General features: G+C 29.3%; 1 protein-coding gene across 1 annotated transcript; it reads left to right on the forward strand.

Moving 5' to 3' along the window:
- Positions 1 to 25,692: 25,692 nt before the first annotated feature.
- Positions 25,693 to 36,339, forward strand: LOC107453402 (zinc finger homeobox protein 4-like). Its single transcript, XM_071179459.1, has one exon. It carries the CDS (start codon positions 27,169 to 27,171, stop codon positions 28,057 to 28,059), a length of 891 nt encoding a protein of 296 aa, XP_071035560.1. The 5' UTR covers positions 25,693 to 27,168; the 3' UTR covers positions 28,060 to 36,339.
- Positions 36,340 to 72,089: the final 35,750 nt, after the last annotated feature.

The following is a 72,089-nucleotide window of genomic DNA, read 5'->3' on the forward strand; positions in this document are numbered from 1 at the left end:
AAGGGGAAGAAAAAAAAACTATTTGACGCCTTCCGCAAGTTGATTTAACAATTCAAGCCTAATCGATATTCGATTTCATTCCTAGAAAAAAAAAGTAACACAAAATGGCGTAAAAAAGAAATATAAAAGGTAAATATATATATATATCTACATGGCATAATTTCTTCCCTTATAAAAACGTCAGCGTTGTAAAGAGAGAAAAATAAAATAAAAGAGAACGAATAATAAATAATAAGGGGGGCCGTATAAGGGAAAAGTAGGAAAAGAATGAAATTTTCCCCTTTTGCATCATCACAAAGGGAAAATGTCTTAAACCATGAAAGAAAATGGAAAACTGTTAAGGCAATGATCAAAGCACCGTTGCCAGCAACCTGAAGGCAAAAAGAGTTTGAGGTGAGGGGTAGGAGTGGGCAAGCAGGCAAAAAAAAAAAAGTTCGGATGTGTGGGGAAGCATCACTAGATTTGCATATTTAATGAGAGCTTCGAAGGCTTTTTTTCTTCGAAGAAAAGAACGAAAGAAAAAGATAGGGAAATAAAGGAAAGAGAACGTGATGAAAAATTTAATCATGGCAGCTAATTGGTAGATGGAAACAGTGTTCAAGTATGGTCAAGGGGTCGCGAACTTATTGAATCGTTTGCTCCGGAATATTGGTTGAAGGAAGAGAAGGGATTATCTTTGGTTTGTTTTTGATTCCATATTACTTGTAGTTTGTGAAGATTAAAATAAATGATTAATTCGAAAAGAACATTGCATTTTTGCGACTATAACAAAAAATTTATGTAAGCTCCAAAAGAAAAAGAATCCATGTAAAGATTCAAATAAGTATTTCCTGAAGTGCGTAAAATTTTAATCTTAGTTTGCAAGTATATTAAAATAATGCATGTAAGTTAAAAGCCACTTAAATTTATTTCTTAATTAAAAATTAAATTCAGTCATGTCTTTTGTTAGAAATTTATTTTATTTCAAATCTAGTTTGTCTTTACATTATGAGTATATGTTCTGTAGCGTAATTATTAAGTCTAACCTAAGTTTTCTTTTAACCTAATTTTTTTCAAACAGTTATTTGATTTAAAATGTATGAACATAAGTAAAAATATTAATAATTAACTTAATTAGGAAAATTTTATGTTTAATTTATTAATAGAAAAAAATTATAAACCAATATAGAGTTTTTTTTTTTTTTCAAATTATATAAAGGAGGAAAGAACATCGATAGCTAAAGATTAAAAAAAGAAATTCGCAACAAAATGTTCAAAATAACAATCAGTGAGAGTAAGAGAAACCCTGCATGAAAAATACATAATCTGTCTTCCCTTTATAACATAATGGAAGCTTCCATGCAGGCAATTTAGTCTAAGCAATCGCTTATTGGCACCAGAACTGAATTGTTCCATGCTACCCCCAATTCCCTGCCAGACTCCTCTGTAAATATGCGATGAGGCTGATCGCACTGCTAATCCATTCTTCTACCACCCCCACGGGCTTGAGGGATGGCTAGATCTTGGGGGTAGAGATTCAATACCACTAATTAGTGCTCCCAATCCCGTTGAATAGAAGAACGTCGTCAACATCTGCTGCCAGCACCCCGCAAAAAAAATACATCATATTTTTGAATGAATTGTCAAACTAGATCAGTCACATATAACGTGATATGCGAGAATATTGTTTGAAAACGATAACTGTCGAGTAAAATATTTCACAGAAAATATTAGGTTAGATGGAATTTATAATTTTGTGCATTTTTGTTTGTGTGTTTGTTTCACATAGTAACTAGTAAATCAGTATAAACAACTAAATTAAATGTCGCTAACACCAATTTTTAATCAGTTTTGTATTAGTTATCAGTTTTGTAAGTTCGATTTTAACCATTTCTTGGTGCAACTTCAAACGTAGCAGTGATATGAAAAAGTAATATGATTAAATGTAAGTGTAACTGAAAACAATAGAACGATAGGAAAATTTAATTTAATCATTTGCAAGTGCAAGTTATAGCAAAGTATTGATAAATAAATATAATAGCATACATTTTTAAGTGCTGAATATGTAAATTTATTTTAGAGATATGCATATCTTATTCTATGCAAAAAAAATTTGCCTTTGCGTGTTTTTGTTACTGTTTGCTGGGAGAAAAATTCCATCGTTTTTCATTTCAATTAAAACTTTTTGTGGTAAAAAGATACGTTATTACAACAGGTCTTTGAAATGAAGAAAGGAAAAGAATAATATAGAACAGACTTAAAATAAATGAAAATAACATATAATAAAGTTGAGAAAAATTAATCTATAATTTTGTCATTTAATTTGATTATTAATAAGATAATAAGTATACATTAAGATATAAAGTGTAACTCACAGAAATCTGTTATTTAAATAAAAACAATTATAATTAAAATATCCTAGTAGTAGAAAATAAACAAAGTTAACAAAACAGTACACGTTTGAGATGTTTACAATAGAAAACACATTTTTGGTCCACGACGTGTATCAAAAAAAAAAAATAATTCCAAAGGAGGTTTCGTGAAACCGGTTAGAATCAGAGGGTGGCCCAAGATGCATCACCTGGTGCAAAACTCAAGAGTAAGTGAGCTTGATGGTGACGCATTGCACGTGTCACCAACAAGACACCCCAAATGCATCAACTCTAGTTAGGGGAATTTTCTCAGCTCGTTCGTTTGTTCTTGACGCTAGACAGAAAGACAGACTGCCAGGTCCTTGTCTGTCCTTGCTTTCGGGACTCAGCATTAATTCATTTGATGCTTTTTTTTAGTTTAAGGCTTGTCCAAAAAAGTTCATGGCTGTAAATCTGCTGTAAATTCCGTTTTCATTTTAGAAGTGATATCGTTCTCGTTTGCTGTCGGATTAGGTATAATCTGATAAGGAGTGCAGAGTTATATTTTTAAGTTCCGCTTCCCCTTTGACTTCGGAGAAGCGAATGTAGGAGAATTATAATTAGTGTTATTTTTATACAATATTTGCCGTCCATTTTAAATAAAGCGTATTTTTTTTTTTTTTTTTTTTTTTTTTTTTTTTTTTTTTTTTTTTTTTNTTTTTTTTTTTTTTTTTTTACTTGTTTATTTTTTGAAGCTGACAAGAGGTGATTGGATTTTGCTTAGGTTGTGACTGGCATTAGTAAGCAAATAATTACTTTTAAACATAGTATCATAATATTATTATTCAATTACTACTCTTTTTTTTAATTTCTGTTATTATGTATAAGATTCAACCAAGATGTACAACAAATGTTTACCAAACTATCAAATTAGCTTCTTGGGATTATTCTGATAATGATAATGCTATTTTTGAAGGAAATATTTGTTTTTTAAACAATATAAATAGTAGAAATTTAGTAAACGATAAATTAATTCTTAAATTAAAGTAAGAGAGGGAAGTTAGCGAAATCATTATTTATTTATTTATTTATTTTTTAGTAATTTTTTTTTATTATTTAGTAATTTATTTTACTTATTTATTTATTTTTCTATTTAGAATGCAATTTTAATGGAGAGTCTAGTTAATAAAAATATTTTTCTTCTTTAATAAAGGTTTCGAAAACTTTTTGTAAATGCAGTTTAGGTTCAAACAACTTTACTAGTACACTTAAGTATTAGACACTACTGGTGTGAAATATGAACATTTGCATAAAACAACTTACAGATAAACATTATTATAGTAAAGAATATTTGAAATTAAAGGGAATAATGTTTGATAATTCAGTTTTGTTTTTTAAAAAAAATTAATGCAAACCCGTGAAATTGTTTTTTATTTATTAACACTAAATCTTGCTTTTGAAAAATGAACAAGATATCGCAATACTTTTGCATATAATAATGAGTTTGAATAATGAGTCCTTAATTTTATTTCTAAAATAATAATATTATTAATAACACAAAATAAGTGCAAAACTATACTCTTAGCAAAAGCAAAGCCTATAGATTGGACTTTCCTTTTATTTTACGAGAAGAAACGGATCAAATTTTGCTCTTGAATATTAAAATGATGAATGATGATGATGAATATTTTCTCATGACAGTGATAATTAATTATATAGACAATTAAAATGCATATTTTTTTCTGGAGTTGGTTATTCTCATAGGTATGCATCGGAATTAACAACATTTTGCTTCTAGTAAGCAGAGGGGAGGGAGGAAACGTAATAATACTGGGATGCTAGGGAAGTAATCTCTGAATACATCAACAGTAGGAAGAAGTAGGGATGTTCTAGAAAGCGAAGAAAAAAAGTGCTCTTGCACTTCTTCTTTCCTACTATGAAAGTAATGCAAACGATTCTCTAGCAATCAATAACCATCCAGCACAATCAAGCGTGGACAATGGCCGCAGAGAATCCATTTTTTTTATTATTCTTTTTTCCATCCTCATCTTCATCCCCCGCATCCTGGAATGGATGCTCCCAGATCTCATCTCTCTGGAATATATATCCTCCCCTTCACAATCGCCTCGGACTAATTATGGACTATGTGGATAACAAACGCCATCAGCCACGTTGCTTTTCTTCCACCATCCTCACCACCCCCGCATTACCCTCGCCTCTGTGTCCTCTTCCCTTTCCCCTCCCCTCAGGATGTCAGGTGTCCTTGATAGCTGGTCACGTGACTTATTTTTTCCACCCCCTATTTTCTGATTAACCTGCCCTCCGCTCCTCTTCCTCTGTTACTACTTCTCCGGAGAAGCGTCCGCTACCATGGCAACTACTCACCCATCCACGTGGGAATCGCGGCGATTGTTTTGGCGTTTTCCTTAAGTTTGGCTTCAACGCGTTTCTGTTGTTTGGCGAATCTCGACGTAAAAAAGAAGAAAATGAAAAAAGAAAAAAAAAAAAAAAAAAGGCTGCTCTGCAAAAAAAAAAAAAAAAAAGGAGAGGAAAACTAGTCAAATGAATTTGAGAAAAAAATAATTCCATAAATTTGGAAAAATCTTAATAAAATTTTATCAATATTTTTATGCATAGGTAGGCTGTAATTGAAAAATAAATATATTAGATTTCAGCTATTGAAAAAGAAAGCGAGAACAGCAAGTTAACAACAAAGTAATTTTCAATCGTTATCAAGTGAAATTGTTCATTAAAATGTATAAGTGTCAGGTTTGATTTTTAGTTTTTTTTTCTCCCTTTCCTTTGTTAAAAGAATTTTATTTTGTTTCATCGTTAAATATTTATAACGGTGAACAGGCACTTCGTAAAACTCAAACGACTTACTTTTAAAGTTCTAAGGGGCCATTATCCTTTTTCCTTTCATTTTCCATTCATTTTATTTATGCAAATAACAGTAACTATTGAAAAGAGTAACGCAAATGTATAGCCTTATTAGTTGAAAATAATGTAAACCAAAAAATCTAAACTTTACCGATGTTTGTTAAGAGAAAAAATATTTATTGATCACATCATAGAGCACACTTAATAATTTCAGACTTATAACAATGATTACTTAATAACAATAAATAATATTTTCATAAATATTCTTCAATAATATTTTTCTTAAGATTATTAAGTTATAATAGTTAATTTTTTTCATTGAAGGGAGATATTTCTGGAAATTCTTAACTTACTCAAAAAGAAATTTTTTCAAAGTATTACAGAATTATTATGTCTGAAAATCTGTTTTATTGCTGTTTTCTTTGAAAATTTCTTTCAATCTTTTATTAATATGTATTTCAAGAAAGTAATAAACCATTCAGTGAAAAAATTCAACCGAAAGATTGATGTTTTCATGATTTCGGCGTCCGATTTTCATTCCAGAAAATGATGGCAGAAAATTTCTTTTCTCCTTTAAACTACCATCCACCTTGAGAAAACAATTGTTTTTAGAAAACTACTATTTTTTTTGTATTTGTGTAATAATTAAAGAAAAAAAAAATCTGATAGCAAATCCCTTTTTGTAAGAATTTTTTTTCTCTAAATATTTCTATTTAATCTTTCTTTTTATTTATAATTAACTATTGCCTGGTAACATCATGATTAAAGCACTGGAATGTCATTGTGAAGAGCTAGGGCTCAATCCATAGTGCCTTCAGAGCCCACTCACCTTTAGATCTATGGGTACCAGCTTGCCTGGGAAATAAAAGCAGCCGGTGCGCAATGATTACCACATTGTCATCATCATACAGTTCGTCACAAAATTGTAGAGCCTTAACCTTCAAGACCTTATTAGCCCACCACAATTGGCTTTTACGAAAATCCTGTACTTTTTCAAATAAATTTTAATTTTATTGGCTAAAATTAATATCAATAATATCAATATTAATAATATATCAATAATATCATAATATATTATATTAATATCAATAATATCAATATTAATAATATATCAATAATATCAAAATATATTATATTAATATCAATAATATCAATATTAATAATCTTTATTTTGAAATTTTAAAGAAAGTTTTAGATAAAGGATAAAGATTTTTATTTTTGATATACAGTAATTATGGAATTTATTATGAGCTATGACTATGCAACTAAACTATAATGTTAATTTAATTCAAAACAAATCTAACGGAGTTGATAGGCTTAGGCACTTTTCACAAATTTTGACTAGTAATTTCTCAATTCCTTTTTAAAAGAGACGTTCCGAAAGATGACTACGTTAGATTGGTAACCCATGCGCAGCTAATTCGAGATTTATTTTTTTTTATCTATGCTAGACCTAATTTCTTTCTTCTGCCCCACCCCCCCTTACACCGTCCATATAAGGATGGAATAAAAATAAAGGGAGAAAAAAATCGCTGCTCCTAACGTTAAAAACGGTAAACACTACGATGGGTCCGATTTTTTCCCCCTTCTCTTCTTTTTTTTTGCACTCTTTTTTTTTTCCTATTTTTTTAATGTTTCTTTTCCCTATTTTTTTAATGCTTTTTATAATGGCGCCGAACCCTGGTTGTGATGTTTATAGTTCTACGGAGAAAATGAGTTTTCTCAAAAGCATCAAAGTGCTTCATTAAACCTAGGAAAGTGCATACTAGAAGAAAAAAAAAGTAGGATGAAAAAATAAAGAAGAAAAAGAAAGAAAATTATTAAATACGCGAATCAATCGTTTCATCCCTTCGCCGTTTTTCTTGTTTTTGCTTTTAAAGAAGAAAGGTTGTCGAAAAAACATTAAAAGGCGAAGAAATGCTGAAAAATATGAGGCAACCAGAGATATTTGAGGGTTGTATGTTAACACAAGGGGGATATTTCCGCGTTTCAACACAGGAGAGGATATAAAATAGAAATGAAGGAGTACGGTTTTAAAAATAAAAAGACGGGAAGTCCTTTTCTTCGTTTTTACGGATGATGTTCGAAATGTTTTATTAAAACATTGATGTTTCGTGGAGTAAAAGTTTGAAAATTAATTAAGGGTTTTAAAGTCTTTAAAATCAATATTTTTCATTATTTATGTGTGTATTTGATAAGTGCATTCGTGACTTTGCGCAAACATAGTTTGTTTTGTTTGGTACGAATTATTATTTTTTGTTGTTTAAACTGTATTTCTTGTTGTTTTTTTGTTGTTTAAACTCTATTTTTTGTTTTTGTTTTTGTAGTTAAATATTTTTGCCAAATATTTTTATTTATTTAACTTTTGAAAGATATTTTAAATTTTTTTTTCGAATTTCATCCCGCTGCTTTTTATTCTTTTTCTTGATAGTTATGTATTTTTAAACTTCACAAAATAGTTGTTTAATAGTTTCGTTGGTTTATATTTTTATGAGTTTTTACCTTTGACTAAAACTCCCAAATAGCTTGATTTAAAATTCACAAAATAACCAACTTCTTTCGTTTCTTTCAATTTCAGGAAATATTCTTCACTTTCTTTTCTTCTTTTTTTTTTAAGAATGGAGTTTATTATGTTCTGTAAGTTTATTTAGTATTCTTTTACTCTCGGGCAATTTTTTAAAATTCGTATTAATTTTTTTATTAATTTATATTAATTTGTAATATTTTGTAATAATTAAGATTCGTAATATTTTTTTATTAATTTGTTTAGTTAAAATTTTGTTCACGTTTTATTTAGTGTTTTTTACAATATTTATTTTTATGCTTTTATCTGATTGAGTGAGCTTCGCTCGCTTTGCATCATAAAAAAAAAAANAAAAAAAAAAAAAAAAAAAAAAAAAAAAAAAAAAAAAAAAAAAAAAAAATTATAATATTTAAATATATTTGTTTATGACTTTCACATGCCTTCTTTTTGTACTATTTTATCACTTGATTATTAATTTTCGTTTGATATTTCAAATGCAAAATGATTTCGATATACAAAAGCAGTTTAATTTAAAATCAGAATAGACAATTTAAATAAACTAAAAAAAGAAAAAGAAAAACACATTCTTTTATAACAGACAATTCAGTTATAAATATCGAACAGAAAGCTCTATCGTTATTATCTAGTAAAAATTATTGCTAATACTTTTGAGTACTCCTTGAAAACTGTAAAATATGAATTGTAAACTAAACATAAATTTAAATTGTGTGCTCTGATTTAAAATTTAATTGTTTTTCAATTTGAGTTGTCTATAGGAATTATTTAGCATTTGCATTTGAATTGTCAAAAATTATAAATAGATAAATTAAGAATGAGTACTTTTAATAATCAAGCCAGCTTATAAAAAAATAAAATTAGAGGTTAGAGTTTCAATTATTTTAAGCTAATTCATAATTAAAATTAATATGTATTTATTTTGCACAATCCCAAAGAAAATAAATTCGGTCCAGCGTTTCTTTTCCCTTCCAATCAATCAAGATCTTAGCTTAGTGTACGACATGAGTGTCCAACTTTTGGATAGATGTAACAAGGGGTCTTCAACACATATTGTCCAAAATTTTTCCTAAGCATGCTGGATCTCTTGCACAAAAATGAATAATAATAATAACAAAAAAAAAAAAAATTGGTGACAGTAGACGTAGTCCCTTGGTGCACCACGGTACCAGGAGATGGGTAGGCTTGCTTCTTTAACAAGAAAGGTTCCGTCCATCGAGTTTCTTTGTTTATTTTTTTCGTTAGTCATGTTGATTGATGACTAATTTTTTTTTCTTCTGATGTTATTTTTCGACCTCTCCCCGATGCTTGGATTTTGGCTGTATCATTTATAATGAGACGAATTCGGACAGCCTGGTGTCATTCGAATGAATTGTGGTAATAGAACGCAAACAAGCAGAACAGCCATTTTGAATAGGAGGGGATTAATTCGTGAAGCCATGAAAACATTCGAGATTCTGTTTGACAAATATTTCTTTTTTCCTTTCGCGTTGCGTTCCAATAACTAGTTTAGAGGAATTTTGTTGTACGTTACTAAGAATAAATGCATCAATTTTAAAGTTGTTCGCTCTTAAAATATTATTCTTATTATAAATACAACTATTGGATGTTACGAACATTATTGTACGAACGCTTTGAGTTTAAAAACACATTACATCAAAATGCATTTATTGCAAAAGTCATAAATTAACTTTATAAATGAAAGTCGCTGTTAAATTTTTAAGCAACAATTCTTCTACTTCTTTTATATAGCTTTTTATATAATTTTTTGTGCAAAATTTTAAAAATATTTCCATTTTATTTTATTTATTTGGGTTTATTTTATGCAATTTGTAGTTGTCTTGAACTTTAATCGAAATTTTTTTGTGTTGTTTCGGAATCTTTCATTTTATTATGACCTAATAATCAATCTTAATCTTATTATTTTCTTATTTTTAATCTTACTCTTAAAAGCAATGAAATATTGTTGTTTTTTTTGCTTTTATTATTCTTATTTAAATGTGACAAAAATACAAGTAAAATTATATTCTGCTTTACAGTGATTGTTTTTAGCATTTTCTCGATTTGAAAAAAAAATATTATTTATATTTTTTATGCTTTTACTCCATCAAATAACCAGAAATTTAAAAAAATAAAAAAATGAATTCCATTATTTAACCCTGACAGATAAATTATTAGAAATAATATTAAATTCAGAAAAATTCATCTGACATCATTAATTTTACAAACCAACGAATTCTTTTAAATCAAAAACAAATTATTTCTAAATGAATTTTTAATAAACCTTTATTCTCAATTTTATAAATATGTGGAAATAAAGTCATCTGGTTATGAAATTATTAAATATGATTGACTTTAAAAAACACCGACATTCTAATGAAACGTGATTCTTTTACTTTTAAAAAAGTAAATTAGAAGAATAGATGAGATTTACGAATAAATTTTTGAATATATCTCATTTCCAGTTTCACCGTTTTTACCTTGACGGTTATGATTATATATTCAATTTCGGAAGCAAATTATAATATCCGGTATTAAAGAAGACGGCTCCGTTTTCATATTAGTTTCACTACTGAATTATTTATGCGTAACGTATATCTGCAAAAGATAATTACGATTTTAGAAGTTTGTTCTCTTGTCTTCGTTTTTCCGAAGTCGAACAAAACGTTGGGGCAAATTAAAGAACAAATTTTCTCTTTTTCCCCAACTAATCAGGAATTTTCTGTAGCAGCCTTACATAAGAAATACACTTCCCCCCTTTCCCCTTTGATAGCCAGAATAGAAAGTGAAATTATTTGCATACGAACGAAGATTCTATCGATTTTTTGAAACCTTTTTTTTTTCTTCTGGTATTTGTTACTTTCTGTGTCGCGTTCATTTCTTTTTGTCTTTCTTCTTCTTCTCATTCTGGGTAATTTCCCAGATGCTTGGAACACCTGACACATCACGAGTGGAACTTTCCTAGAGATAATTAAAATATGTGCGAAAAAAAAAGGCAGACGATGTCAATTTCCCTTTTATCCGTAGAAGAAAATTGTTGTTGCCAGTTATTCCTAAAGAAACTTATAGTGAAAACAATTTAGTTCTTTCATCACATTATTCTATGTTTATTTAAAAGATAATCAAAACTCGATTTAAACAAAATTGTAATAATTATTTAACTTTTAAAGTATTCCAACAATAAAATACTTTGAAATTCTGTGAAAATTAAATATATCTTTCTGGAGATAATTAAAATATGTGCAAACAAAAAGGCAGACGATGTCAATTTCGCTTTTAACCTTAGAAGAAAATTATTGTTGTCAGTAATTTCTAAAGAAACTTTATGGTAAAAATAATTGAGTTCTTCCATTACATTATTCTATGCTTATTTAAAAGGTAATCAAAAGTACTCAAAATTCATTTTAAATAAAATTTTAATAATTATTTTATTCTAAAAGTATAGCAACAATAAAATACTTTCACATTCTGGAAAAAAACATGAAGGTTTAAATTAGTTTTGCATAGGAGCTACTTTTTTGTTCATTAAATCCAGATATCATTATAAATAGCTTGAAATTTGAAATCCTTTAAAGCTAGCATGAACTTTATCTTTCAGTACATTTAAAATTGAATTCATATGTGACTTGTGCAATTATTTTGAAATATAATCTAAGATTCTTTCTTTACAATGAAACATGGATTTCGGAAAATTTCATAAAGAAATTACAATGAGAACAAAGAATTAACGTGAATATACATACATTATATTAGATTAGTTAATTCTTTACGGCAATAATTTTGTTTTATTATTATCTGATTTAATAGGATAAAGAAATTATTGATACTATTATTAGTGATTTCTTTATCATATTTTTAGATGTAATGTAGCGCAAAGAAATATTGAGAAAGAAATTTATAAATCGCTTAAAAACCCATTATTCTAATTAAATAATTCAGATGGAAAACTGATTCGTGATAAATAATAATCTCTCTAAATTTTCATGGAAAACTAATTGTTAGTCAACAGGTTATAAAAGACTGTCACATACATTTAAGTATAAACAAATATTCTAAAAAAAATCAAAAAATGTAACTCAATGTTATTTAAATGTTCAAATTGTGAAAATGAAGCATTCAATGCGCAACTTAACCAAATCATCCTGAATGACTTAATATATTATTCATTTCTTAAAAATATTCTTTTCGAATGATGGCAGAAAATCATTTCAAATTTGTATCCAATTCCCAATTTCAATTGAAATTGAATTCATATGTGATTTGCGCAATTTTTATTTTGAAATATCATCTGAGATTCTTTCTTTACAATGAAACATGGATTCTGGAAAATTTCATTAAGAAATTACAATGAGGAAAAAGAGTTAACGTGAATATATATATTTGGTATTCAAGGAGAAAAAAAATGTTGGAAAATGGATTTTACATGGATGAAAAATTTACTTCAGATGAAAGTGCTTCCTATTTTTTTCATTATTCTTTATTCGACAAATTCCTTTTTTCGAGCAAAGGCGAAAGAGAGAAATAATTTACATGCATGAACTAAGGCAAATAAAACTCTTATTTTTAGAGCTAAATCATTCTTAACTTAGTCTCGTCTTTATCAGTAATACATTTGTTATTCCCACGATGCTAAGTTCTAAACTTCGGGATTCTTTCCAAATTATCATTCTATAATTTCAGACGTTAAACATTTCTTTAAAAAAATTTACCTGTGTATCGGTAAAAAGTAAAATGTATCTTTCCTAAAAATAATTAAATTAGAAAACAGAAATCACTTACTTTAATACAATTTTCACTTACTTTAATACAATAGAATAATGTTTATTTATAACAATAAATAAAATATAATACAGTGTAATAAATACAATATAATAAATGATGTTTATTTATACAGATGCATGAAAAGGTAAACTAAGGTAAACTAAAAAGAAAGTAAAGTTGAAATATTACATCTAATAACAAAATATTTAAAATAATTAAAAGAAAATAAGAATATATGTAATTTGGTTACTTATTTTATATATGACAAAAATACTTATACTTTTGCAGCATTAAGTAAAGTAAATGAATTCTTAAAAGTAATAAAAGAGAGTAGAATTACCTAAGTATATTTGAATTAGATAAGTCAAATAGCATTAATTATTACAAATTTAGACTTTAACAAAAAATTCATATGCTGTTAATGCATAAAATAAATTATAATAAAAATGTTTAAAATAATAAAAAGGAAATAAAAATGCATATAATAAAGTTATTTCGTGGAAACATTACAAAGATACACACAATTTCGATGCGTCAAAAATAAATTAATTATTTGCAATAAATGAATGAAAGTGGAATTATTAAAATTAAATAAAAAGAATAGTACATAATGTTAAAAAATAAGACATAAAATGTTGATTACCTATCAAAATATCAGCATAGATGTAAAACCAATTTAATACCACTATATTAAATACCGTTAATGCACTAGAAACAGTAAATAAGTAAATTAAAGAAATAGCAAGGATGTCTAACTAAAAATGTTTTTATTAAATTAGAGTTACAATTAAGGAAGCAATTAATAATAATAATATTTCCACCTATCTGTCTCAGTTTTTAAACTAATTATTTAAATTAATTATTTCTAGATATTTAAATTAATTTTTTTTATGCATTAATACTTTTGACACTATTGGTTTAAAAAGTTTATTAAAATCAAATATATTTAAGTATCGAGGCAAAATAAATTTGGTTATCATAGGTATAATATGTATTTCCCAATCTGTATAATATGAAGTTCTCTAGATTATTTAGATTTTATTCAACCAAATATCATTTTAAAGAAGATGTACATATTGCACCTTCAACTGTTGCATTGAATTTTATTTTAATGCAGACTTCTAGTCTTCTAGTTTTTTACGTTACATCTAGGGCTAAAATAAAATATCTCATGAATATTATAATAAGCAATCATGAAATTCTCTCTTGCTATTTTTCTATTTGTCCTTTCTTTAGCATTTTTGCATTCAAAAATACCGTAATTCTGTCATTTTGCAATTCTTTATTTTTTTTTTTTTATGTTAGGAAGGAAAAGAGAGGGTTTTATTTTTACCCTTTTTATTAGTTGACTTTAAAGTAATGAAATAAAAAATGTACTTTGAATATGCCGGGACTATTTTTGTTTACTGCTGTTATAGAATGCATAAAGGTGCAAAGTCATGGGTTCGGTTTTTACGGAAGAATTACATTACTAAAACCTCCGATCTTTATGGTTTTTTTTACTTAATGTTCTACAAAATATTATTTTTGGCTATAGATTTGGCAGCGTATAAATATGAATTAACATAAAGCATTTTGTACTTTTTGTAGTTGAATACTTTGTAAATGAAAATTTGTTTTTATGAAATAAGTTTGGGGATATAGAGATAGATTGAATATCATAAGCAGATTTATTATTTTCGAAAAGAAAAATCAGAAATCTTCCTTATAGCTTTCATTTAGAAAATTCAATATCAAACCTAGTTTTGTCTTTAATTAATTTTAAGAATTGATTTTTATGTGTGTTTGTTATTCTCAATATGAAGCTTATCTTAGAAAATATGAACTACTTAAAAAAAAGTGTGTTAATACATATTACATTAATGTCTCTGGTTATATATTTGTTGAATTATAAATCATATGTATATAAAACATAAGTTGAATGTCCGTTTAGGTCTTAGTCATAGAATTTAAACAAAGAGCATTGACATTTAAGGTTTTGTATTAATATTAAATCATTTAATGTTTTGTATGATGAAAATCGTATCAATTATTGATGAGATAATAATTTGCCTACCAACTAATAACGCTTTTTTGTAAAAAAAAATTGTTAGACAGTAAGGTAGAATATTTAATTCATTGAAAGTTCTTTACATAAAATAATTAATTACGAAAGCATAAAATAATTGTCAATGATGGGTAACGCATAGATTATTTTCAACTTATTTTGCATTTAAAAGAAATACCGAATTTAGGGAAAGCAAGTAAAAACGTCATTTTTCATGACTTAAATGGAGTTTTTATTGCCAAATCCTTATCTTAATTACCATATATTCTGTTATCATTAATGCAATGACTCAATCTCTTAACATCATCAATCTTTGTCGAATGTCGCCAAGCTCTACCTAATGACAATCTTTAATATCGCCATTGATGTCTTTGTCTCGAATTAAAAATAGAAACACCATTTTCATTACTGCGAACAAGGACTTAAAAGGGGAAGAAGAAAAAAAAAGCAGAATTATAGATTCGCATAATCACATTCTGATGTTTTTAATTTCATTTCTGTACCATTCTCCTTCTCCCTTCGCAACGTTCTTCAAATCAAACCTTAATGCACCAAACCATCCCTCCGCTGACATTAATAGCAGATTGTGATTTAAAAAGAAGAGAGTAAAATTGGCGAGCGTCGTTTAAACAAGCCCATTTCGAGGTACTTCTCATTTAAAGAAATCGCCGTAGAGTGCCGCTTCGGTCGGTTTTGTCTTTACATTAGGATCTGTTAAATGACTGCTCTACCTAATCGTCCCTTTCTGTAATTACTGTCCCTAAGTCATCATCGTTCGTTGGAGAAGACTCGTTACAAGTCAATCAATGGGATTTCCGTAAAGTGCCCCGGACTTCGGACGGAAACCCAGCTTAAAATAAATCGGGGGCCATATATTGTCTTAAATATATGTTCCATTAACGAAATCGATTTCATCCTCCTACATGGTTTTAATTGTTGGTTTTATTTTGTATGAGGAAAAGTAATTTCCTCTTTGGAAGAAATGATTCTTCGCTTTCTGATAGACCTGATCTGTCTGCAGCAACGTATGTAAGCTAGTGGTATAATAATCTCAAGTGTTCGGGAGCTATAAGTTAAAGTTGTGGTTTTTTCTAAGACAAAATATAGTTTTTTTAATTTTATTTATAATGGTAGATTACAAAGACAAACGGCGTGTAAACAGGAGAAAAAAAAACAATAACGAAATGACAGTAAATAAATAAAATAAAGCCTGTCCATAGTATAGTCCATGGAATCTAATTGGAACTAGCCTCCCAATACTTCCCCGAAAGAGATTCGGCATTAAATGCAGCACAACGTATTAAGTGCAGACTAAAGTAAAGGGCATCCATTTCCTCACATATGTTGCGCAATTCACAAATTGTGCTTGGAACAATGTTATCCAATGTATATGTTTTAATAGGTTGACATGGCCAGTAGCGAGCAATTGATTCATTTGGAAACAATATAGTTATCTGGTAGATATTTTTGCTTCCATAAACCGAGACAACCTGACGACAATGGTAACTTGGCCAGTTTTTAAAGTGCGCTAGCAATTCGGAACACTTATTTGCGCATCTGTCGATAATAACTTATGTTGGTTATCTGTTATGTTTAACAGTCTTCAGTTACGTGATTGTCTGAATGATATTTTCTTTATCCTCAACGTACCACAAGAGACAACTTAGCCAGTTTTTTTTAAAAGAAATATTTCAGCTAACTACTTATCTTTCTCAAACTGCAACTTGCATCTTACTACAAGAGCTTACAGATAGGTATATATAATTGTTCATTTATGTATAGCAACTTATGTTAGCTATTAGCCGAATGTTCTTCTGTGTTTGAGAGGTTGGACTTGGATCTAGTATTTTGATTATAAAAATTCTTGCCAAGAGCCGAAATAACTTTAACAAAAGGGGCTACCTAGCCGGTTATTAAACAAAATTATTATTATACGAATTATAAACGAACGAAACAAAATATTAAACGAAAATGTTTGTCCATACAAGATTGTTCTATACCGTCATCTAGTAATATGCTCTCCATAATTTACCGTCATATTCCTCCACTTTTCCAATCTCTTGATTGAGGAACTGCTATGGACGCAAAAAATCATATTCTGAAAAATTGAGAAAGTTGTTCAGGTTTTTGTTTGCATAAACATTTATGGGAAACTGTTTGCTTCACATATGCCTTCACTTTATTATAGATTCTGCCATCCCAACTGGACTTCATTCTGACCTAATAGTAGTGGCCAAAAAAACTGATCAGTAATACTAACAAATATTCCAATACAAATAAAATAGCACTTTTCACGGGGCTGAATACGGGTAACAGAAACCATATTAAAATGGGTTTATTTAATAACTGTTTTTAATAAGGAAAAAGCACTATATTACGAAATATATCTTTTCTTAGAAGTATTTACGCAGTCGTTATACTCATTGTTTTTAGTGATTGGGAAAAAGAAAGAAAGATAAATAGTAAAGAAAAAAAAAAAGAAAATTGCTCCCACACCCAAAACACACATCATTTGCAAAAGCATTTTTTCTCATAAGTCAAAGTGCTTTTAAGGTAACTTCCGGATGTTTAAATTAAGTCATATGTTTTTATTTTCAGCAGTTGCCCAACGTCCAACAAATGGATCTATCCCATTGTTTTTTTTGTGGAGTTAATAGCTTCTCCTATCCCACCACCCACATTCTAAGAATTATAACTTAGATCACGTGACAAGATTCCATGTTCGACGCATTAGCACAATAGTGTCTTCTGAGAAAAGTGTCTTGGAAGAGGAGGGAACGCAGAGCCCCCTTTTTTTTATTCTTCTAGGCCGACCTGGATGCCTCATTAGGCAGATCATCTTTTTACCTCCTCGACTAATGATGCGATACGGTCACATTGTAGGGGGACCTTGAGACAAACGCCCCTGCTTATTTTGCGCCGGGGCTTTTTTTTTTTGTTCTTATTTCGTACAGTCGCAAAGAGATGTAAACCACTGCAAATCTTCTTTTGATGTCCCTTTTCGTTCTTTATTCAAATTATTATATATATTTTTTTTTCTAAATGGAACTACGGTGGATGCGTTAATATTTAAATTTAGGTAAAATTTAGTATTAAAATACAATATATATTAGTATTAGTTATCTTTATAAATTTTTAAAACTTAATAGATACATCAAAATAATAAAAAGAATTTTAAAATATTTTTTTAAGTTTGCATTTAAGTGCGTAAGATATTAAATGAACAACAAAGAAATATCTAGAAATGAAGAAATGTCAAAGAAATGAGAACTAATCAGAATTTTTATACAAAGTGTGGAGAATCCTTTTAATAATTTTAATCTTAATTTCTTTTATTCAATCTTGTTAGTTATTATAAAACTGTTTGTAAAAAAAAACACTAAAACTAAACTCGGTGGCGCGAAAGCCCATAGAGGCCTATAGTGCACATCTCAGTTTTCTTGACCTTTGGGCGCTGGGGTGCAAGAGCAGATGTTCCGTATAAGTGGTTAGCCCAACGTGGAACCCCCAGTGTTTAGTTCCCAAGCATGCTCGGTACTCATTTTATAGACCCACTGAAGGGAGTAAAGGCTTAGTCAACCTTGCCCTGCTCTAAGATCGAACCAAGGACCTGTGGCACGACAGCACAAAGCCACTGGGAGTTAAAAAAACTAATTCCTGTAATTAATAAAATTCATTAAATTTGAACGATTAGTTTTTGCCAAAAACTTACTATCATATGCTATTTGAAATTTTATCGTTAACATTAATTTTTACTGAAAGTATTAGGCATGAAAATAATTCATAAACCCTCCCCGAGATGAATCGATTTTATAATTTTTCATCTTTTCCGAGCGCTCCATTAAAATAAGTTTTTATAGATTTCTTTTTAACAAAAAGATAAGACACAATCCGTTCGGGGATTAAGAACATAACCAATCTCCATATCTTCAAATGCTCCACAATCCTTCGACTTTACTTCCCTGTCAAATCATAACAATCTTCTAATCTTTCTCGTCTGTAACTGCTTTCTGAAAAGAAAACCTTTAAACAGACATTGGCGACAAATCCCTGCGAATTCGCCAGTAATGTGCCATCAGCAAACCTCAAATATACACATAAAGTGGCAAAGGGAATTCTGTAAAAATTCATATCCACTGGGGACGAAGAAGATGAAAAATAGAATAAAAAAAAAAGAACAGGAGGAGTAATATACAGCATCAAAATCCTTTCCCTGTTTCCTCTTTATAACCCTTGATAGAGAAAAGGGGGATGGTAAAGTAGGATCTTAAAATAAAAGAGCGCCGATTTACCTCCAGATTTTGGTGAACAAATCGTAAGTTCCGTCTGTACGTTCTAAAGCTCCTAATCAATACACGTTGACGTACTGAATACAGGATTAGGATTTAATGGTCGGAGAAAAGGCACACAGGGATGGTCGCAAATAGCTATCTGAGGAGATATAGCTCCGGTTCTCTCTCCCTGCTATGGTTTCAAGGGCTAAATAACTCATTTAGTTTATGTTGGGGTAAGTGCCGGGCATCAATTAAACTTGACAGTAAATTTCCAGGCTGTTAATGGGAAAAGACACAATAAAATATCGATTTTTTCTTGCTACTTTCTTGCTGTACTGCTGTAAACAAATTTGAGTGATTGTTTCTTTAAAATATTACTGTTTTTTTTCTTAATATTTTGCATCGAAATATTAATAAAGTTTTTCTAATAATTTTCTCTTTTATAAACTTGGTATAAACTAAAAAAAGAATTAACTAAACTATTAAATACTACACGGAGAAAAAAGATTCTGGTAAAATTACCGTAGTGCATGGTAATGACTAGAGCCCGGATTTTGATGACCTAAAAAATCTCAATTAATGCCCTTAAAAAGTGCAAAAAATGACCTTATGAACAGCAAAAAATGCTCTTAAAAGTGCAAAAAATGCCCTTAAAATGAGAAAATTGCGCTAAAAATGCCTTATGACATGACTTAAATAGAAGTAAAAATATTGAACTAAAACAATGTTTTACTCTTTAAAATTATTATGAGTCGTTTCAAAAAATATAAAGCAATGCAATACTTGTTCTACGTTCATTAAAGTTTGACAAATATGTTTTATATCCAAAAATAACAAAAAAAAAGGAAAATATATTGACTCCAAAACATTTTCATTTTGTATAGAAACTTAAATGAATATAACAACTTCCATCTCATAATATTACTAAATATCAGAATTACAGTGGATTATTAATTTTTTTTTTAATATTTTGAAATGTAAACGAGCGTCTCTTGTCTGAAAGCAAATTTTTATACCAGGAGAAGCTTCTTTCAACGTCTACTGATGTTATTGGTGCGTACTTGAAAAGGACGGTCACACTTACTGACAATTCTTCTTCAATTTGAAAAGATGTTGCTTCACCTGTTAATATCCTAGAAATTTTCTTCATTGTTTGGAAGCCAGTGTAATAATAAAAAATTATAAAAAATAATGAAAATTAGAAAAATTTAACAAAAAATTTAAAAAATGCTTTAAACTGCAAAATACGCCCCAAAATTTTAAAGAAAATGCCCTATTAATCTCAAAAAATGCTCTAAAGGACAAAGAATGCCCAAAAATGCAAAAAATGCAAAAAAATGCAAATGTCATCAAAATCCGGGCCTTAGTAATGACCTTTCTTATAAAAGAACCATGATTCTGGTTGGTTAATAAATCTAAAATATATGGTATTTAAACAATTCAATTTGTTTCGTATGGTAAAGGTTTACTGGGAATTCTAGTTTTCGAAAATATTGTTCTTATTACCACATATTTAAAAAAAATACAGCACTGAAAAATAAATTTAACCGAATAAATAGTTTTTATTCCTTGCTCTAAGGTATCATGATGAAATTACCGAATTTTACCGCTTTTAAAAAATTTTGTCGCAGACTATAAATCCATATTTTATTATTAATTTTACAAAAACCATTACCGAAGCACTTTGTCAAAAACTATCGCGAATTTTGGAGTTAACTTAGAACCAGAAACACGGTAAATTTTATTATTTTTTTCTGGTAGTTTTTACCATTTTTTTTCCAGTTTAAGAAGAAGCACGAAATAACTCTTTATTACGTAGTAATATATACTGTAGTAATATAAATACTAAACAATCTAGTATGGTTTATGTTTCTTAATCAGTATTGTTTCAGTATGTAGCTCTCAATGAAATATCGAATTTTTATAATTTAATTTAACTCGATTTGGCTTTATTTTTTAAATAAAAAATTAAATTACTACACTTTTTTTAAACTTTTAAAGAGTTTTTCTTAACATGAATCTAAATATGATAGTAGGCGTATTTGTCATTTGTGTTATTTTCTTTTGAAATTAATTTTACTAAAAGCATAAAAGGAATTTATTTTATTGGTTCTAACTTTAAAGCATTTCAAATGGTAAATAAATTACGTTTGATTGCAGTCATTCACAATAATTTTCTTATTTGACTATGTAATATATTATACAATAAATTTACTTCATTATAAAAAAGTTTATTATAAAAATTTACTATAAAATACTTTACTTTATCATAAAGATTTATTATAAAATACAGCTTTTTGCACAGAAAATGCTTTATATATAATGGATCAGAATAAGTCGATGCAGTACCTTTTTAAAATGATCTAGCCTTTAAATGTATATCAAATCATTATCTTTCGCTTTTCATTTCAAAATTTTCGGAAAAACGAAGAAAAAAGAAAAAGGATTCTAAAAGAATTATTTATTATTTTCATTAAATATTCAAGCAAAATTTTGTAGAATATCTAATCACGAAAATTACAGTTTTTATAGTATTTCTGGTTTCGTAGCTTTTATGCAGATATGATAATTGGCGGTCATTGAATAATATACAGTTTTGGGAGAAATTTTCTCGCCAAAACCCTTTGATGTTGCTCAAATACTTAGGATTTGAAGTTGTCTGAGCGCTCTTTAGCAACGTTTCGTGTCGAACTTAATTTGGGCAATATTTTCTTTCATTTTAGCGAAATAATTGTCATCTAGAAGACATTAGTCTCTAACTTCGCGTGTTTCAGATCAGCACGCCACCGGTCCAAAAGTACCAAAAGAAAGAAAGAAAAAAATTCAGTAGTACCTAGAGCGTCACGCCATTATTACTACTTGGCGCTTTTTTTACTTTTATTTTTTTGTTCATCCTTGGTTTCCTTATCTACTCAAATAAGATCACAAAGATTGCAATAATAGTTGTTTCTTAAAGAAATGGAAGCTTAGAATATAGCTTAACAACAGAATAACGAATTATTATCAAGTTTCTGAGATATTGATTATTATATGAATAATTTAGGATTTTTAATTTCCATTCGCAAAATTTGATAACTTTCGATGACTTTAAACAGACATGCGCAAGCAATATTGGCTTCCTACGAGCTCAGAATATCGTTATATCTTGCTTAAATTGTAGAAGATATTCACCTATCTTTTAATAAATTTTTGCACTGTAAATGCATCTTTATTTCCTCCTTACGAGCCATAAGCTTATAAAATGTTCTTTAAATTTTGTTAATGACTTAAAGGTTGGCAAAAATTAGCTAATGTTCCTCTCCCAGACGTTCCTGAACCTGACGATAGAAAAAGATTTTGCAGTAAAATGGTTTTTTCATCCAGGGTGCCTGCTCTTTTTATCGTGAAATGATTTGGAATTTTTTTACTGTACTGTTATAATGCAAGATATAACACTTAGGCAGTCTTCAAAAAATTTCAAGCAAATTAAAAAAAAACCTTATTGTTTAAGCTGTGTCTTTTAACAAGTGTGTACCATAGTGTTTGGTAATGGCATTTCTGGTAAACAAAATACTAATACTGGATTAAAAATAAAAAAATAAAATATTTAAACCTTTCATTTGGTAAATTTTTCCTATTATATGGTAACGGTTTCCCGGAAATTCCAGTTTTCAAAATTGCATTAGGTGGACCGGAAAGTAATGTCGTTTCGGTGCATTTGATATCAGGATTTTATTTTTAATCGATAATGTATCCTCCCTCGTTAGCAACAACCTCTCAATGAAGGTTCGAAAATCGGTAAATTTTACCATGCTGGTAGTTCTAATCATACTTTTTTTTTCTTATCAGTGCAGTTTTATTTATAAAAACGATAATAAAAAGTAACATCTAGTGTAACTCCAGTTATCCAACGTTTCGTTTCATTGTTATTTCCAGGATAAGAAACGAATTTTAGAAGGAAAAAAAAATGGGATTATTTCCTTTTTCTTAAAATAAATAAATATCTATCTCTTTCGATTACTTCTTTAATACTGAAAAGGTCAGCAGCCTTTTCTAAACTTTTAAGGCTTTAAAAATGTTTAAAAAAGGCAGCGGAAAACTTTATAGCCACTTAGTTGTGGTAACCGTGCACTAAACGTCATTCCCGACTGTTACTCTTCCTTCCCGTCATTCCTGCTCACCAACACTAGAAGCACTAAAATCGTAGATTGGAATCTGCCTCGACTTTCCAAAAAAGTCATAAGTCACTCTAGCCAATGAATAGAGGGAGCTTGTGCAGGAATTAAACGTAACAGCTGTCGCAATGGCTTTTGGGTAGAAAAAAAAAGGAGTAAGATAAAGAAGGGAAGCGACTGGCGTTTTTAATTAAAAGAAAATGTTATTTTATTGTTGGATTTCAACTTGGGGACCGTTTTGTTGTTTACGCAGCAGAAGCTAAGCTTAGTTTTGTTTAATAAACAATACTGTCTTAATTAATTTTATAAGCTCTTTGACTTGTTTTTAATCTGCATGAAATTTTTGGGGTAGTTTAGGGCGCGTTGTTCTCATAACTGTTTGTTTTGAAAAATTCTTTCTTATTAGTTTTGTACTTAATAGTGCTGTAGCAAAACGGGGCATGCATTTATTTTTGTACTATTTTATGAAGCGTCAGTTAAAATTTGATTATATTGTGTTTGTGATTAGATATATACATTTATTTTCAGAATTTTCTAGTTTTGAGCACATAGTTAAATATGAGTTGTATATATATTTTCGAATTTAAAGGTAGTATTTTCATCATTTAGATATTTATAAAAAAATTTAGATCTTTAATAAATTTGTAAAAATTTTATTTTTTGTTGGAGGAGGATTTCGGGAAACGTTAAATAAAACACACTTGTTAAACAAGTACTGTGATTTCAAAAGACTTTCAATATTTAGAAACGAACTTGGCACTCTAACACATATTTTGACAGAAGCTTGTTTTAAAATTTAATAAATGTGATCGTGGTTGCTCAAAAATATCTGTAATAAAAAAGGGAATAAAAAAAATTATTATTTACTTACACAATCCTTTAAAAAATTAAATATACTCTTTATATTATCTTCATTAAATCATACAATCGTTATGAGTTCGCAAAGAATAAAAGCAGTCATTCTAACGCTCTAAATTGCAAAAAAAGAAAAAAAAATCATAGAAAAATTTATTGTAGAGAAGCATAAAAAAGGCCTTTCGTTTACACATTGTAAACAAAAATAAAACTACATTATTAATGACTATATTAAAAATTATTATTACATTATGTTCTGAAAAAGCTACGCGAAGAATCTAATGACAAAGACATTAATAAATCTACGTTACACTTTTGTTAACTACAAATGTTTGTGCTCTTATGTTCTGTTTTCTTTGAACAACATCATTACTTGTAAATGTTGAAAAAAAACATAAGTTAAACTTGTTAATGTATGCATCATTAAAACTTACATAATCTAATGATTTTATCACATACATTATTTGTGCTTCTTTGCATTTCATTTCACTTTATTATAATATTCCTCAAAAATAATTAAAATCGACGCTAGAAATTTTGAAAAGCAAATGGTATTTTAACTAGTTATTTTTATCAACATTAATTATGTTGCGAATTTTTTTTAGTTTCAACATGCATAACATTTCAGGTAATTTATAGGTACACCTCAAAATAATTAAATAATGCACCTCAAAAATAATTAAAATTTACGCTAGAAATTTTAAAAAGCAAATGGTATTTTAATTATTTATTTTTATCATTATTTATTATGTTACGAATTTTTTTTCGTTTCAACATGCATAACATTTTAGGTACCTAATTTGTACGAAAAGAGGTAAAGTTTTTTGAACGCAAAAAAAAAACCTGTTAAAAATTAAATCAAACTTGGTACCTTTGAGAATACCAAAACTATTTCTAATGGCTTTTCGGATTCTTATTAAATTTTCGATCTGGCAATTTAAGGCTCCAAAACATTCACCGCCCTCCACCCGAAACTATCTTCTTCTAATCAATCATTTAAGGTTAACCTGTTCTCTTTCGTTTGAAGCGGTAAGTTGTTGGTTATTGCATCAAAACAGCTAAAAAATAAATAAAAAAATAAATGTATAGGCAGAGTTAGGAAGAGTTGAGGTGTACGCTGTGATAAAAGAATCGTTAAGCTGAGCCCCCCTTAAATTGTGAGAGCAATTTTTTTTCTTCATACTTTTTTTATTCTGTGATGATTTTTTGTTCATTTGATGTTTAGAATTCCATCAACGCTTCCTCTTTTTCTTCCATAAAAAGTTAAATACTGACTTAATACGTTGTTGTATACTTTCAGAAAATGAAATCGATTTTGGTTTTTGTTATTTTGTCGATGTTTTGATAGCTGTTCCATGAAATTTGTAATTTTATTTTGCTGTCGTTTAAGGGTATAAAAATTCAGGTGTTATGATGTACCCGTGTGCATAAGCCTGTGTTTCCTATATTGCACACATGTAAAGGTGATTTACATGATACAACGTTAATTACTCTCTCAAATGCTGTGTTTTAGCACTTCTACATTGCTGTATTTAGTAAACCTGGTTAGTTGAACATGAGAAAGAACCATGAGTCGTCTACATTGGCTTATAACAGTGACGTGTGGGGGGAAACGAAAAATTATTTCTACTTCACGTTCCAAGTTCAAATCTTTACTGCGATTGCATAATACCATCGTTACGATATTCTGGTTCAACGTTCTTATATTACGATACTAAGTCGACAACTTTTTCAAAATATTTATTTCAGTTTTTTTTTTCGTGGAAGTCAATGATTCAAGCTGTTATCTAAATGTAAAAGGAAAAAAAATGTGAACATGAATAATACAAGTTCAACATTGCGCTAAAGCGTTTTTTTTTTTTTTTTTTTTTTTTTTTTTTTTTTTTTTTTTTTGCATTTTATCAACAGAACCAAAAAAACTCAAGAAAAATAAAATACCTTTCTGTGACATTCAAATACGGAAACGAGAAACTCGTGATATACAATGTGAAATACGAACAATACATTGTAAGGTTAAAGGTAAGAGCTCGAGAAAAAGAAATAACTCCGAAAACGGATCTAGATTAATAAAATTCAGGTCACGTGATTATCAGTAGAATTCTGAGAAGTTCGTCAAAGTACAAAATAAACGAACGTACATACAAGCAGAAGTCTTTTGGTATGTAAAACGGACAATACCAATTGACCCTACAAAGAGGCACGCGTATTCAGTTAGGCGCGTTTTAATTAATGCTTTGTTAGTGCCCATCATACGGGATAGGATTCGAAATTTTAGTTCTCATTTAACACGCAGAACACGGTTACAGGTAATAAATATTCCGGTTTGGAAACATTAGTTTGAATGCTTATCCTTTCTTAAGATGTTGATTTATGGATGTGGCAACAGTATTCTGTCATTTATTTTCATCAAAAGTGATTGTAAATCCCCGGCAGCAGAATTGTCGAACATAAGAAAGCAACGCGCTTTAATTTAGGTAGTTCTTTATTCTTTAATTTTTTGATTTGTAGTATTAATGATTTTTTTTCTTTGCCGTTTGATAAGGCGGTATGTGATTGTATCGAGTGCCAAAAAAAATTCCGTATTAGAATTTCGTCACAATATTTTGTTCGTTGGTACTTATGGGAATATGTTAAACTAAGTTTGCTGCGAAATTCAGCTTAATTACTTTCATATTTAAATGTTTATGCCATCATCCAATTAGTCATCCATTTATCGTTACAAATTCTTTATTTTACTAGGACTATTTTGTTTGTGAGTTATACAAATGTTTGATATCGGACAACTAAGCCCTTAGCTTGGGCTTAGTGTTCCAATCAATATGAAGAACATAATTCAAAAATGTTAAGGTGGGTTTGATTAATTGATGCTCTTTTATTCTTAATAGCATCAATTTTAAGCTAGTTTTATGCAGTAAAAATATGCATAAAAAAATATTCATTTGCTCATAATATTAATGCTTTGATCAATATAAATATAGGACATTTTTTTTGAATTTTTCAAACAAAAAGTTAAATTCATTATGAAATTTGTTTTAAAAATTTCTTAAACATACAAATGTATAAATATTATACGTTAATCTTATTTGTTTAAGCATCGAAGTACGATATTTATGAGTGTTTTTCTAACAATGAATTTAGACTAACTTTTTAATAGAATTTAAAATGAATAGATTGAGAAAATATTTAACATTGAATGAAAGATAATGCCAATACTGTTTTTAATCATAATAAATTATGTATAAATTTTCTCTAACCTAGTTCATTGTTAAAGATGTAAAACATAACTAATGATCGATTTCTTTCTTTTACAGGATCCCCTCCTGGAGGCATGTTCTATGATTCTAATATGTACAGTACACCTCTGTCTTTGCTCCAACTTCCACCAACAGCCCTTCCTGAAATTACGCAAAAACTAACACAGGCTGGTAACACCACAGCCCGTTTTTCACAAGACGGGAAAACTTTGGAAGATCTCAAAGGCGTGGTGTCCAACAACGACTACCAACAAGCGGCAGAAGCTGAAGTGGACGTGGGATTCGTTTGCAAGAAGTGTCAACTGGTCCATCCAGCTGAAGTTCTCTGCCTCAACCACCAACGCTCCAGCTGTTTTGCCAATAAAGCTCCTGGAGAAAATACAAAGGCAATATTGCGGCTAGTGCAAGTGCAGTTGGAGTGCCGAGCTTGTCGAGAGAGATTTCCTACCCTCCTCGACTTCAAGTTCCACTGCAATGCAGAAAGACACGTCAAAAGAGTGCACAAGTTGCAGCGAAGTGAGCAGGTGACGCCTCCTAATTCTATGGCACCACCTAATTCCATGGTGCCTCCCAATTCCATGGTGCCTCCCAACTCCATGGTGCCTCCCAATTCCATGGTGCCTCCAAATTCCATGATTCCACCGAATTCCATGATACCTCCCAAGTTACCAACCTGTTCAACGTCATCACACTTCGCTGCCACTCCTGTTGCGCCTTCCATGACGCCTCCACGTCTGGCACCACCACCCCTGCTTCTGCCACAGACAGGAAATGATGTCACGACCAGGAATGGTCCGGACGTTACAGCTCAACACCTTATGTTTTCGTCCGATTTTCGAAACGATCTGGATAGTGCTCTTAGGCTTGGGCTCGAAGCTTCTTCTCTGGACCATCCGGCTTCTACGAAAGCCGGACTTTGTTTCTCTGGAGAGGCGACTCTAAGTCCAGAAACTAAACGGATCTAATGTTCCAACACTGCCTTTTAAGGAGGCTTTACAAATGGTTAATGTATTCCTAAAAAAATTTTGAAGAATTTATTCCTAACAAAGAAAGTGATTAAACTGTTTTTAGGTTGTTGTTTGCGATAGCAAGAATATTGTCCTCTTTTATAAACTTCGATTCCTAAAACTTTGTTTCAAATCGCTGTACCCGAGCCCAAGCCAAGTGGGTAAGGTCGTGACTGAATTTTCCTATAAATAAATAAATATATATATATCTATATTAAAGAAAATAACTTTGCCAGATTTTCTTGGCTGCCTAGAGACTGCTGTTTTCTCCTCGGCAGATATCCAGAGTTCCTAGAATTGAGAAGTGGCTCAAGCAAAGCGTGAAACTTTTTGTGGTGGACCAAAAAATTAATTTACTAGCTGCAAAAAATTCACAAATGATTGTGGAATTAAAGTAAAATGCTATAACAGAGCGTTGCGCGCGATTCCGGCTCCGGTGCTCGAAAACTTCGTTATGTTTCCTATTAATCAGATGGAGCTTCATAAAACAAAAGTGTCATCAATTTTTATTCTACAAAAGAAAGCTTTTTATTTTCTTTTTATGTACATATCTGTTGGTTTCATGTTCCGTTGTTTTAGTCAAAAGCTACTTCCTAGAGTTATTGAACATTCGTTATGAAACAAAATTCGTACATCAGAAGAACGTACTTCAGTTCCATTGTGCATACTACCTATATATTAATGACTACATATAATATATACATAAATATTTATTACATTTGTTAAAGATTACTTTGTTAAATATGATTTTTATAATATTCAGGATCTATATTGATGATCGGCAATAGTTCTTTTTAAAAGTATATTTGGTTGTTGTAGTTTGTTGCTGCTAAATTGTCTTGAGGACTCCACAAAAACTGGGTGACTAGAGCTTCAAGACACCTCTTGAATTTTCTTTTCGATCGTTTGCACCAATGGAGATGATTACAACAGCGTGCATACGCTCACAGTGTTTATAGATGTTTTGTTTGATAACATGGAAAAAAAATTCTTTTTAGTGTAAATCTAAATATTAGAGTTGTGCTTTTCTGTAGGTGTTTGCTTCGATTAATCTAATTTTTGTTTGTTTGTAAGACAACAACAAAAATTTGCACAAATATTCGTTCAACAATGTGTTGTTTGTTATCCAAGTGGTAGTCATAGTATGCCTCGTGATTTAATATAGCAGAATAAAAAAGAAAATTACAACTTCGTGTATACTAAACGGTGCGAGATGATTATTCAACTCGTTGGTTCCTTAAATGTTGCAGCTTGAGCAGATTCTGATTGGTAGTTGTAAAATGACGTCATATTAAGAGAAAAATAAAGAACTTTGTGTGCGCCACAGCCTGGTGTGTCTGAAATTCGATACTATATCGCGTTCCTGTGAAATAAACAAACACAAAATCACCCGTAGGCACAAAAAATACACATAAGCCGTATCATGTGTCCAACCGTTGGCCATTGGTCAAGCTAAAAGTTCCTGTGTTTTTTTTTACATCGAAGAGGTTCTATTTGCAACTTGTTCTATTTGATGTTCTTCTTTGAAATTAAAAATAAATGCAAACAAAAAAAAATTAGTGTTTGTGTGTATGTTTATGTGTGTATACGTGAGCGTGCCGATGTACTAAATTGTGCACTTCCGTCTTGCCCTATGTTCAACGGAGCTTTACGCCCCGGGATATTTTCAAGACATAATTTTCCTTCCCTGATTTGAAATAAGATTTGACCATTTGTACAATTTTTAAAACTATTAAAATAAGCATAAAAATAACCACTGGGAAAACAGAAAGCTGCTGAAATTCTGCAAGATTAGTTCGAACATATTTACATGGAGAAAAAAATCTAATAAAATTACCGCAATTATACAGTAATGATATTTTTGGAAAAAAAAAGAATCATAATTCCAGTTATGAAACCAAAATATAAGGTATTTAAAATATTCATTTGGTCTTTTTTTTCGTTTGTGTTTTAACGGTTTACCACAAATCCTGGTTTACAAAATTATTCACACATACCTTAATCTTAATATCACCCATTTAGCAAAATTGCAAAACTGAAAGATATATTTAATCAACTAAATTATGCCATGCTCCAAGGTATCATGACAAAATTACCACATTTATAACCAAACAAAATGGTAATAAAACCATATTTTATGGTCAATTTTAACAAAAATCATTACCAAAGCACTTTGGTAAAAACAACTGTGCTTTTTGGTGTTTCCTTAGAGCCATTAAAATTTTATATTATTATTTATCCACTGATAATCAATAAATTATCCATAAATTTTATTTATAACAATAATTTTATATTTAAATTATTAACCCGTACCAATTTAATTCTAATTAATTATTTACTGTTTATTAATTAAATAATCATTGACCTTAATAATAATTTTTAATTGGAATTTTTATATTTTTACTATGGTTATATTAATTTTTAAATTTTTTATTTCTTGAGTTTCAATGACAATTAGGAAGAAATATTGTAATAAAGATATCTAAGTTTCGAATATTTAGTTCTTTATTTACCAAGAATAGAATAATTTAATAATTCATTTCTTAATTTTTTTAAAGATTTTTTTGGTAACACGAGCAAATTACAGTTGCATTTGAATTTATAAATATAAGCTTCCTTTTCTTAAATTAATTAAAGATTTAATGATACATACAATTAGTTATTTTTTTAAAAGTTTCAGTTACATCTACTTCTACATTTACCTTATCATCTTTATACTATAAGTATCGGATAACATAAATGAGTAATTTCTGTAAAACGTTTTGTAGGCAGGTATTGCAGCGGCTTTCTGTACTCCTTTTAGCAAATTCAAAAACTTATATTAAAGTTCAAAATCAGTTTTTTTTCATTTTCTGAAATTATAAATACATCAAAATTACGCTAAATTATTAAAATCAATTTTTTAAAGAAATTATAATTTTCCTCGATAAAATCATACCTATTGCATTGATTAAAAATAGAAGATGGTTGCAAAGTTTATGAAAAAAGTGCACGTTCGCGTAAAAATATGAATAAATAATTTTAGTTAATAAGAATTTAAACTTAAAAAACTCTTTCTATTATTTTTGGTATTAATGCAAATTTAAACCAATATTATGTGTTTATGAAGTTTAGCCTAAATAATAACTTAAATAATATTTTACTTAAATAAAAAAAATGGAATTATAATGAATTATTTTTTATGTGTTTATGTCTATATATTCTGCTTACTTATGAATAAAATAAATTTATTATTTGTATATTTTATAGGTAAATTAATTAAAGTATTTAATCGATAAAAGTTAACTATATTCATGACTTCTCTTGATATCATTTTAAAGCCCATATAAATATTGGTTGAACCTAGCTGTATTTGCTGGTTGTCATCAATATAATATTTATTCATGAATATCATTAAACATAAAAGTTCCTGAATAGAGTTTTATATTCATACAATATATTCATGATCTAAATAAGTTGACGATTCATAAATTATTTCATGTCTAATGAATTAACTTATTTAATAACTCTGTTCACCCTGTGTTTTATTGTTAAACTAATGGCTAATTTTATAAATCTGCATATTAATTAAAAGTTTTCATTAAAAATTATTAACTCATTGACAAAAATTAAAAATAACTATGAATTAAAATTTTATTTTTAATTGAAAATAATTAATTAATTAAATATTAATTAAAACTTTTTTGCAAATTTGAATTTATTATTAATTAAAAATTAATTATTGATTGTAAAGATAAAGTATATAATTATAAAGGTAAAATAAGTAGAAATAACTGGTTGATAATTTTATATCTATTGAATTAACTTATTTAATAATAACTCTGCTCATCCTGTGTTTTATTGTTAAACAAATGGTTAATTTGAATTTGATTCGTAATGATGCTTTTTTTTGATTTGTATTAATTGCTTGATAATTATAACTTGCAATATATTTTGTTCCAATTATGGATGATGATGGTTTATCTGAGTAAATTTAGTTTCAGCTTTAATTATTTTCTGTTAATAAAACTTTTCATAGAATAATGTTTACTGAGCAATGTCATGAACTGGTTTTGGTTCCTGTTTTTAAACTATGAAATGATTAATGATTTAAGGAAAACAAAGAACAGAAAACATGATTTAAGGAAATAAATCGTAATTGTTATTGTTTCATTGTGTACTTCTGAATTTTAAATATTTACTGTATTTTATGTAAACCGAAATGCTAGGAGATGCTTTCATGTTTTTACGACGAAACCGGCATTTACGACGCACTAAGTCTAGGAACCTATTCCATAAGAGAAAAACATTTCGCAAAGTAAATCACAATAATTTTTACCGGACACACAGGCACAGACGAATTAGAAATAATTCTGGAAAGTATATTTTTAAACCAAACGATTGCGTGTTCAAGTTAGGCGTAAAACTTAATTTGTATCGTATTTTAATCGAAAATAAAGAAGGAATTGATCGGCATAGCTATTGAGTGTGCGATCAACCAATCATTATTGTTTATCAGCTGCGGCTACCTCCACCATTGGTGGTTTTAACCAGTTCCTAATATATTAAGATCGTCGATGAAGTTGTAAGATGATATAATTACAAGTATGACCTGTACAGTACTATATAATAATAAATGAAGGTCCTGTTATTATTCGACATTTCAGCCTTGTGCTATAGGTTGGAAAAAGGAAATCTGCATATTAATTAAAAGTTTCAATTAAAAGCGATTAATTAATTATAAAAAATTGAAAAATAACTATTAATTAAAAATTATTTATAAATCGAAAATTAATTATAAATTGAAAATTAATTATAAATTGAAAATTAATTATGAGTTTAAAATTAATTATAAACTGAAAATTACTTTTTAATTCGATATTAATTGTAAATTAAATTTGGATTTAAAAAGCGTAATTTAGTTAAAAAAAACATTGTTTTTTTTTAATTTAAGTTTTTAAATTAAATGTTATTAAGTATTTCGATAATATATTGTATTATAAATCTTATAACAATAAAATAAATAGAATTAACTCACATTCATAAAATTATTTTTTTTTCTATTTTATAATAATAAAATATCTTTGCCAGTTTCTTTTTTTATTTAAGCTCTAGAAAAAAAAGGTAACTTGAAAAAAATCGGTATATATACATAATGGTTGATATATTTCTTATGATAATCTTATGGTTATGATGATCTTGCGGTTGATATATTTTTTATTACATATTTGTGATAAGTTTGATTAAAGAATATTTACAATAAAATTTTCCTTCATTATATAAATTGAATTAAGATTTCAAGTAAATACCTTTGTTCAAAAAGTTGAAAAATGATTTTTTTTTGCATTATATTAGTTTATGTATTGATATTTATTCACTTATCAATCATGCCATCAATTAATTACGGATAATTGCTCTTTATTTCTTATGAAACAATAATTATTTTTCAAGAAAAGGTGCAGATAAACCTTAACTGTCGTGTATTATACAGAATTCAATTTTTGCTACACTGTTTGGATTTTATTGATGTATATATACCAAGATTATTTGTAATGAAAAACTGCTTAACCATATTTTCCACTTCGATAATAAAGAAAAATTTGCATTTGAAATTTAAAACCTAAAGGGAAAGAATTAAACATAATTTGATTACATTATTTTAAAAATATGAATCATTATATGGAAATATACTTTAAATGTGTTAAGCAGATTTCATTATAAATCTCCCTTTTATAATGAACATTAAATGCTACAAAATATTATTTCTTTTGATGCTAAAGTTTATTCATAAAAATGTGAAGTTTATTTGTGCAGTTTGTACGAAACTATGCGAAACCATAGGGATGTGCATAGACTGACATATAAAGTAAAAATTAATTAAAGTATAATAAATTTATTAAAAATACATTTAATTAATTAAAAATACATATAATTAATTAAAAAATATAATTAACTAATTAAAACAATATTTATTATTTCATTATTCTCCAAAATGATAGTTTTTCCTTTACTTTAAAAAAAATATTTGTTCTAAGGGCCTTCTATGCTAATTCCTATGGATGATGTATTTTGGACATACTGTGTACATAATTTTTAATTTGTCACAATATCGCTCAAGTTATTTTATAACAAGTGGCATAATGATTCCTATGTACAAAAATGTTTTAATGGTGATCATGAATTGATCATAGTTTCATGTACATGTTTAGACATTCATGTTTTTATTGATGCAAACACATGTAAATGGCCTAGCAGAAGAAACATGCCGTTCTTAGTTAATGTCTATTAAAAAAAAATTCTGTTATTTACTTATGAGAATTTTTGTTATCAGTTATTATAGTGTAGTTTGTTATCAGATAATTTCATCATGGTCATTAAAATGTTTGACCACTACTTAAAGTTCCTAGATAACAATATCCTATCTGATATTAATAGCTTCAAATATCGGTGAAAAATTCACATGCGGTGCTGTAGCATCAATGTTAACTAACCTGGCATTTACATCACATTATATGAAGCACAGTTTTGTTTTCAAAACAATAAAATAATATTTGATAATGCTATTAATTAGATAGAAGAATAAAATTTTTGATGTAAATTGCTTCTTTCATTTTAGTCTGTTTACATACCCAAATATTACACACTTATTCATGCTTAAAATTCCTTTAAATATTATGCATGAAATTCAGAAAAAGTAATAATTTAGATTTATTAAAAGCAAGGAATAAATTGAAATTATTATAAAAAAAATTAATCATATAATCGTTAAGAATAGATCCCATATTAGGCCAGAATAACTCATAGATTAAAAAACATGATTCATAATAAGAATAAGCGTCGCATTTCTTTTAACAAATATTTTAGACAAATTAAATAAACATTTCGTTTTTTTTTAAGTAAAAGCAAATTATAAATTATATTTTAGTTTATAACAGATTTTGAACTTAAAATTTAAATTTTTAATATAAATTATTTATAATGTTTTAGATAATTCAAATAAAAATATTGTTTCTAAAACAAGTTAATAATAAATTTTTCTCAGACGACAGATTTTTTTAATAATTCATTTATGAATTGAAAATTAAGCAATTATATTTGGTAAAATAAAATTTAAATTTTAATAATTGTAAATGTAAACGTATATTTTAATCGCAAAAACTTACCAGTCATGAAATCGAAGAACTAAAAGCATTTCACAAGAAAAATTTTTTCGTCGATCGAATATTAGGATTTTAGTTAAACATTTTAGGTTTTATGTAGAAATAAGTTTTAGTTTTATACATATTTAAATAACCATAGCACATTTTACATAAAAATTAGAAACAAGCGATAACTTATCATGCTTTAAAATCTCTATATGAGGAAAAAAAATAACTTGCATTAATATTTTCAAATAAAAAAACTCTTTCTGCCTGAATTAATAAAATACAGCAACTAATATTTTAATGCCACATTATCATTGAATTAAAAAAAAAACATAGTACAAGGCTGTTTTGAAGTGTAATATCATAGACAATTTTAAGTGGTTTCACGCCTAGTGAAATCACTGATTTAAACAAAGTGTTCAATACCACACGTTTAGATTTAGATTATGATGAGCAGCCGAAAAACAAGTTCCTAATTCACGTACTGCTATACTAGGAAGCGTTCGGTTTGCGAAGATTTTTTTAAAAAAAATTGTTGGCACTAGTGTTCTTTATTCATGTGTATTTTTCTTGAGTCCTAAACATGTAAATAACTATATGTATACGTTTTAAAGATATATCATTACCAAAGAAATTGTTCCTTCATTTTTTTAAGAAAATGGATATATGTGTCTGTCTTATTTAGGGGTTTTGGCTCTCTTTTTACCATGATGAAATGCTATTGTATAAATATTTTGGAAGAAAAAAAATACTTGTGATTATAGATGCGGTTAGCATATATTCGACTGATAACAAAAATGTTCCATTATTCGATAAGCCAATATAATTTCTTTCTTGAAATAATGCAAAATTTTCTAGCACTGCTAGGCCCGATGAATTTTTTTTCATGTTTATTATATGTTTTTGAACGAGTTGAAGTTTATTTCAAGTTAATAAATGAGATGGTATTGTTTATTTAAGAGAATCTGAAAACAATTAAGTGTTGTTTTTTATATGTGTGTGAATGCAGGCCTATTTTTGGTAACTATCAGTTTGAGATGATCTAGGTTTTTACACATGGCTTATTGTAGAATGCTTTAAGGCCGTGTCACAATAAAATGTGGGATGTCATAAATTACGTTTCTGTTTTTCTTATTTACATTTTCTCTGATAAATTTACACATAAATTTATACACTAAATCATCTGATTTAAAAATAGATATGAAATTAGAGTAAGGATAGTTCAAACAATTAAAATACAGATTCTAACTTTATACATATTTAAATAGTATGAATAGTTTATTGTAGATTACTTAAAGGTCGTATAACAATAGGATATGGGATGACATAAATTACGTTATTTTACTTGTTTACATTTTCTCTAATAATTTATACACTCATACACTGAATCATTTGATCAATAAAACACAAACAACTCAAAATGAGTTCGAGTCATTGAAATACATCTCTTAGGATAAAGCACATTTAAACAGTATATTTGGTTTTTTGTAGAATATACCTCAAGGTCATGCCTCAATAAAACGTGAGATACAATAAATTACATTTTTGTTTTACTTGTTTATATTTTCTTCAACAATTTAATTATAAATTTATACCCTCAATCATTTGAACAGTAAAAAACAAACAATACAAAATTAGTTAGAGTAATTAAAATGCACTTTTTAAGACAAAAAATACTTAAACTTATATGGTTTTTAATAGGATATACTTAAGGTCTTGTCACAAAATTTGGGTTGCTATAAATTACGTTTTTGTTTTACTTTTACTTGTTTTCTTTTCTCTAATAATTTACTCATAAATTTATCACTCCTTTGAACAATTAAACAGTACTTTCTATCTTTCCAATCTGAAAAATTCAACAATGTTATTAATTAATTAATTAACTTTACTTTTTTAAAAATATAGTTGTCGCATAAAAAATAAGCAAAATTTAAAAAAAAATGGTTGAATTTACTCTCAGCAGGTGACTTTGTATTGGGGAGCTCATTTCCTGAGCCGGCGAAATGGAAAAATCTCTACCCCCCCCTCCAAAAAAAACAATAAATACAAAATTAGTTCAAGCAATTAAAATACACATTCCAAGATAACACACATTTAAATAGCGTACATGGTCTATGGCAAGATTTTTTATGTCCGATAAAACTTGAAATATTATGAATTGCATAATAAAAGCGGAAATATCATTAATAACTTCACTGTTTTTTATATGAAATTTTCATTTTGAGAATATACACATAAATTTATAAGCGGAGTCATTTTAATAATGGAGTAATTTCAATTCAGATATTATAAACAATAAAAATATTCAGGTAATTTAATTATGTTTAGAGGTATTGAAATAGCCCTTCAAAGAATACACAAATTTAAAAAATACATGATTTATTGTAGAAAACTTTAAAGTCAAATCACAATAAATTGTGAGATGCCTTGAATTATTAGGTGTCTGTTTGACTAGTTTATTATTTCTATCTAATAAGTTTAACTGATGCTGAGTTATTTGAACAGTATAAACAAATCTCATAAACATTTTAAGTATGAGATATACTCTAAGAAAAATCGACACAACGTTGAACAAAAATATCATACAAAACTAGACTTATTAATTTGTCTTCAATCTTACCAATTTGAACAATAATATCATGCAAATTTGCTGATACCTTAAAAAAGTAAATTTTTTTTCTTCTCCAAATTGAACCAAATCATGTCATTTAATTTAAGAAAGATTAATATACACTCAAACATGGTTTGATTATTTAATATTGTAATTATTGTACAAGCAATTAAAAGAAATGAAATGTCAATTTTTGATTTGTTAACTTCTTACATGCGCAACAATATCAGGGAAGCACTGACGGATCACATATTAAAGATGCCAATCTTATAAAAATATGCAATAAATAAATAAATGAAACGGTTTACTTTAGAACGTTTATGGATAATTTTCTTTAACTTATAAAAAAAACATGTTAATTTAGCATTAAAAATATAATGATTTACGCATGAAGATTATAAAAAACACATTGTAAAAATTTCCGGATCAAATTATAGTATAAAATGGGCACTTTGGGTGTATCATCCGTAAAAACCATTTTACCGTAAAAAACATTTTTACCGGAACATGTTACGGAACAAAATATCTGATTTTCCCTGATTTTTACAGTAATAATTACAGTAAAATCCCTGAATCACTTTAATAAAATAAATATTACTATAAAAATTGCGGTAGAATATTTTAGAGTAAAATTTATTTTACGGTAAAAGGGATTTTAGTGGTGATGATGCACCCAAAGTGCCGGTATTTTATACCATAATTTAGTCTGGAAATTTTTACAATATCTAATTGTTAATTATCTTTCAAATGAGACACCACAAAATAATTACAAGTGGGAAGGTCTATATATTCATGCTAAATACTTTTCCATTTCAAAAAATGACAAGTACTTTCCATTTTCGTATTTTTCTTTCCGTCACTTATCATGTTTAATTGTAAAAAAAAGAAACACACCTTCTACAGAATAAAACAAGAGATTGTAAAGAGGAAATTCTTGCAAATATTACTAATTACAGATATTCGTCTTTACACTTCTTAATATAAAAATAAAACCTATATACTACACCATTAAGTTAAGTATCTGTAAAGTTGTTGGTAAGGCAACCTAGTTTTTCAAGGCTGAGGGATCCCTTTAACTGAGAAACTGTTTACTTGTTAATTTCTGGAGCTAAAGGTCTTTCATCGCTAAATTCTGATTTTAGTTTTATCATTACTATATTTGAGTTTCTCATCTTATCATCGCTGAATTCTGATTTTAGTTTCAGTATGCTATTGATTTGATGCTAAATCAGCCTGATTTGCTGTTGTGATCTTTTACAGAGAAACATAACGCTCTGCTGTGCGGGGTGAAAGGTTCTAGATTTTGATCTTATTGCTAAATGCATATTTCAATTGCTACATAATCTTTATTTCGGTACTTAAATGATCTTGTTCTGCTAAGAAGCATAAGACAAAACTATGCGGAACGAAAGGTTCAGGATACTGACTTCATCATTGCTAAATACTGATCTCAATCGCTGGCTCATGTCTGATTTCGTACTATGGAGATCTCTTTTAGTTCAGAAACATAGCACAATGCTGTACGGAACGAAATGTTCAGGATTCTGACTTCATCATTGCTAAATAATGATCTCAACTGCTGGCTCATGTCTGATTTCGTACTATGGAGATCTCTTTTTGTTCTGAAACATAGCACAATGCTGTACGGAACGAAAGGTTCAGGATTCTGACTTCATCATTGCTAAATAATGATCTCAACTTCTGGCTCATGTCTGATTTCGTACAAAGGAAATCTATTTTAGTTGAGAAGCATTCCACAATGCTCTACGGAACGAAACTTGCGAGATTCTGACTTCATTATGGCTAAGTACTGATCTGAACTATCGGTCTATGCTCGACTAAATATTTATATTTCTTTCAGATGAGTAACACATAATACAATCCTGCGTAGAATGAAAGGCCAGGCTTCTAGATTCATCGTTGCTAAATACTGATCTCAATTGCTGTTCCATGCCCTATTCGTACTTAGATCTCTTATAGCTGAGAAACATAACACAATGATGCTGAGCGTAATGAAAGGTTAAGGCTTCTAACTTCATCGCTGCTAAATACTGATTTCAATTGATGTGCCATGACCGATTTTGAACTTAGGAGATCTATTCTATCTGAGAAACAAAATGCACCGAACTGGTGGTCTTTTTCCTTATCGCCGTTACATAGTCAGCTCATAGTCATTCCCATATTATATTTGTTTTTTTGCAGTACAAAGAATCTTAATTAAGACTAGCTTAATTTTAATTTTGTTTGTTAAACCTTTTTTTGTCCAGCTCACAACTATATAGTTCTTTTTTACATTTTCAGAGTGTCAACTATTTATATTTATTATCGAACTTATTATAATCTCATTGAAAGCAAAAAAAAAATACATACATCAAAATCATAAAAACTAGATCATTTAAATATTTCTTTTTTATTTTTATTTCAGAAAACTACAATTATAATATCCTATTCCAACACTTTAAAAATTTAAAGCCTCCTCTAAAAAATACACTCTAAAAATCCCACTCAGAAAATTACAAGTTTGCATTCACATACTTCCATTAATTTGTTTTTATCGGGGCCCTTAATTTTCAAAAAGAGGCGGATGACAAAAAAGAAAAAAAAAAAGAAAATTGCAACATCAATTTCAAATTTTCGTAATGAAGTTTTGTTTTCTTTTTTTCTCCGCAAATAGAATGTAATCATGTTATTTTTTTCCCCTTAATAACATATTTTCCACCCACAAGTGAAAATAATACTCCTTCGTTACGATTTGAGAAAATTACATATTTATAACATTCTACCTTTCATTTCTAGTTCGATGTTTTGAATTATGTATTTTCGCCAAATCCTTTCTGCTGGACAATTATGAAACTCTTAATAACGTTGCCTATTATAAATACTTGATGAATATATCAGTCATGTGGGTATTACGATCGTTTCGGTGGGGATGAAATATTTATTACATTCGCTAATGAAGTTCGAAGTTGGGATGTATCAAACAACGAAGAAAGACGAGCTTGTAAGAATCTTTTGTACGTGTATCTACCATTTGTCATTATTAAGATTGAGGAAAATAGGAATAAATGGGATTTTGGATTCCACTTTGATTCATTAATTTTTAGTTGGAAATCATCACAAACAATGACAATGATTTTAGATTGCGCATATTGTTTGTTTGAACAACATTCTTTTTATGATTTATGAAAAGAATGTTATGCTTTTGGGTGATGGATTGGAATTTATGATTGTGTTAGAAAACTTCATAAAATAAAAACTATTTTGGATTCAATTATCGCAATATTTTTTATGAGAAAATGTCGACTTAGGTTTTTTTACTGAACGTTTCATAATTACTATGTTTTTTACTCTGCTAAAAATGAAACTCTAATTTTTGTTGATTTCAAATCTTAAACTATTAATTTATGATTTAACTTATTAATATAACTTATTATTAACATAGCATTATTTTAAGTCTTGAACTATTAATTAAATTTCACTGTTGAACTGCATTAGGTTACTTTTGAATATCATTAGGTTACTTTTGAATATCATTTCGTTGCGAAATCACGTGATTTTTGACGAAAAGCGAACTCTCAAACATTTGAAAATTTTTTCTTTTTCCTCATTCACACTGAGAAAACAAGCACAACAGTTAAGTTGGTATTTTAAATAATTAAATACGACTCCGATACCGACTCTGAACTTTCCATCCGACTTAAACTTGTTTAAAATTGTCACAACCGGAGACGTCCTGTGTGGGTTTTTTTAATGAATAATTCACAATTGCAATTTTTTTTTATGATCTTAGACATGAAACTCTAATTTTTGGCGATTCAGCAACTCTTGAGCTGAATTATGTTACTTTTGAAAACCATTTCGGTACGAATTCACGTGATTCTTGACGAAAAAGAACTCTCGAACATATCACAAAATCTTTACTCATTTACAGTGAGCTAACAAGCACAGGCATAGCTATGAAATCGGTATATGAAAGGATTAAATCCGACTCCGATTTACACTTGTTTAAAATTTGCACAACTGAATTACTAAAAGTTACGTCACGCGTGGGTTAGCCAATCAGGTTCGACACTCACTCGTGACGTCGCTTGCAGGAATCTAAGTAAATCTCATTCGAAATATGATTCAATACGATAATGAGCCCAGGCCTTAGAGCTGTAACGTTAACGCGCGATAAACAACCCAGTGACTGAACACAACAGTATGATTAGTTGAAAGTACCCAATTGAAGAAAGTAATTAAAAAAGATACGTCAGTACAAAACACTGAAATTGTGCCAAAACATTATAAGAAAAGTGCAAAAAATTTCAATTTCAAAAATATTTCTAAAAAAATTTAAACTAAAAAGATGGCAATGAGAAACTCAAAAAGCAATTTTAATAGTAACATAAATATTAAAAATAATAAAATAACTTCTTCTTTTTATTAACTGTAAAATATCGTATTTTTATTCTATATAATATTTAAAAATCTAAACACACAATTTGAAACTAAGAAGGCTGAGATAAACTTTTTTATTTTTGAATGTACTTTAGTTGTTTATGTTCTAAATTTCTTTTTAAATAAGATATTTTGTATTTTAAAAATTGTATGATGACACACTCTTATTTTCAATTATTAAACATTGGAAGTAATTATAAAATTATCGTAACATTCTCACTAAAGTTTAAAAATACTTTTTTTTCTCTAATAAATAGGAATAAATTGTCAACTATAAATATATAGGATCGAACTGTTTTATTAATGTGCAAATATTTTCTTGCTTGAATTACGTTTTTACACTGCAAAACATTTTTGGGATATAGTTGTCCCTTTTTTTTTGGTCAAAGTAAACTAAAACTTTTTACAGATCATGTATTCCCATTTTATATTCACTGATTAAATTTTATAGTTTTATTTATCATTTATTAATTTTCTGTTTGTTTACTGATAACACAAATGTTCACGCGCATTGCACGGAGAAAAAAAAATTCTGTTAAAATTTAAATGTTAATTTACCTTATTCGAACAAAATGGTCTAATAACCATGAATAAGATGGTATTCAAACTATTAACTGTGAGAAAAATCGTTAATTAACTGCCTGCACCTAATACTGTTAAACAAACAGAATTTTATCACACCAACTGGCTCCACCTAATGAAGCTACTTGGTTTCATGCAGATGGGTACATATTTTTGCCGAGTGGGCTAATCTCATGACTGATAGAATAGGGGTTCGAGACCCAGCGTCGACACCCCGATATTTCCTCAATTCCTTTCAACACATGAAGAGTTTCCAGTATTCTGCACTCCCCAATTGGTGACCCTGAACTATTAGAATACGATACTCTCATTCACGCATAGATGGCAGTCCCAAAAAGCTGCTTTAGACATAAAAGTCAAGTATTTTCATGGTAGTAGTAAATGCTTAAAAAACCGTATAGATTTGTACTCATGGTATTTTAACCATACTAATGGTAAACGGTTTCGAAACCGTAAAATTAAAAAATGTTCCTTACCGTAAACTTTACGATTAATTGGATGAACAGAAATTTATTTTATCGTAATTTTTTATTTAAAATCCCAGCGGTGTATATGAAAAATATATATTAGATTTGAGCAAAATCGTGACTTACAATTAGTATTTCCATCTATTGAAATTTAGAAGCAATTCTAATAATTTCCATCTATTGAAATTCCCAATTTATTGAAATTTAGAAGCAAAAGCAATTCCAATTGCAAGTATGTAAGTTTCATGCAAAAATGAAACAATTTTTTTTTTTAGCTATGTGCGAAATCTAGATAGGAAACTTCAAATGAAATTTAGTTACAAATAATTTCATCAATATGCATATTTTTCTCGTTTCAATGTGTTTATTCGTTATTGAATATAAGATATATTGCATTTTAACACCCTATAGAAAATTGTCATGTATTTTTGATTGGTAAACATTAAATTTAATCCATAATATTTTAAAATTTTTTTCCTTAAAAAAATACAATTTTTCTATCAAAAATGAATAAAATAGAGAAATATTAAACATTATTTATACAAACAAGACATTTGTCAAATTATTTTATTATGATACGCATTACTCTCTATTTATTTTCCTTTTCTTTCGAATGAATAAGAGATATTATATTTTATCATCACCAAGATTTGAATGAAACATTTATACTTTTCTTATTTCTTCTGTAACAAATGAAAATTCTATCAGAAAGAGAAGAGTTGAGCAGTTTATTTCAATTCTCCCATGTTTTTCTTTTCAGTTTTTTTTAAAAAAAAAGTAAGAAAACAATTTTTATCCCCCACCCCCTCTACTTTTCTAATCCTTTCAACAAAACCTCCCAAACGATATTCCTTTTAATGCAATTCATTACAACGATGAGAGCATGCGATGCAAAACGGAGCTGAAATATATAAGAGAAGAAAAAAAAGCAGCATAACGGGTACTACTCAAAATAAAATTCGAACACATAAAAAGTATCTTCTGTAACATATTTTTCTAATCTACTACACCCCCTCTTAAATGATCTGCACTGGCTTATGTGTACAGCAACTTTTACGTAATATTTTTTCCTCATCTGTTAGATATCACGCAAGCCAAACATTAAGGAGTTCAAGAAGATGAAAAAAAAATAGCGTATAATATCAGGAACGGATGAACTAGTTAAAAGTTTTTTTTTTCTTGATGGAGTTAGTCTTTTTCGCTGCATGCCTACTGGCGTGCTTTAGGTACGCAATACACGGCTTGTATGATACATGGCGAGTTAACGGCAAATTCTCCTCTGGAAAATTTTTTAATGCTCCCTTTCTTTGTTTGTTTGTTTATACCTTTGTACTATCACTCTCTTTTTTTATTTATTTTGTAGTAGAAAGTTGTTGTACGTGTGCGAAGGTTCATCACAAGAAGTTGTGGCTCTCCAGTTGGAAAAAGCACGCAAGTTGTGATAGCCGATTTCGATAGATCTCGTAAAGATGTAAAAAACTGTATAAAGGAACTTTTATTTTGCAGAGGGGGTGGGGCATTAGATGTGTATTTGCCGTGATACCAGATCGTCAAACAAAGTTTACCATAAAGCAATTACAGAAGTGGACAAAAAATTCTGAATTGCCCTATTGCTGTTTTGAATCCAATTCGAGAAGTTAAACAAGGCAGTTAAAAGTTAAATATCATTGATTTTAAATGCAAATATGATATTTGATTATAGTTAAAAAAACTGTGGCAATCAATGTTCTCAATAAATAAATTATAAAAGTGGGCAAAAATTTTGAAATGTACTATTCCTATTTCAAATTTAATTTTCTAAGTTAAACACAGTTAAAAATTAAATAGTATTGGTGATTTTTAAATGTAAATATCATATTTAGTTATATTTTAAGTGATAGCGTCAGTCAATGTTTTGAATAAATCAATTACAGAAGTGGACAAAAAATTCTGAATTGCCCTATTGCTGTTTTGAATCCAATTCGAGAAGTTAAGCAAGACAGTTAAAAGCTAAATATCATTCTTTTTAAATGCAGATATGATATTTGGATATAGTTAAGGAAACTGTGTCAATCAATGTTTTTAAAAAATCAATTATAAAAGTGGGCAAAAATAGTGAAATGTACTATTCCTATTTTAAATTTAATTTTCTAAGTTAAACACAGTTAAAAATTAAATAGTATTGGTGATTTTTAAATGTAAATATCATATTTAGTTATATTTTAAGTGATAGCGTCAGTCAATGTTTTGAATAAATCAATTATAGAAGTGGACAAAAAATTTTGAGTAGCCCTATTGCTGTTTTGAATCCAATTCGAGAAGTTAAGCAAGGCAGTTAAAAGCTAAATATCATTCTTTTTAAATGCAAATATGATATTTGGATATAGTTAAGGAAACTGTGTCAATCAATGTTTTCAAAAAATCAATTATAAGAGTGGGCAAAAATATTGAAATGTGCTATTCCTATTTTAAATTTAATTTTCTAAGCTAAACACAGTTAAAAATTAAATAGTATTGGTGATTTTTAAACGTAAATATCATATTCAGTTATATTTTAAGTGATAGCGTCAGCCAATGTTTTCAATAAATCAATTATAGAAGTGGACAAAAAATTTTGAATTGCCCTATTGCTATTTTAAATCTGATCCGCGAAGGTTAACCAATGCTTTTCACAAATCATTTATAAAAGTGAAGCTGGGTGGGCTTAAAGCCTACACTGGGTACAGAATCCTACGTATCAGTATGCTAACGAATATAAATGAACATACGAACATGCAACATCGATAACGAACGAACACGTGATAATTAAGAAAAATATTAATAAGTTATATTTCATAATAAATTACTCACACTATATTTCAATGATATATTTCGCTTTGGCTATATTAATACAATATTAGAAAGCACTCTTCTTTGCGGATATAATCGTGTGAGCTGATGACGAGGTTATATCTTTTCTCTATTTTATTTCTAGCTTTTTAATTTGAAATTTTTTAAAAAAATTTTTTAAGTTTTTTTAATAATTCTTCTTCTTTTTTTAAAAAAAATAAACATATTTTTTCCATGTTTATTTCGTACTTTTTTATTTCCATGTTTATTTTTTTTTTTGGACGATAACTAGTTGTTGCGAGAGGGCTTTACTTTTAATACGACATTAGAAAATAATATCTTTTTTTTATAATAAAATTAGCAAACAAAATTTTTTTTCTCCAAATTTTATAATTTTTAATAAATATCATTAGAATTAAAGAACAGTTAAGAAATCGAATCTTCTGTAAAGAAAAAGAAAGTTTTCAGGCTCCTAAACTTCGCAATGTATTATACGCTTTTGTCAGAAACTTGACGAACGTGATAACATTTAGTCCATTCTTTTAAATGAAAAAGAAGCTGATATAAAAGTAAGTTAAAGCGATAAACTGTTGTTTAATATTTGTATCCGGTATCTTGTTTTCAGTACATATATCTGTACACTGCCTTACTTTTTTCTCATTACTTTACCTTTTCCATCAACTCATCTCGTATTATGTCGAGCAGGAGTTGAGTTACGGACGTAAATTACGCTCACAGCTTTATAGAGTTGGATGGCTTCAGCTTTTATTGCCGTTACGTACACCCTTTTTTCTTTTCGTTTATTATATAAAATATTCGTTTTAAATTTCTTTAGATTTTTATTCTTTTCACTCAATGTCGGACGATAGATACAGCACTAAAATATTATAGCGTTTTCAGCATGCGAAATTATTGATTTCGGGGCGCTTTGTAATGAAACATTTTACAAGTGGTTTTCTACTAGAAAATATTTTTAAAATGTGTAATGTATTTAATGTATTTGATGAAAAATAATTTTAACTTATTATTCGATTTAAATTAGAGTAAAAATTCGAATGCTCTTAAATAAGACAATAATAAAATACCATTCAGTGGCGTTTTTTATAATACCAGTAATGAATTACCAAAATAGAATACCAATAATGAAATACTAGTCAGAGGTTTTTTTATAATACCAGCAATGAACTACCAAAATAGAATACCAATAATGAAATACCAGTCAGACTATTTTTGGGATATTTTTTTTTAATTTGCAAACACAGACTACTCAAAAATTGGCAAAATCTGTCTATTTTTAATGTGGTAGGTAAAACTTTGTTTTAAGTATAAAATAATATTTCCCTGACACAAAGTTGTCATTTTGGGTAAGCTTTTCTTATTGCACCTAATTTGTTACCCTGCATTGTATTATAACTTAATTCTAGCACATAGTAGTAAATCTTTCGAATGTGTCACTTAAGATTTACGAATGAATTCCCATAGTAGTACTGAAATTATACGCAGACCTTGCTTTACTGGGTAACAGAACCCTAAAATTTAGAATGTTGCTTTGAATATTTCTGTATGCACCACTCAAAACTTACAGATGAAATTTGTAAGCTGTCTTGAAATTATATACAGATCTTGCTTCACTGGCTAAGAGAACTATAAAACTCAGTATGTTGCCTTAAATATTTTTGTATTCATCTCTCAACTTGCACATGAAATTCAGAAGGTAGCATTGAAATTATAAATGGATCGTGCTTTACTGGCTAAGAGAATCATAAAGTTCAGTATGTTGCTTTGAATATTTTTGTATGCGTCACTCAACTCAAGGCTAGCACGTGAAATTCAGAAGGTAGTATTGAAATTATATATGGATCGTGCTTTACTGGCTAAGAGAATCATAAAGTTCAGTATGTTGCTTTGAATATTTTTGTATGACGTCATTCAAGAATTGCACATGAAACTCACAAGGTAGTATTGAAATTATTCATGGACCATGCTTTATTGGCTAAGAGAACCATAAAGCTCAGAATGTTGCTTTGAATATTTTTGTATGTGTCACTCAGGACTTGCACATGAAATTTTTCAAGAAAATGTTGAAGTTAAATACAGGCCATGCACAAACTTCCTGCAAAGGGCTTTAAATTCTTAGAATGTCCCTACGATTTTGTTTCAATTAATTTTTTTAAATTCATACTTGAAATCCTGAGATGGTGGTATTGAATTTGACTGCTGCAGTTGAGTTATCAATGGAGTTTTGAGTTGTTTTTTTCTCTTTATAATTAAGGTGAATGTGGATTAATTTCCCTGACAAATTTGTTCCAATTAATTACAAGTATTCCTTTTTCTTCTGAGTTCAGTTCTAAATCACAAGGCTACGGTATTCATTGCAGTTATTGCTAAAAATCATATATCGACTGTCAATCAGCTTTGTTTAAACTATTCAACTTGATTTACTTCACAAAAATTGTTTTTCTATATGGTGCTCACATTACGAATTTTGTGTTATACTAAAAGCATTATAAATAATATACCTTTATATTTATGAAAACAAAATGAACAATTCTTTTTCAATTTGATGTATTTATGATTAAATAAAACTTATTACAAAGAATCCAATTATCCAGAGAGCCATTAATTTACATCCTTAAACGATAATAACTAACTAACTAACTGAATAAATAAGTAAAAATAAATGAATAAATAAAACTAAAACTTTATGAAGTTGTCAAAATATTTTCAAAAGATTTGATTCACAGTGGCATTTCTTATAAAATTTCATTTTAACTTGTTCTCTTATATTTATAAAAGAAGTTAGTGATCCATGCATTATTTTGCTTTCAAATTTTTACATACCAGACATTTATAGTTTCAAATTAACAAAAGCTATCTATTAAAAAAAACTTTACAAAGCTGTAAAATATTTCCATAGAATTCGACTTTCTTTTTAATTTTATTTTATCGTCTGCCTATCTTTTTTTCCTCTGATTCTCAATTATTTTTAACTGCACCGGACTACCACACTTTTTTGAGTGACTAACCTTAAAAATTTACCGACTCCCTAAAGTTTTCCAATTTAAGTACGTTTTTAAAATGAATGTGCGTAAAAATATAATAAAAAAAAGGGACATATTGAACAGTGCATTTTCTAATCTATCACCGATAACTGGGCCGAAGCATTAATTTTAGCAGCGCCCTCTACTCAATTGGAAACTCTTGAAGCGAAGCAGCAATGAATGACGGGCGTTTTTATCGTACTCAAGGGATAAGGGTAAATGGGCAAAAATAAAAATCGATTTTAACCTCTCGTATTCCAATATATGTACATACAGATGGGAATTTTTTTTCTTTCATTCTTCATTATTTTATGTCCGTTTTTTTTAATTCAATTTTAACGGCCTTTTAGAGTAGGGTTTGGTATTAAAAAAAATCGCCTGCTTCTTTTTTTATAATCAATGATAAATCAAAATTTACTTTTTTGTTGAAAAAGTTGTATTGTTAAGATGGAATTAATGCACGATAAAGTAAACAAACATTTTGGTGGTTATTAATATATCTTTCTGGTGAATTACTATGAAATTCTACAGACGATAGCATATTACAAGCAAAGTAGGTCCGGCATTCTATACAATGCTTAAGCAATGTCTACAAGAAAAGTAAGAAATGCTTGAGAAATTCTCACATTGCATCAGGATTGTATACAATGCCAAATTTCAAACCGGCTAGTATGAAATATAACTATTTTATACTTTTATTTGTATGATTTTTTTAATATTTTACAACTATCTTTTTAAGGAAAAGGGCCATTGTCCGGTGTAATCGTGTACAATATTCTCTACATTTATAAAGATTTTTTTTTAACATAAAGGAACATTTTGAGATCTATAATAGAGTGGATAAATCTTACATTGTAGTAGTTTAGGGGCTGTTGGCCGATATTTCTAATAGTGGTGATAATCGGATATTATGAAAAAAAAATAGAGAGGTTAAATTCTTTATTTTTAATAAGTTTTTAATTAATATATATAATATATATATATATATTGATNTATATATATTTATAGAAAGCAAAGGACAGTAATACACTGCCTCTTTCTGTTTGATATACATCCACCAAACCATACAGCCATATATTTGACTAAAAGTATTTATTATTGCACGCAATAATAAATCCTTGGTAAAGTACTTACAAGTTCACATAATTAAGCTAAATCTAAGCATTTTTCACTGTAAAATCTAAAAGTTGCTAAATAACTCAAACAAAGTCTTGCTAAAGTATAAATTAAAAAACAAAAACTAATTAACAGACGATTTTAAATTAATGCAAACGTTTGTCTTAAGGTGAAATTCTTTTTTTTAAAAATTTTTTAAACTAAATATTCTGAATGAAACTCACGAAAGAAATTGGGACAGTTTCAAAAATACAAAAGTATGTTTTTTTTAATACCTAATTTGAGACAAACATTAAATTTTTTTTTTTTTATAGTTTTGATTTTCAAGCAAGGACTTATTTGTTTATCTATTTATTGCATTTTAACTGTAACAGACCGGATTACGAGTTTTCTCCCTTTACCAGCAACCCTCGGTGTAAAAAGAGTTTCTCTCAAAATTGAACAAAAATGTGTCAAAATAGCTCCGTAGCATAAACAATTGAATTTGTATTCCAATGTCTTGTGTGTATTCAAAATAGAAACAGCTATTAATCATTTTTGTGCAAAATGATAGGTTAAAACAGTTTGTGAGCTAGATGTTCGTTGACTGCCGGCAGGATCTGAACCAAGATCCTCCGGGTTATCAGCATAAAGCTCTGACCACCATAATTGTTCACCCCAATCCAGACAGAGTTAAGAAGCGTTCGTCATATTGCAGCAGCCACAATGAGACATCATGATCATTTTTAATTTCAACTGCACAAAGGGTTGCAATTTGGAAAATATGGCCCCAACAGCTTAGTTAGGAGATCGTTCATTTTAATTTCACTTTCTGCTTAGTTGCGTTATTACTGAAATTTTTTTAATCGAAAGGAAAGTACATCATGATGTGCCATTGCCGCAACCACTATATAAAGCTTCCCATCTCTACCCGCACTAGGATATGCTACTACGATGGTTAAAGCATTCTACTACGATCCCGGATTTCCTTGGTTCAAATCCTGCTGCAGTCACTATTTTATCTCTCAACATCGCTTTTGAGACTTACACCGAAGAGCCATTACATTATGACCACCCTGCTAACAACATGTAGGACCACCTTTAGCCCTCAAAACTACTAGCACCCACCGTGGCATTGATTCCGCAAGGTGCTGATAGGCAGTCTGAGGTATCTGGTACCAAGCGCTCACCAACTGGTCCCGCAATTACCTCACATTGCGAGAGGGTAGCGTGGCAGCACGAATTTTGTTTTCCAAGTAGGACCACAAATGCTCTATTGGATTAAGGTCTGGTGAATTAGGGGACCAAGACATGACTTGAAAGTCACTGGAATTTTCCTCGATGATTCGACCCTTAAGACATGGTGCATTATCCTATAGGTAAACACCATCCCCGGCAGGAAAAACTGTTGCCATGAACGGGTGAACCTGATCTGCAATTGAGTCCAAGTAGCTTACAGACGTCAGGGATTGTTCTATGAGGATTATGGGTCCTAATGTGCCCCTTGAAAACATTGTTCCTGGGCGAGAAACCATGAAAAATCTGGGCGAGCCCATTGTTATAGATGGAGGGTGGTCATAATGTAATGGCTCTTCGGTGTATACCCTTTGCTCAGAAAGGAGTGTTTGCTGTTTCATACATACTATGAATACATAGGGTTTTCAAATTCATGCAGATGCTTTAAATATTATATATTTTAGGTTCTTAACGTAATTTACATATTTTGGTTTGCTTAGTTTCGATGTTAGAAAAAAAACGGTTTGCTCAATTATATATTTAGTTCTAATTTTAAGTTAGTTTGAATTAAAAAAAAGTCAATTAACCAAATTTAATATTAAATTCTACAAAATTAGCGTGTTATTCTGCTTTCGTTGAATAGTTTAAATCTTAAAATTAACATTTTCGGCAATCTAAAACTAATTTATAATCGCTTGTAAAATTCACTATTTTAACAAATTTAGTTTATTAAGAACACAGTTACACCATTCTTTGTATTTTGGCTAAGACGTAATGCAATTTTATGAAAGTCCCTAATATTTGTTTCTGTGATATTACCACTTGATTCTTAAAACTCAGTTTCAATTATTGATTTTGTTTAAAGACTTTTAAGACGGAAGATCTTGCGGTTTCCTTTAAAAAATAACAAACAAAAAAAAAATCGCTCTATAGATTCATTTCTCGAAATGAATCGTAAATACAAACGCAAACAGAAAATACATCGACAGAGCTAAAGTAATTCAAAGCAAAATGTATGAAAACGTAAAGAAATAAAATACAAGAGCGTATCAAACAGATATATATTCCCAAACCTTTAAAATTTTTTCAACTTTTTTGTTTCAATTCAAACTCAACGGTTAATGTCGTGTTTTAATGAATCCCTGATCTATCTTTACTAGGGAGACTCCTTATAAAAATAAATGAAGCAAAATATATAAATAAAAGAAATGCCAAAGTTTAAATTAGATGGGTATAAAAAATGATTCTTTGAAAATGCTGTTTCGTTCTATAATATATCTTTATGAGCAAACTTAAGAAGAGAAAAACTCTTGAAAAAAAAAAGATAAAAGTTGTAAGATTTTTAGAGAAAGGAGACGACAAAAAATTGCAATTTTAATTACACGAATTTTAGAATTATTTTTTAGCGAAGGAAAAAAAACCCATCACCCCCACGTTTTTTATATGCTCAAAGAAATTATCTGAGAACACGTAATTATTTTATAAATGAAAAGTGTGAGAAATGTTTTTTTTTTCTCTCAAATTATTTCATCGCAAAAAACTGAAATAACGAACTAAAAAAACGAGTTTTGTAACAAATTTTCCAGCAGTAATTAGGAAAAGCAGGAGTTCTAATTTTTTGTAAGTAATTATTTGCTTGAATTCTTAAACTACTTTCCACTTTGAGAACCCTCATTTAGACATGAAAAAAATGAGATTTTTGAGATTATGTTACAAATGGCGAAATCTTTTTACGTACGAGGTAATTAAAGTAAACTCTATCTGCTTTTAACTGAAACTCTGAGAATTAAATATTTTTAAATTTTTCATATGTCTACTTTTACTTTAAATATCAGAAGAATATACTTTTGAAGTAATAATTAAAAATCAGCGATATATAGTTAATAGGAAATTTGATTTATTTTGATTTAGTATGACTAGCCGTATAATTTTTTCAAAGTTGACTTCTAAAGTAAATAATTTAATGATATTTGATACTTTATTTTTGACACTGTTAGTAATTTTATCAAATTGATTTAAATTGTAAGAAAATTAATGATACTTGATACTTTATTTTTGATACTTTTATTGCAAATGGCGAAATTTTTTTACGTACGAGGTAATTAAAGTAAACTCTATCTGCTTTTAACTGAAACTCTGATAATTAAATATTTTTAAATTTCTCATAAGTCTACTTTTACATTAAAAGTATATTCAAAAGAATATACTTTTGAAGTAATAATTAAAAAAATCAACGATATATAGTTAATAGGAAATTTGAATTATTTTGATTTAGTATGACTAACCGTATAATTTTTTCAAAATTTATTTCAATCGTAAATAATTTAATGATACTTGATACTTTATTTTTGAAGCTGTTAGTAATTTTTTCAAATTGATTTAAATTGTAAAAAAATTAATGTTACTTGAGGCTTTACTTTTGACGGTGTTAGTAGTTTTTTCAAATTGATTTAAATTGTAAAAAAAAATTAATGATACTTGATACTATATTTTTGACGCTGTTAGTAATTTTTTCAAATTGATTAAAATTGTAAAAAAATTAATGATACTTGATACTTTATTTTTGATACTTTTATTTTATTTTATAACCGTCGGGAACAACTGACCCAATTTTGATTTTATAACTACCCACGTTCATTTCCGTCGCCTTGTAATTTTGAATCCAATCCAGAAGACAAGCGAACTTCAAAATCCAGTACTGGGAAAAATGTTACCTTCGTGGAGGACTTTTTGATGGAAGTAACCAGCATTTGCGTTACATGGCGGGGAAAGACACGAAAACCTCCCTCGAGTGGTTTAATGGCATGGGGGTTGCATCCCATGATCCGTCTACCACTGAGACTATTTTACGCCAGTAGTGTGGTCGGTTCTGTGTATCGTTCTCAGACCATTGGATAAATTTACCTTCTCAAGGTTTAGTTTAATTAGAATTTTGAGATCATCACGGAAAAAAGATTTATTTTTATTTTTTTTAATTTTAAATAAAAGCTTTAAATTCTTTCTTTAACACTTTAGTAGTGAAGGATGGTCGGATCATTAAGGTATTCATCACAAGCAAACTGTTGCATTTGAGAGCATGGACAAAACTGGAATGGAAAGAATGCAAAAAAAAAAAGCTTACAATATTGTATATAAAAGCTTAAAAGTAAGATTTGATTTGATTTATTGAAATTACATACATTTGCTGACCTGTGTGCTCAATATAGGCTTATAAGTCATTGTCAAGTAGAAAATACAGATAGAACAATTCAGAGAAAGACATCACAAAGAATACATCCAGGGTTACGGCGGGATTCGAACCCGCTACCTCCACGCTTAACAGAGCGTTTGGACCAGCGATACCGCTCGGCCAGGGAGGCCCCTAAGATTTTTTTTGTTTTGTTGTAAAGGTTTTTACATACCTTTATTCAATCTTTAAGGAAACAAGCTTTGCATACTAATATTTCTACGATGTTCAAAAAAGGATTAATTAGTTTACCGTTCTATGCCAACCAAATAAAAGTGAAAATACAATGTTTCTCGTAAGGTTGCCTGAAATCTGAGATGATTTAACGTAGAAATAATTTTTTAAAAGTGAGTATCTTACATTTTTAATTGAATTAATTCATTACTATTTTGAAATAATTTAAAATTACCCATACCTAGATTACCTATACCTAAAGCATTCTGTTTCAGATTAGTATCCACAAAGTACCCCTTCAGATGCATTAGCCTTATTGTTACATCAAATAAATACGTTCGAAAAATAATCTAAAAAAAAAAAAAACATAAAAAAGTATTACTTTGTTTTGATTCGTGCTCACATTCATAAGAGGAACGGTAGAGATTGGAAATTATATCTCCGAATTTATTTCGGCAAAATCCATTATGTAGAAAACAATCGACGCCAAAACGATTTCTCTTGGCGATTGTTCCTGGTATCCCCTTTTGGGAATGGTGTATTTGTAGAACGAAAAACTAAAAATCGGCAGGATATTGCATTTGTAGGTAACGCAATCAAAATGCAGTTCCCAATGAAACACAATTCCAAACACACAACGTAAATGAAAGGCTGAATCTATTTCCTAGCAAACGTTGCTGCCGTAAAAACAGAAACCCACAGAAAAAAACGTCACATCTCCTGGTATCCGGTCTATCTTATTTTTATTTTTTTTATTTTTATAATTTGAAACTGATGGACCACAGCAAAACAATCAGTAGGATTATACGGAATTTGAAGGTTATGACGAAATTAAATAAAATGCAAGGATAAATTTTGTAAATTTTTATTTATACGTTGAGTATTAGAAATTTTTTCTCGTTAATTTATCTAGTTTATACTCTAATAAAATTTTGTAATGTTATAATAAATGTTATAATGTTATAATAAAATGAATAAAATATTATTCATTATAAAAATTTCTCAGCAGATCACCGAAGTCAAGCATCACTGACTGTGGTCAGTGTGCGGGTGGGTGACCCACTTGGATCAGTCTGCGTATGGACCGAGGTTGTGCGGTATTGGTCCTCGTTAAACTGTGCTACCGTAAAGTGCTCGACTTCGCGCGCAGGTCGTTGGGCTACCGTTGGGCCGGGGGTGCCATCCCCTCTGCAGAGGATCAAAATTGTGATGGCATGTCTTCGGATCATCCTTAGGGATGTTTCCCAGACCGTCGCCAATAGCCCATTGTGTAGCTCTAGTGCGACGTAAAGGAACTACAACAACAACAAATCATTATAAAAATATTTTTCAGCCGGCCGAGCGGTTAGCGCGCCTGACTGCGAAGCCAATGACAGCGGGTTCGAATCCCGCTCTGGGCATGGATGTTTCTCTCTCTTGTGTTGTCCTCTGTTGTGTGTGAATGTAACCACCCTACGAACGGGTTTGTGGTAGTGTGGCGTGGGCAATGATACTCGCATCCGTGACTTTGGTTGTTGTTGTTGTTGTTGTTGTAGTTCATTTACGTCACACTAGAGCTGCACAATGGGCTATTGGCGACGGTCTGGGAAACATCCCTGAGGATGATCCGAAGACATGCCATCACAATTTTGATCCTCTGCAGAGGGGTTGGCACCCCCGCTTCGGTAGCCCAACGACCTGCACGCGAAGTCGAGCACTCCGTGACTTTGGTTCACAGGTGCCCACTGGGTAGCGCGAAATGAGTAACACTTCTGGCATCTTTTAAGGCGAAACGAATAAAGTTCAGTGCCTGCCATTCGAAAAAAAAAGGAAAAAAAACATGTATTTTTCATTATAAAAAGGAAGCTGTAAGCGGATAAGATATAAAAATATATCCGATCCATCACATTTTTATATAAATATGAAATTGAAGAATCTCTGCAGAACAATTAGAAAGATTATTTGGAGAATCCGAAGTTAAGATAAAATGTAGCTTGAAATTGTTTAGATAATTTTGTTTAAACATTTGCATGGAGTTCTTTTTTTTATCAATTTATCTTGCTCTAAATATTAAATACAATTTTCTATGTAGCATTATGCAACAAACACTTTTTTACAAAAGGAACAGCAAGTAAAAAAGTTGTCAAAAATATCTGATGTATCTAATTTTCCTTTATAATTTTAATTTGATAAACCGAGATAAATTAATTGGTAGGAATAGAGTTTAAAGGCTATGGCAAAATTAAATGAATGTACGGAAAATTTAGAAACTTCGATTCAAATTTTGAATAGTTGGATTATTTTTTCATTAACTTATCTAATTCAGAAGATTGATCATAGTATTCTAGTAGTAAATCCAAAAAAATTGGACCGGCTGTTCAACGACGGTTATATTAAAAAAAATTAGTTACTGCAGGGGTAAATTTGAAAGATTTTTGTTTAAATTTAGAGTATATGGTCTTATTTCTTAATAACTTACCAAATTTAAAATATTTATTTCATATTAACTCATCTAATTCAAATCCTTACTACAATTTCTTCATCAGCGTTAAGCAAGTAACAATAACCTTTAAAAATATCTGATATATCTTATTTTTCTCCATAGTTTAAATCTGATCAACCTCAATAACACAAATGGCAGGATCATATGGAGTTAGATAGTTGAGCCAAGATTAAATAAATAAAAGTGGAAATTTCAGAAATTACACCTTACTTAAATCATTATCACACCTTATTTAAAACATTAACAACAATTTTCTGATCACCATTAAGAAAATAATATTTTTTACAGAATACACAGTAGGTGGCATGCACTGGGACGTAGGTGTTACAGCAATTTTTTCTTTTCAATTTATCTAGCTTAAAATATCAACTACAACTTTCTTATCAGCATTATAAAAGCAATATTTCGAGTGGGCGTAATAATAAGTGACAAAGGTAACAAAAACATCCGGGCTATCTAATTTGGGTTGTTTAAACTCATATTTAAACTGACTACAAAAAACAATCCGAAGGATTATACGGAATTTGTGAAGTTATTCTAGGTTTAGATGAAATGTAGGAGGGAAATGTAATAGAAATATTCAGTTTTCTTTCACATGTTATGTTTGTAATTTTTCCAAACCAGGGGCTGAACTACATCCTTGAGTGGAATCAATTTTCGTTGTTTTGTGGTTGTGTATGGCAACTAGTTAATAGCACTATTCTTATTGAACTATGCGCGTTCCATTCTATTGGTTGCTATCTAACTGATTGATCATTGATGGATTGCCAGTGGAAAAGGGAATTGAAGTGCCGTTAGCTTAGCTATCTTTATTTCTACAGTATTTCTTGTTAAGTTATCTATAAAAAAGAAAAAAAATCGAAATTTAATTTTTCTACTTTTTTACAACAGATCAATCTGAGATTTGATGTCATGCATGAATTCACCTGAAAGCTAAATATAAGACTGTAAACGGCAGACTTTGAAGTTTCATGATGCATATACACTGTAAAAATGGATACTCAAATCTCACGAAACTTTCTTCATTTTTGACGAAACCGTTTTCTGGAATAGGCCCCTTGCAAAACTTTCGTCAAAGTGACGAATTAGCTGTCGTCACTTCTTCGAGGAAACAAATTTGGTCAAAAGCGAAGAAATATTTCGTCCATCTATATTTTTCAAAAGGAAAAAAAAACTGGTTATGCCTAATATATCTAACATTTCTAATAATCACTTTGTCATGGGCACCACATAGGCTGATCAATGTCGCCTAAACGCAGAAAGATAGAACAGAGAGATAAATTACACCCATGACCGAAGCGGGGCTCGAGCCTTGATCCTGATTCGAGGCCAACTTCTTGATCACGATACAGGCCTGTCGACCTGCTCTGTCACTTAATTTTCGATCGTCCAGTCTTCATTCTAGTTATTAATCTCTCACAATTCACTACTATGAAGTTTCGAATTGAGGGAACATTTTCGTGATATATTTGAGAGTTCGCGTTTCGTCACAAATCACGTAATTTCACGAAGAACTGATTCTTAAGATTAACGAAACACAGCAAAAGTATTGCTGAATCGTCAAAAGTGAGAATATTATTTCTGAGAGGGTAACAATCAGAAACATGATGATTGTTTTTCACATTAGCCTTCTTGAGAACCACTTGGTCTGACGAATTAATTTTGAATTTAATGAATTCCAGCATCTTATTACTTTTTAAATGCTTATATCCAAATATTTTGTAACTAAGCATTTGCGTTAAGCTTTATTCTACTAGATTGTGTTTTCTTACCTATTGCTCCTGATTACACAAATGCTTTCCAAATTTTTTTTGGTGTTTTTGAGGGAGTTCGTAAGAAGAAAAGAGTACATGTTTTTATTAAAAATTAAGTTATATTTAATCACTCTCCATCATCGTATCTCATCTCATCATTTATCGTCATGTTTTACAATAATAATAATAATAATCTTAATACTAATAATAATAATTATTATTATTTTTATTGCATCATAATATATTCTTTTTTGGTTTCTCAAGAAGTGTACTTATATCAATGTAGATTGAGCCAAACTAATAATAATAATAATAATAATTATTATTATTAATAATAATGATAATTCTTCTTCTTATTATTATTATTGCATCATAGTATATTCCGTTTTGGTTTCTCAAGAAGTGTACTTATATCAATGAAGATAAAGTTGAGCCAAACCTTCAAATTATCACATTTCAGGGATAGAGGCAAGTAACTTCAAAACAGACATAGAGACGCATCGTTTATTAAGATCATGATTCATTCGTATCGTATATCATGATTCATTTGGCCACCAGGAAACATTTGAAATTTTTTGCAAAAATACATTTTAAAAAATTAACTTGTTATTTTTTATGTGGTTCTTGCTTCTTACCAACCTTGATTTCAAAAAAGGAAAATCAATTTTCAGGCAGCGCTGGGCTGCTAGATCAACAGAAGTGTATTTTTTGCTATAATAAAAAATATTCACGAGTTCAATACAAGCGTAATGTGTGAAAATTTTTTGTTTGTTTGAAGGGTGCTAATTAAGTGGTTTAATAGTAATATAGTTTATATAACTGTTGAATTTAAATTAAAAAAAGTACCTGACCATGTGTCCTGTGATGTTGTTCATCACATATTCGCTATTTTACCAATGGGACATCTGCAAGTGACGTAGTGTGGATATCTCGATCTTGGTTGGCTGTTGAAACGGGGCATTTGTATACGTTAGCAACGGTTCTTTCAGTTCGATTTCGAGTAAGCCAAATCCATCTAGTATTAATTCTCTTAAGTGACACATTCTATATTCTTTCACAAAAATTCTTTCACAACGATTTTAATTCTTTTACTATATATTTCTTACTTATCACAAAGACGAGCTCGAAGCCATGTAAAACCTGACCACACTTAGTATGTTTGGAAGTTGCCAGGTACACAAAACAAAAATACTTCACGGTTGCAATAAAATATCTAAATAATAAAGCTAAGTTAAGTAAAAGACGCAGACAAGAAAGAATTATATTTCAACAAATTTGATGTGCGATACGGAGCTGTAATTTATTAATTTAAATTTAATTTGCATTTTAAGTTAAGTGGAGAAACTTAGCCCAACTTTAGCCCGCCATTTTGCTTATAAATGATCAGATGGCACTGACGTCATAGATCACATGTGTGGGGCATCCGAGATCTTCTTCTTGAAGTGCAAGTACCCAATTACTCCATAAAGCCGGGATAGCCTGATCGGTAGGGCGCTGGGCCCGTGTCCGAGAGTTCGTGGGTTCGAACCCCGCCTGCCGATCTCTGATTCAGGTCAAAATTACGATCTGTGGATGAATGAATGGATGCATGAATGGGTCTGTTCTATAAACGGGTGAGACGTATGATGTGTCAGAAGTCGAATTCTTGTCCATAGATGGCGCCACTGAAGAATAAGAAGCGCACATTCTGCCTTAAATTTGCTCGGTTTCACCAAGCAGGCTTGCCCGTGTGGCAAGTTGCATTAAAACCAACCAATTACGCCCTTTTATTATGTTAACTTTCTTTTTAATCCCGTAAGTTTATCTTTCTATGTAAGTTATTGGCTAATTCTTTCATCTTGATATCTCATGATCTTATGATTGAAATGCCGTTAAAAAGTGTTTGCTCGTTTAGAAAATTTAGTGTTTTATTTCTGAAATTTTCCTAAGTTTGTCTATAAATAGAAGGGTTATTCGTCTTTAGAGATATTTAGAGCGAAGTATAATTGTGAAAATAGATTACAACTTATATTTAACCGTGGAAATATAACGGACATATGCATGATACATATGCATACTTGATACTGAATATTTCAAAATGTTGTTTGGGAAATTTTAAAGGGTTGCATCTCCCAGTTAATATGATTTTTGTGCCCATGTGAAAAAAAAAACCTGAAGAATATTTAAAATTAAGAGCATGAATATCATTATGTGGTAGATTTACTTCTATTTTCTATATGCTGTGATGCATCTGCACGAGATCATTAAATTGATTTCAAAATTAAGCCTAAAATGGTGACACAAATTATCATATTTGAAAAAAAAAAAAGATTTTTTTAAAGCTAAAACTTAATTGTGAGCTAAGGCTAGGTTGGTACCGAAAAAATTCTCTTGAATTTAACGGACAAAAAGTTTACAAATCATCATTCCACATTAATCTATATTCAACTCAAATCCTGCAATTTATCGCATTTAAAATTATATTTATCTGCATAAATCTACCTCATTTATTTGTATTTATAATTGTATTTTTCATTATATGTATTTGTTACATTAGTTTTAAATAAAATTATACAAAACCTTTATTCTCACTTGAAAAAAAGTTAAATTTTTTCAACAGATTCAATAAACTTATCGATAACTAAAAGCTATTTCGCAAAATATTTTAATAATACAAGCATTTTCATACGATTATCCTGCCTTTGTCCTTAATGTCTTTTAATAATACATAATTTTATACAGTTCTAAAGTACCATAAAATACAAAACGTCTGCACTCAAAACTCTTATTGTTGTAAAGCATCAAAATAACATTAGCCAAATTACAAACAACCTAATAATCGAAAATGAAAGAGGGACTTTTTGTTCGAAATCAGAATGTGAGGAACATTATCTTTTGTTTCCTGTTCTTACAAATCGATTTTATTTAACTGTCCGACTTTGACCAGTTTCGTAAATACTGGCTTTGTCTCGAAATGTACTTTTGAGTATTTAACGTGTGATTATTACGGTCCTCTCTGCAAATACAGAAAAAAAAAATCGAAACTCCTCGATATATTTACAGAGAGAGCTGAACTTAGAAACTTTTAACAAACATAATTCCAATTCGTTCCATTTCTCTTATTTTTTTATTCCCTACTTTTTCTTTTCATTCTCGTCGCATTTTTATTCGATTTCTATTGTACTAAATCCAATCGTCGCCAACGTTTGTGATGAAGTAGTACAGTACAAAAAAAAAAAAAGTAAAACAGAAGAAAAAAAAAGAAAGGCTAAAAACTTTGCTTCCATTGTAATGCTCAGAACAAATAGATAACTGGAGAAAATAGAAAAAAAGAACGGAAATTATACCTTTCGAACAGTTGTCTACCCGATTCTTATTTAATATTAGAGCGTCATTTTTTTTCTCCAGTCCCTCTTAACTGTGTTTGTAGCGGTTGTCATCGTTTTTGTTGAAGGCAGACCAAGAAGTGGAAGTTATTACATTAGGCTTTTATATTTTTAATTTCATCTCGTTTTAGAGAAAGCGGAAATCGGCGCCAAAATGCTCAAGAAAATGGTATTGTGTGGATTTTTACAAAGACAGGAGTTACTGTCTTCTTATTTCACAGTAGAGTTGGCGAACATTGTTCCCTGTTTAGTAAGCGCTCTATTTTTAATAAGGGGTCATCCATAAAATTGCACAATAATCGCTTCGTGCATTCAATGATTCATTTAGTTGCGTCGATTACAGAATGAACGCAACTCATCAAATTCGATTGTGTATTCGTTTCTTACTGGCGTTGGTGAACTGTCATACCACAATAGCCATTACATACTTTCTAGCTTTCGAAATTTCAGTTTTTTCTATATTTTTTAAAAATAAATTATAATTTTTATTACAATTTACAAAAAGCGAATATAAAATATTTTGATCTTTTCTTATCGATCAATGTAATGGATAACTTTATATTTCAATACTAATGTAAGACTCATTAATTTACTGTCGCGAAAATCAATTACGAAAATCTATTTATAACTCTTTAATCTTAATTTCTTACCACAAATATGTTTCAGTTAAATGGCTATACTAATTCTCACAGTCTCGATCGCCAATGTATTTTCAAATCTAATATTGATTGTGGGGCGTTGGCTTTATTTTTGGCTATGTTATCTTTCAACTAATCGCCAACCGTGGATCTCTTCCCATGCTCCTAACTGTCAGTTGGTAACAATTCATTCACATTCAATTTCCAATTTTTGGCGACTGAGGGTCCCTTTCGGCCTAATCGTTGCACATCAATCTTCTATTGTACAACATCAATATATTGTACAACAATCTTCTAAACTAAAATTCTCGGCATAAAGAGAATCATCTTTTTTGATCCTTTTAAGGGCTTTTTCTTTATTTTTATGTTTTGAATTAAGGCAATTTTCAATACTTAATAAATAAATTTTTCTGAAGAAAAAAAAAAAAAATTTTAAAAGCTAGGAAATATGTAATGCCTATTATAGTATCAGACGAATATTTCGTGGTCATTCGGTAAGTTGCATCAGTTAATGGAATAGTTAAAGGATGCAATCCAGCAATTCGCCCAATACCTACTGGAAAAGAGAAGGCCTCAGCACGGGTTGCCATAAACCAGAAATTTGATTCCTTAGTAGTTCAAACGTAGTGACATCTTTATCATTTTTCATCCACTGCGCAGTTTATGTTCGTTACGTCGGACTGCAAAATCGATCCGTGCTGAGACCATTTTTCTTCTAGGAGGTGTTAATTTGCATTCGCTTGTAGTTTCACAGAAAAGTTGGCGAATAGTGTTCCCTGATTTGAGCGTGCTTTTTTAATAAAGGATAATCGATGAAATTACACAATTATCACGCCAATTAAATTCAAGGATTCGGTTAGTTGCGTTCATTATCGGAACAAATAAAGGGAGTAATTCACCGAATTCGCGTTTGCCGTCTTGTTTAACAGTAGAATTTACGGTTCTGTGTTTAGTACTCCCTTTGCTTTTAAAATTGAATCAATCATAAACTGAGGAATTATTACGCTGAATTAGTTAAAGAATTCGGTGAGTTTCGTCCAATGTTAAATAGTCTGGGTATAATGTGGCTTTCAGGAGAACTCCTTCAGACACCCATCTCGCGACGTGACGTATACTATGGTTACGAGGAAAGGTCACTTCGAAATATGGAGTGATAATTTTTGTCTTAATCTTAGCGTAGGTCGTCGTGAGCAAACAAATCGACACCTTCTTTCCTTCATTTTACCCCCATTAGAAATGTGATCTAGCTTGTTACCATAGCAGCAGACAACGCCAGACTTTAAGTCTGGAGGAGTTCTCCTCAAAGCCGCACTATACACACTCAACCGAACTTACATTTGTCCTATTTCATAATTGTTGACGAACATCGTTTCGTGTTTAATTCTCACTTTACTTTTTAATAAGGGATCTTCCATAAATTTATATAGTTATCAAGCCGTTTGAGTTCAAGGATTAGGAATGTTACATACATTACTGGAACAGTCAAAGAATGCAACCCGTGAAATTCGCAGTTGCCATCTCACATTTCCTGTGTTTAGCACGAGCTTTGTGGTCATCTATAAAACTCACAATGAATACGACGATTAAATTCAAAGATTTGGTGAGTAGTATTGGCTATAGGCACAGCCCAACTAATTCAAGTCTCATATGGGATTTGGTTAGATGGTATTGATGTAATTCACCCTGGGGTAAAATGGATTTGTTATTTTGAAACGGATCCCACCAGCAGAACGATGGAATCATTGAATCTATTGCAACTTTTGAGGCGTGTTGATTTTTGTGTTTTACAAATTGTTTGCATATAGATTTTTTTCTTTTTTGTTTAACAAAATCTATTCAGCGGTATGTAAGTTACAAATATTGTAAGCTTATTTTTTTAGCTGCAATTAAGAGGAGACGCAAATAAAAAGTTTCAAAATATAGTTTTGTTTTAATTTTATCCAATTTGAGAATAACAATTTGTTGATTCGCGATTTTCTTAAATTTGGAACATTTATTGCTTCTTTTAAGTCATCCAACTTTAAAGAATTACCCAATCTATTGTCCCCCCCCCCCAAAAAAAAAAACTGAAAATTTAGAATAATAGTTAAAGAAAAATGGGATATGATAGAAATTTACGATTTGCTGCATTCGGTTAATGAAACTATAAAATTATTTCTCGATAAATTTTATCTTTGTGACTAATTTCGTCAATTGAGAACATGGTTTACGAATATGGTTAACACAGATCTCATAAAAATTTTATTTATATGGTACAGAATAATGTACCAATTTTTGAAGAACAAGATAAGCAGAGATGGAAGTTATCTTTATTTACATACAATATTTTAATGTTCACATTTTAAAGAGCAAGATAAAAAGAGATATAATGAAATATTTAATTACATATCATTTTATAAAGTGCAAATTTTTGAAGAACAAGATAAACAGATATTATAAAAGTCACCTTTGTCCATGTACCATTTTATAATGTACATTTTATAAGGAAATATTTATTTATATAATTTATAAAATGCAAATTTTAGAAGAACAAGATGGACATATATTATAAAAGTCACCTTTGTTCATGTACCATTTTATAATGTACATTTTTAAAAAACAAGATAAACAGTGATCAAATGCAGTATTAATTTACATACCTTGTATTATAATACACAAATTTTTTGAAGAACAAGATAAACAGAGATTGAATGTAGTCTTTATTTATCATATCACACTGCGCATATTTTTGAAGAACAAGATGAACAGTATTCAAATGAAATCTCAATTTATATGCCATATCTTAAAACGCCAGTTTCAACGGCACTGCATTGCCATCTTCATTCATATAATCTTACATAAAACACCAATTTCAAAGAACAAGATTATTGAAAACGGAATATAATTTTTATTTTGCAATTAAAGGGGCAAGACAAAATGCATTAGAAGAAAAATCGATTAAATCGCAAATATTTTTATTTAAAAAAAAGTACTTATAAATTTCTTCATATTTGCAACTACGGGAAACAAGATCTTTCTCTCTTTCATAAGTGAAAATTGAGATAAAATTAGAGCTGTAAGAGGCATTTGATTTTGCATTTTTGACAGGCGTACAGCATTCCTGCATACCGTATGGAATGCATTTAACAGCGGAAAAATGTTTTAAAGCCGAAGCGTCATTTCCTGGTTGAAGGGGTTCAAAAACATTTGACACACAACCCATTGCTAAGCGCCATTTCATTTGATTGCACAAGATAAGTGGCAGTCATTGAAAACCACATTTGAATATAGTCAGTTACCATGGTTACTTCGACAACTTCAAATGCCAAGTGATTCTCATCCGGAACCATGTTTGACCACAAATGATAAAAACTGAAATTAAATAGGAATTGAGTTCCTTTTTTAAAATTTAGTTATTAAATAAGTGTTTTAAATTAAGAGGTCATTTTTGCCTCGATATATTCTGTGATTTATTATTTTTTTTTGTTTTTTTTCTTCATGAATTTGATACCTGCTCAAGCTCGAGCTTTTAAAAGCTTAGCTCAAGAGAGATAAATTTTTCTGCAATTTTGAACATTCAATGCAAAAAAGTGAAGAAAAAAATCTCGAAAAAAACACGTAAAAGTTTTTTTTTAGCTGATTGGAATTTTTTGAGGAATTTGCCTTTTGTATATAATTCAAAATGATTCTTTTGGCACGTCAATTTTCAACTCGGTTTTTAAAATTCAGTGAGGTGGCATGGTATTTTTTTTACAACAAGCCTAATAGTTGATATTTCTCGAACAAGTAATCGAATCTTAAACTTTTTAAATTCCATCAAATTACTCGTACTTTTTTTTCTTCTCATATTCATATTTTATATTTTTGTTAAGTTTGATAGTTTTTACACATAAGCTTTAAAACAAAATAAGAAAAAAATTGCGAAAAGAAAAAAGCATTTCAAACAAATTAGCATAGCAATTACTTTCGCATTACATTAACAATTACATTAGCAATTACTTTCGAACAAATTAGAATTTCAAAAATATTTCTCATTTATCACATAAGCAAGAATGGTCATATTAAAACGTTCATTCAAAATTCATTTTAAAACGTGAACGCCAATGCGAGGGAAAGCAAACATATTAGTCAAGATTAATTAGTCAAAATTTTCAAAAAATAAATTGTTCTATCCGAAACACAAAGTTTAGATTATGTATATCTCAAATATAAAGTTGGACTCTTCGCAAAGGTTTTACTATTTTTCTGCATTGAAAAATTCGTTTTAAATAGGTTTCATGATTAAAAGTGAGAAAAAACATAGATGTGCCTAGAAAATTTGATTTAAAAAAAAGATTTTTTGTCCAAAGCACACGATAGGTTCAATGTATGCATATTGCTAACATAAAGATGAATAAATTTCAAACTTTTTAGAATGTCTTCAATGCAAAATTTTTAAAATTTCAAATTAAGAAGTTAATGTCATTTTATTTGAATATACCAATATTTGTCCAGAAATAATTATAAGAAATATTATTAAAAAACTTGAATAGTTACACACTATGTTCAAAATGTTGCATGATCGCTAACAACCAACAAAAGCATTTTGGGAATTTTTCGTTATTATTCGCTGTGTAAAATTTATTTGAAATTGGTTTCACATTTAAAACTGATCCTCAATTTGTATGTTAAGAAACATTTAAAGGAAAATTAAAAGAAGAACTTGTTTTGTCCAAGCATGTTACTTTCAAAATATACATACCTCTAATATACGGAGTGAAACTTTTCATAATTATTTAAGGGGAATCGATTTCAAACTTAATTCATATTAAGAGATAGGCATCAATATGTTTGAAAACGTCCATATACGTCAAGAAATACTTGCAGAAAATTTCAAAAAAACAACTTTAGTTCCAATCACGTTAAGTTTATCGCCAAGTCGTGGTGGCTCAGGGGATAGAGTGTTCACCTCTCAATAAGGTTCAATTCCCAGCGGCATCTGGTTAATACTAATTCTGCTCCCCGCTTACACTAACCACTGTGCTGACGTAAGATATCCTTAGTGGTAGATGGATCATGGGTTAGAATCCCCTTGCAGTCAATTTAATAGTAGGAGTTTTCATGTTTTCCTCTTCATGTAACGTAAATGTCGGCTAGTTGCTACAAAAGGTCCGCCACGAAAGCTTGCTTGAAGGCTAGAAACAATTTTACCGTTGCCCAAGTTGGGCTCAAAATTGGCTCAATGTAGATCCTAAATGAACATCCACGGAGGGGCCAATATGGGATGTTTAGATTTTTTAATATGGATCCTATATAGGGTAAATATTGGCCTATATACGGCCAATATAAAGCCTATATTGACTGAATAATAAAGTACTGGGTGAATCGGACAGGGCCGAAATCGGAAAATAGCCCTTTGAGCCTTTATTGAGCGAAGATTCGTGAATATTGGTCCAATGAGTGTCCAAGTTATTTTACTGCTAGGGAATGCTTGATCTTGGAGTTCTCTTGTCTTCTGGGCTATTTTCAAAATTTTAAAGCTACAGAGTTGAATACTAATTGTGTCGGCTGTTCAATTCCAGTTATAAAATACAAAATAAAAGTTTATCGCTAACAAAAGGATGGATAATCGATATATAAGCTTTTCATATATCTTAAACATTTTTGAAGTGCAAAATACCTTTGAAACTGGTTTGATTTTAAAAAGCTTACATATCAATTTGTTTGGTAACTATGAAGTATTTACTGAAATTAAAAATACTATTATTTGCTTAGTCAAAGCTTATTTAGTCATAGTTAATCATACCGTGAATAAAGTGAATATATAAATGAATGAAGTGAAAATATTTTACAAATTCTTTATAATTTCTTGCAATGCGGAACTTACTTGGAATTGGTTTCATAATTTAAAGTGAGCTTCAATTTGCTTGAAAGAACACACATATGCCAAGGAAAATTTAAAGGAATTTTGAAAAAGAAAAACAGTTTTTTTTTTCTTCCAAAACACGTTATGATCAGAGAATGCATATCACGAACATTAAGATGGATACGTAACGAATTTTTTGAAGTTTATTGAAATGCGAAATTAAATTGAAACTGGTTTCATAAATACAAGTGAGAATCATGTTTGTTTGAAAACACTCATGGATGTAAAGAAATATCTATAGATAATTTCTTTAAAAAAAAGAACTCCAAAAAACACGCAAAGCAATAACTATAATTTAATGCTTATTGAATTAAGGCTTTTTTATTTCATTTAATAACTAACATTTCAAACTAGTTTAATATTCGGACAGTTTTTTATAAAATAGATAAAATTTTCCGTAAAATTAAATTTCAAATCTAGTTAAATTTTTTTACTAACCATACTATTAAACTAATTTTATTTTATGCAATAATTAAAAGTCCAAAGGAAAGCTTAAATTTAGATTATAAAACCTACATTTGAGATCCATATTTTTAAATTGACTGTTAATACAAAGTCATGAGTCAAACTATTTCTATTTCAACAAATTATAAAAACATTTAAAGGTTTAAAACTAAGCCATCTTTAATATTTATCAAAATACTTCTATTTTAATCTATACTTTAAACCTTAAAAGATAAAATATAGAAGCATTTCAAAGAAGGATAGTTTTTTTTTGAGCAAAAATATCGTCGTCAGCTTGTTTTTTCTAATGTAGAAGGAACTTGAGAAGATGCTTATATTAACTATTCTATGGAACTATATATATAGATATTTTTAATAATGAAAATCCTGAGAGAATAAAATTTGAATCCTAAATTTTAAAATGGTCCATAATAAGCCTGTGGTGGCTCAGGGGATAAAGCTCTCATCTCCCGATGAGGTGACCTGGCTCGAATTCCAGTGATGGCTGGTCGATACGAATTCGCATCTAGCACTCACCGACCACAATGCAGACGTAAAATATCCTCATTGGTTGATGGTACATGGGTCAGAGTCCCCTTGCCGTAAGTTATTCGTGGTTTTCCTCTCCATGTAACGCAAATGTGGGTTAGTTCCATCAGAAAGTCCTTCACGAAGGTAAATTTCCCTCAATTCTTTGTTCGTACTCGTAAACCCAGAATTAAGTTGGCTAAATTTAACGGCGGTTATTAAATTAAAATAGTCCATAATAGGCTACACCGTAATAAGTTACCATAAAAAGTTACCATAATAAGTCCATAATAAGTTACACCGTAACACAGTTTTCCATTGTTGTCGGTGCATTTTTATTGGACAGAAAATCACGTGGTAGGATACAGTTATCCTTCATTCATTTCCATATTGTTTTGGTTGTCATCAGTAATATACTAATAAAAATTATAAAGGCATTGTTTTTCCATGAATATTTTTGCATCCCTAATTTAAAGGTATTTTCCTGTACTGATATTATTACGCTTCTGATTTAAAAGTTTAAAACTTAGAGAATTGTTGTTTTTTATTATATTATTGATATAACGTGATTCTGTGCTATACTTGAGATTAAGTTATTTAAAAAGATTACAATTATTAATTTTTGGGCAACTGACATTAATATAATGTTACAAATTACCGTCATAGAGATTTGTTAAATGATTTAGAACTTAACGATCAGCTTCATGCACAATGCGATGCAAGCAAAAATAGCATAAATTTAATTTATCCACCCGTTTGGTAAGCGAAAATAATAAATTACGTTGTGAACTCACCAAATTTGTTGTAACAATATAATGTTATAACAATATAAATGTTATTTTAAAATGATTGCATAGAAAAATTATTTCTGTTCACCAATAGATCTAAATATTTATAATACTTATAGATAACAATATTTTGATGTGAGAAGTGGAGGCACAAGCGTATGCAAATAGAATTCTTTTTAGTAAATATGCGGGTAGATCTAAAAATCAGTTAACTTTTTTAAAGCTCTGTAATTACCATGATTACTTAAGAATTTGTCACAAGATGCTGAGTATATATATGTATATATACAAAAAATTAAATTTATATCCTAAATTTTGAAATTTACTAAAATTGTAAAGTAATACTACAAAATATGTATAATTTATAATGATAAAAACCTTACAAAAAGGTAAAAAAATATAAATATTTTTATTAAAACATTTCGATTACATTCAATGTTTAAAACTTTAAAATATAAATTACAAAGTATTTTCGCAGTAGCATAGCTTCTTTTATCAGCAACAAAAATGGCGTCCTCATCAATCTGTTAACTTGCTCTGAGCGATGGAGACAGAATCTGAAAAAAAAAAAAAAAAAAACGACGTAAGGTCATTTACATCAACAGGACTTTAATATAGAAAGGAAATTTATTATATTAACTATTAGATTAATCTATTTACCCAATAAAATTGAAAAATACATTGCTAAATTGACTACTTATACAAAGTAATACATAAAACTATTTCGATTTCAAAACTATAAAAACCTTAAAGATTTATTATATAAACCTTATTTCAGGTTCATTGAAATATTTTTATTTCATTCAATAAGTTGAAACCTTAAAGGAAAAACTTAAAAAGACTTTTCACAGTAGGGCAGCTTCTTTTTTCAGCAAAAATGGCGACGTCAGCAACCCGTGATCTTGTTCTGTCTAATGGAGACGGAACTTGAAAAAGACGTCGTCAGCTCATTTACATAAACAGGGCTTCTTGTAAAAAGGAAAGTGTTTTTTCCCTCTCCCATTAGCCTAGTCCTGATGATTTAAAAACGCGGCCACTTCTACTCAACGACTATGCCTTTTTTTGTCTACCCTTTTTTTCTTGGAGATTTTTTTTTTTTTTTTTTAAAAATAAAATTTTTATAACTTCTTTTCCCCCACCCCCTATACTGACTGAAGTCGGGGGAAATTTCCCCACTTAACGTTTATTTCCACTCATCTGTGTTGAAATCTTATGTAGAGTATCGGGGGGGTGAGAAATCAACCTCTAAAAATAAAAGGGTAGAAATGTTAGGGTACTGAGGATTCGTAGTTTTATGAGAC

The sequence above is a fragment of the Parasteatoda tepidariorum genome, chromosome 4 (assembly GCF_043381705.1).
Source record: "Parasteatoda tepidariorum isolate YZ-2023 chromosome 4, CAS_Ptep_4.0, whole genome shotgun sequence".
In the NCBI taxonomy this organism is placed as follows: domain Eukaryota; kingdom Metazoa; phylum Arthropoda; class Arachnida; order Araneae; family Theridiidae; genus Parasteatoda; species Parasteatoda tepidariorum.

What these genes read in the sequence shown, in the direction of transcription:
- LOC107453402 (XM_071179459.1), top strand. Translation starts at nt 27,169, where the DNA reads ATGTTCTATGATTCTAATATGTACAGTACACCTCTGTCTTTGCTCCAA.